Source organism: Akebia trifoliata, chromosome 2 (assembly GCF_017979445.1).
Source record: "Akebia trifoliata isolate Shusen 1 chromosome 2, ASM1797944v1, whole genome shotgun sequence".
Classification (NCBI taxonomy): domain Eukaryota; kingdom Viridiplantae; phylum Streptophyta; class Magnoliopsida; order Ranunculales; family Lardizabalaceae; genus Akebia; species Akebia trifoliata.
This window is the reverse complement of record NC_141376.1, coordinates 12,431,606-12,492,553: the sequence shown is the minus strand read 5'-3', so window position 1 is coordinate 12,492,553 and position 60,948 is coordinate 12,431,606. Positions and strand designations below refer to the sequence as shown.

General features: G+C 34.0%; 3 protein-coding genes and 1 long non-coding RNA gene across 9 annotated transcripts; 3 read left to right on the top strand and 1 right to left on the bottom strand.

Annotated features, from left to right (window-relative positions):
- The first annotated feature begins 3,175 nt into the window (after positions 1-3,175).
- LOC147409615 (transcriptional regulator EFH1-like protein) lies at positions 3,176-14,102 on the top strand. 3 transcript variants are annotated; one of them, XM_086430697.1, is made up of 25 exons: positions 3,176-3,337; positions 7,944-8,178; positions 8,258-8,383; positions 8,468-8,593; positions 8,678-8,803; positions 8,889-9,014; positions 9,099-9,224; positions 9,309-9,434; positions 9,519-9,644; positions 9,729-9,854; positions 9,939-10,064; positions 10,149-10,274; positions 10,358-10,483; positions 10,590-10,694; positions 10,800-10,904; positions 10,989-11,114; positions 11,229-11,333; positions 11,418-11,543; positions 11,649-11,753; positions 11,838-11,963; positions 12,048-12,173; positions 12,264-12,341; positions 12,550-12,614; positions 13,126-13,417; positions 13,542-14,102. In XM_086430697.1, exons 2-25 carry the CDS (start codon positions 7,960-7,962, stop codon positions 13,635-13,637), a joined length of 3,060 nt encoding a protein of 1,019 aa, XP_086286823.1. In that variant the 5' UTR covers positions 3,176-3,337; positions 7,944-7,959; the 3' UTR covers positions 13,638-14,102. The 3 variants fall into 3 exon arrangements, with proteins under 3 accessions (XP_086286823.1, XP_086286815.1, XP_086286830.1); XM_086430689.1 differs by having other exon boundaries at positions 11,208-11,333; XM_086430704.1 differs by lacking the exons at positions 8,889-9,014; positions 9,099-9,224; positions 9,309-9,434; positions 9,519-9,644; positions 9,729-9,854 and having other exon boundaries at positions 3,178-3,337; positions 11,208-11,333.
- A 13,764-nt stretch (positions 14,103-27,866) lies between these two features.
- On the top strand, positions 27,867-31,461 carry LOC147409614 (uncharacterized). The gene is made up of 3 exons (XM_086430682.1): positions 27,867-28,287; positions 29,160-29,235; positions 31,085-31,461. Exons 1-3 carry the CDS (start codon positions 27,949-27,951, stop codon positions 31,204-31,206), a joined length of 537 nt encoding a protein of 178 aa, XP_086286808.1. The 5' UTR covers positions 27,867-27,948; the 3' UTR covers positions 31,207-31,461.
- Positions 31,462-46,467: 15,006 nt separating this feature from the next.
- Positions 46,468-55,618, bottom strand: LOC147409612 (uncharacterized). Of its 4 annotated transcripts, none has more exons than XR_015174692.1 (3): positions 55,177-55,609; positions 51,518-51,661; positions 46,468-46,604 (listed from the first exon to the last, which is right to left on the bottom strand). It is a non-coding gene; the product is annotated as an uncharacterized LOC147409612 (long non-coding RNA). The 4 variants fall into 4 exon arrangements; XR_015174693.1 differs by lacking the exon at positions 46,468-46,604 and adding an exon at positions 49,353-49,491 and having other exon boundaries at positions 55,177-55,614; XR_015174691.1 differs by lacking the exon at positions 46,468-46,604 and adding an exon at positions 49,380-49,515 and having other exon boundaries at positions 55,177-55,612.
- LOC147409613 (sulfate transporter 1.3-like) lies at positions 46,479-52,017 on the top strand. The gene is made up of 13 exons (XM_086430664.1): positions 46,479-46,814; positions 46,905-46,953; positions 47,057-47,264; positions 47,417-47,591; positions 47,695-47,760; positions 47,850-47,963; positions 48,074-48,190; positions 48,267-48,393; positions 48,886-49,172; positions 49,261-49,451; positions 50,681-50,766; positions 50,866-50,942; positions 51,549-52,017. Exons 1-13 carry the CDS (start codon positions 46,479-46,481, stop codon positions 51,690-51,692), a joined length of 1,977 nt encoding a protein of 658 aa, XP_086286790.1. The 3' UTR covers positions 51,693-52,017.
- Positions 55,619-60,948: the final 5,330 nt, after the last annotated feature.

Genomic DNA, 60,948 nt, shown 5'->3' with positions numbered 1-60,948 from the left:
AAAATATTCCAATTGAAGTTACATTCCCGTCATAAGGACATGGTCGGTTTTTAGAGGGGGCATTGTTAGGACTCTATTTTAGTTAGATTTTATTTCTATTTCTGTTAGGATTCTATCGGTAGGGTTAGTTATTGATTTAGTAGGTATTTGATTTGAATAAGTATTTTAGTAAAAGTAGAATTAATCAGTTATTAGGATTAGGACTCTTTATTTATAAAAGGATGTAATCCCCTTATCAATTAATGAAGAATATTTATTTTAATTGTATTTTTACACAATCCTTGGTGTGTTGAGAATTTGAGATTGCCCTTTCTGTCGTTTGAGTGAGCATGTAAGGAACTAGATTCCTAATAGTCTCTCTATATGCATACTTTAACATGAGGTAGACACTGTCCAATAAATTCATTAGCTTTCAAACTTGCTTTACCCAAGGGTCCATGATATGGCCAATGAGTGTTGATCATCCCACTTCCACCGAAGGGGAGGAGGTTCTCATTTGCACCTTGTAGGCATCACAAGAGAGAGTTGACATTAATAGTGCATGCGTCTAAGAAAGATGGTATAGATAGGAAATCCTCCACTTTGGCATTAATTAAGCTGAGAACTTTGTTCTTACATCTTCCATGATTAACGCACGTGTGACCTTTTTTTTGCCTTTTCTATTTTGGAATAGACTCAATTACATCGACCTTCCTCGATATATAGAAACATTTTGCCATCATAGGCAGGGGGTCAACCATCTAAGAAAGTAGTATCTCGCCTAGCATCTAAACTAGTTACAGCTTTTCATCTCTCATATTACATTGACTCTCCCTTGTTCTGCGACGCCTTGGAGCGAGGATGACTAAGCAAAGAGCATCGTGATCTTCAGAAGTGAATGAACGAAGCTCAATTACATTGACCCTTCCATTATTTGTTTCGCTTCTGGAGTAGTCTGACACTGTAATCATCGCCTAAAATAAATATGTTGTGTTGGGTGATTGAAATCCTCTTAAGTCAACTAAATAGGTTGAGAATCGTCAAAAGATGCTAGGCTACATTATTAATTGATTGAGAATCAATACTTCGAACAAGAAATCTTAGACAATGGAAAAGAATATGTCAAAACAGTTATTTGAAGGAGAAATTTGGTGGTTATCTATCAAAATTTTCACAAGTTAACCCAAAAAAGGAATTGAGAGGCCGGTGGGGGGATGGGGGAGAAAATTTTGTTTTGAAAGATCCTAGTACATCTTTCTCTCCAAACATGTAGTACAAAAAGAACAAAAAATTACTTTGCTATTTCAACTATAAATAATACCCTTGGAATTTGAAACAATCAATTGAATCTCCCCACTCCAATCTTTAATTGGTCTTTTAATGATGCAACACTACACCCTAACTTAATATCCTTATTGAAGGTTTAAGTACTCTTTTGATTCTTGACAATCCTTAAAAAAAAAACACAAACTAAACACTTAGACAGACCACGGGCCATCAATTTATTTTGGATTGTGGTATGAAACAATGTTTCGAAACACAATAATTGCTCCACACTACATTGGCATTAATTGATTTCGCTTCTTCCATGCCACGAAAAGCTAAATTAATATAAGAACTCCCATCAGAAGATTGTGTTCAAACGAATTTTTTGGACTTGTTCAGATTAACAAAAAATTGTGTCAATGCTATATTAGTTACCTTCGTAATAAAAAAAAAATACTAAAATTGATACTAATAACCATGTATTTTCCTAATTAATCTCTACAAAAACCTTTTACTTATTGAGATACACTAATGGTGATTCACTATATCCCATGCATCTTATTGCATTGCTTCACATGCTATGATTTTCATTTTAAAGAACAAATGAAATTGTACTAACTTTCTTGGTTGAATTAAAATGAACCCTAATATTGTTTATATAGAAAATAGATAGCAATACTAAATATAAATGTCACTTCATGAAAATAAAAAAATTCGACATGCCAAGGCCCTTGAATCTTAGAAACAAGATTTTGACAGCCTAGGGTTGTTGAAGTTTTTTATGTTCCCCAGATTCAATGGCTTAGAGCTGTTGAATTTCTCCTATCCTCCATTGATTTGTCGGTTTTGACTAGTCAAAAAAGAAATTCGACGGCCTTGGACCATCGAATATGGACTTTTTTCATGTTGTGTAAAGTCTAATACAAGGAAGGGAGATATAATCTAATCCAATCATATTTTATCTTAATATTTAGAGTCCATGATTTATTTTTTATTTACTCCAAACGTGTGATTATTGTATTTAAAATCATTTATTGACCTCATTGATTGAATGGTTGATTTAACTAGAAAATATTCACAGTATTGTTATGGTCAACGCTTATTTAGAAAATTCATCACTTTCACAACTAACTAGCTCATTTTTTTTAGTAGGAGTCAGTGATTCAATAAATAAGGTTTGTCATGATCTCTCCCAAAGAACATGAAGTAAGATTATGTGGTTAATTATAACAAAAATGTCTCATTGGAGATTGTTGACAACCCAAATTATGAAAACCTAATCAAAGAATAGGTCTCTACGACCTTAGATAAGATCCATCAATGAGGTATAACGCCCAAAGAAAAAGAAGGAAGAAAAAAAAAGACTTATTCCCATATTCTATGACAATTTTGAAGAAAATGCACAAGGCTCATTCTTGGAGCACGAACCTAAACCAAATCAATTTAGTCCTTCATCTAGCGACAGAATATTGATGGGATTATAAGAAAAAGTAACAGTACTTGTCTTTTTGTCCTTCAGCCACACACCACCCCCTGAGAGGCCTTTCGTTTGCAGAAAGGTGTCCATGTAGGCTAAAGAAATAGTAATTAGACCTTACTTTTGCACATAATTACAAGAGGACCAAGGTCCCCCATGCCACATGGCATCCTCTTTCTTGTTCTCCAAAATCCACTTGGTGCCCTTATGGACATGACCATTCTCCCAAGACCCATGCCACTTGGTTTAAGGTCCTAACCAGTAACAGAGGTACATTAATTTTGAATTATTGACTTAAGCTCCTTGGTGGGTCATATACCAAAAAGCGTAAGGTGATACATAAAACTCCTCAATTTGGATGGAAATTACAGTTAGGTCCGCATAAAACCCATGTAAATAAAGTGAAAATGAACCATGTAGACTATTATATGCCTAAGGTGCCCATGTAAATTTATGAATAGAGGGCCCTTTGTTGGGTTGAGAGGAGAATATTCCCTAGCCTGAAAATTCTACTAAAATCTCCTCTTAGAGCTTCTCCCTATTTCTCTCCACCTCTCTTTTTCTCTCTCTAAATACCCTTGAAGACTTAGAAGAAGAAGGAGCTTAAGCATCAAGGTGGGTTATAGGATAGTTTAGATTTGTTTACTTTGCATTCCCCCTAATCTCACTATGTTTTGTTTTCTATGTAGTCCTAGGATGTAATGGAAAATCTCTCCATAACCCGGTAGGACACAAGCCCAAACCTTGTGCATGGTGTGCAAGGCGGCTTGGTTGAATGGGTGGGGGTTGGAACCTTAGGCTTAGAACCCCATTAACACTGCAAGAGATCAATATTTGGAAGTTCTTGTTCCTTCGGGAATGTCACCAGATCTTGTTGCCTTGCCACCATCATCATCATGTTTATTTACATACACATTACACAACACACTCAAAGGGCAATGAAATAGCATTGGAATTTGGACATCTCTCTCAATGAGATGATCCTCACTATATCCTAGGCCAACATCTCCAATTTCATCCAAAGGTAAGGTAAGGAGTATATATGGAAGGTTCTCTATCCATGAGACCATCCCTCTTAAGTCCCAGTCAAACATCACCCCTTACATGCATTATCTTCATAGAAAAGAAATTAAAAAATGGAAGGGAACATCTCTTAATGAGATGGTTCCATTGAAATCTTAGCCAAAGTTCCATCCCATTTAAGAACCATGTCCATGCATTTGCATCGTCCATATGACAAGAACCACAAAAGGGGTCTCCCAAAAATAGGGACACCCTACCAAACTCCTAACTAAAACAATCACCCTTGATCCTAGGGAACATTTCATGCATCCATGGTATCATTTAGACAAAGCATGATCAGCAGTGAGGTCCTTCTTTACTCCATCTTCCATGTCAAGTTGGGCTCATCTTGTTTGGAATAAGGCTAGAATTTCGAAGCACAGCTTCATAGCCTGCTCTCACTCTCAAAGGCCGATTCAAGACATTGAAGAAGCTCAAAGATTGGGGGGTGAGTTTTGATGCTAAATATACGTTTTGTCACTCTCATGAAGAAGACACCAATCCCCTCTTTAGTCATGGAACTTCGCAAGGAGGTGTATTGTTAGAAAATCCATAGGTAGCTGGGGAGGGAGAGGTCGAGTGGGTAGCCACAAACTTCAAAAGGAGATCTATCATCTGTTAGTTGAAACAAGTTGCAATAGAATATTTCAAAACAAATTCAAACGTCCTTCCATGGTATTTCGTGATATCTTAGAGAGATTTGGATCAAATTTGAGGACCTTATGGTTGACTTTGAGGATTCGGATTATACCAGAGCCTTTGTCCATGCGTAGGAGTTTCAAATTAATTTCTCTCATAAGGCATTTATTGCTCATGGACCAAACCAGATTATAGAACTTGGTCTCTCAATACTTATGGAGCTTTCTCAACTTCTAGAGGAGGTTATGGAGCCATTTTAAGGGACCATGAAGGAGGTGTGCTGGCGGCCATAACTGGTTGGGATTTTACAAAATCTGTGCTTCATCATGAATTTCAAGGCATTCTCGAAGGGCTCAATTTGGCTGTTACAAAAGGATGTAGGAGAGTTCAAGTTCAATCTGATTCTCTTAAGGTTATTAACATTTTAATCAACTGTTGGGAAGCTCCTTGGTATGTCCTTCATTTGGTCTACTCTATTTGAGGTCTTCTTAGTTCCTTTCAAATTATTTCTTTTTCCCACATCTTTAGAAAGGCTAACAGCGCTGCTGATCTGCTTGCTTCTTCTAAACCTGAAATTTGGTTGTGTTGACATTGATTGTTCTTTGATGTCTAGAGAGCTTATAACTGTCCTGAGTCAGGATAAAGGTGGTATGCATTATTTGAGGTTGAAACTGGTTTGGGTCTGCCTTAACCCACTTTACCTTTAAGAAAAGAAAAAAAAAATGATACAAGGATATATCTCTTTCAAATAGATTTTCCTCAGGTACCCTTGCCAAAATCATCCATACCACTACGTGGGAACTGGAAAATTCGACAGAAAAAATTGATGGGCCAAGGCCCACAAATTTTAGAAACTGAATTTTGACGGTCTAGGAACGTCAAAATTCTAGATATTCCCAGATTTGACGGTTTAGAATTGTCAAATTTCTCCCATCTTTCATTAATTTGACAGTTTTGGTCCGTAAAAAAAAATAAATTTGACAATGAAAAATTCGACCCCTTTGTCCATCAAATTTTAGCTTTTTTCACATTGTGTACCCATCCCTATTTAGGGATTTGTTTAAACAGTTTCATCAAGTGGGTAAAGTCCAAAAGGGGAATTTCACCAATGGAATGGTGTCCCTAAAACCTATGCCAATATCCCATGCATAAGTGCATAAATTTCTAAGGCAAAACATAATTAAGATATATTTACCTATGAAATAACCCTTTGGGGCACTTTCCAAAATTAAGGGGACATTCCATTACACATGCACAAACCATAACATCTACAAATGCACTCTCTCACACACACATGCATGCATTCATGCATCACTTTTCACTCATTCATGATCATTTAATTGAATTTGCATTTCATTCCCTCATCCTACTTCAATTATTAAGGAATTTCCAAAATGAGTAAGTTAGACCAAATATAATGGAGCCTCCTTACTTAGACCAATGCCTTAGATCTCAAAGTCACTAATTTTTTAGGAAAATATTTATATTTTTGGAAATTTATTTTCTAGTAATCATTCACACTCAATTCCAAAAAATGAACGGTGCTGACTCCAATAAAGTGACAATGAGATTTTTCTTAGTAGAAACTCGCAAGGCTACTAAGATGTCTTGGAGAAAAAAGGACAACGTTAAGTGTTAGTGCATGGATTATGGGGATTTGTAGAGATAGAGTAATGTAGGATACCATGAAGAATAGAATTGGATTGATTCTCTTAATTGAATTACAATGAACACTAGCAGTGATTATATAAAAAATAAGAGAAACCCTAAATAGAAACAAATTTAATTTAAGAACCTGACCTAATCCAATCTTTATAGAAGACAATTTTGTGTATCACAGTACACATTATTCTAATCCATCCTAAAATACTCTAATATAAATAGATGCATTATATGGGTGCTTCTAAAATTTATAGCTTGTGATGCATTTAACTTGCCTTTGCTATGCATGCATGAAGAAAATTAAGTCAAAACATTTTATGGAAATTCACTAATTATTGCTATTTGTTAAAAATAAGGAATTGATTTCTTAAATGATTAGTGTGATAGAAACCTTTTTATTTAAAACTTCAACATGTAAACTCTCCAACTTCTCTCCTTGGGGCACAAAGCGGGTCACGGACTTAGGTTTAACTCGAAATCCAATCCAATTTGAACTCATATTGAGTGGATTTGGATCTTATTGTGTATCTGAAGTTGAAATTGTGTAGGAAATTATTTAACTATCATTGCCTAGCTCGATGGGCTTCGATTGATGGGGAATAACATCCAAATAGGAAAACTTGTAGACTACAACCTGCAGGTAAGCCTAAAGAAAACCCACACAAACACACACGAATGCAATACAAGGAGGCAACACAGTGATTGTAGTAAGCCTATAATAAAAGGTGCCAACTTAGCTTATTTGTAAAGGCCTGTGGAGTGTTGATCCCATGACGTAGGTTCTTATCCAGTTGTTCAACCGACCTTCACGTTGACTTCTAACCACCTTGCTTGCTTGGCAAAAAAAAAAAAAACGTAATCTTGTAGGTAATTTTGTTAATAAGATGGCAGATACAAGGCAACACGAAGTACAAGGACTTGTTACAAGGAAGTTTGTATGCTTGAGACACGTTGGCATGTAGATTTGGCATTTATGCTTGTCACGTGCTTGGTGAAGTCTGTGTCAATAATGTATCCTGAGCTAGTGTACAATTTGCATGGTAATGAGTCTCTTGTATAATTGTTTCGTAAGTTTCCATTAATATTAATGAAATTGTCTATGGGCTTAGGTATATCACATTGTCTTCCTGTGTTATTTTGCACGCGTGTGTGTTGTGGGTGTCTTTGAGGTAACTTGCATATTGTAGCTTACGATTACCTGATAGTAAGTTATCTCAATGAGCATGGCCGCCATGACACATTGACCTCACTTGGATCCTGGTCAAATATGGGTCCATCAGTAGATTGGATGGGATGTGGAGAACTATTTTTAAGAGGCAGATTTTCTTTAGTCTTATAACAATAAACTCGACTCGATCTGACTTGTACTTTGTTTATAAATATGGATTTTGGGTCACAATGACTAGGTTTAATTTATTGTTAATATATATGATATTGTTGTAGGATCCGAGTCAAAACCATATTCTAAAAAAAAACCATCCATTTCTTGCTCTCACCCAACAGAAACAGAAGGAATGTCTAATAAATGATTTATTATAAGATTCTCTTTCATTGAAATGAGTTCTGAAAAGATGTGCAAGTCATACAAAATCAAGTGCAACCTTAATATGCCTGACCAGATTATGATCACTATTGCTTTTGTAGTTATTTTTGTCATTAATTTATTGTGATGTTCTTGATTTTCCTCTTTCTTTCATGTAAGCTAAAATATTTATTGTGGGTATCCAAAAAGATTAATACTTATTGTTGAATTATACTTTCTTGTAACAAGAAAAGGTTCATTAAGCTCAATTTCCTTTAGTTACAGGAAATAAAGTAATGGTATAGTGATTTGCTAGATCTTTTAAATATTTTCCAGGAGGTCTATATTAAAAATGCTAAGAAACCGAGCTAATCGATCAAAGAGTCCACCAGCTGATCGTCATCTACAACGTCTTGACAACACCAATTCTATGAGTGGCCGAGATGATCCCATGGTTCCTAGTCAGTCATCTTTGAATCCGATGACTAGCTCTTCTAGACTTCCATACGCTCGGGTACTGCTGCAACAATCTGGACTTCAAGGCCCTCAAGTACAGCCACAACAATTTCAGGTGCAAATAAGTCCTAATTTTTTTCCATTAAGTATTCCTAGCTATGGGTTCTAATTATAGGATCTTAATAATCATGTAGATGAAAAGTGGCACCACACAACAGGAAAGCTCATCGAGAGTGCATAATGATATTAGTCTAATTCCGATGAATAACTTTTCTACTCCTCAAGGTCCCCAATTGCCACAACAATACCAACAATTTCAGGTGCAAATACGTTCTAATTTTAAATTATCCATTCAGTATTCTCTACTATGGGTTCTAATTATACGACCATAATAATCATGACAGATGGGAAATGGCACATCACAACAAGAAAGCTCATCGAGAGTACATGATGACATTAGTCCAATTCCGATGAACAACTTTTCTATTCCTCAAGGTCACCATTTGCCACAACAATACCAACAATTTCAGGTGCAAATACGTTCTAATTTTAAATTATCCATTCAGTATTCTCAACTATGGGTTCTAATTATACGACCATAATAATCATGACAGATGGGAAATGGCACAGCACAACAAGAAAGCTCATCGAGAGTACATGATGACATTAGTCCAATTCCGATGAACAACTTTTCTATTCCTCAAGGTCACCATTTGCCACAACAATACCAACAATTTCAGGTGCAAATTAAGTTTTAATTTTAAATGACTCATTTAGTATTCCTATCTATGAGTTTGAATTATAGTATCTTAATAATCATGTTAGGTAAGCAATGGCAAGGCACAAGTGGGAAGCTCACTGAGAGTAGGCAATGACACTAGTCGAATTCCGATGAACAATTTTTTCATATCTCAAGGTCCCCAACTGCCACAACAATCCCAGCAATTTCAGGTGCAAATAAGTTCTAATATTAAATGATACATTCAGTAGTCTTAGCTATGGGTTCTAATCGTCGGATCTTAATAATCACAACAGGTTAACAATGGCACATCACCGCAAGCAAGCTCCTCAAAAGTACATAACAACATTAGTCTTATTCCAATGAACAAGTCTTCTGCAGTTCAAGGACCCCAAATGCCACAACAATACCAGCAATTTCAGGTGCAAATAAGTTCTAATTTTAAATTATACATTCGATATTCTTAACTATGGGTTCTAATTATAGGATCTTGATAATCATGACAGATGAACAATGCCATGACACAGTTGAGAAGCTCATCGAGAGTATGTAGCGACATTAGTCCTACTCTAATGAACAATTCTTCCATGGTTCAAGATCCCCAACTGCCACAACAGTACCAACAATTTCAGGTGCAAATAAATTCTAATTTTAAATTGTCCATTCAGTATTCTTGGTTATGGGTTCTAATTATCGGACCTTGATAATCATGACAGATGAACAATGGTACGACACATCTGAGAAGCTCATCAAGAGGACATAGCGACATTAGCCTTACTCCGATGAACAATTCTTCTGTGGTTCAAGGTCCCCAACTGCCACAACAATACCAACAATTTCAGGTGCAAATAAGTTCTAATTTCAAATTATCCATTCAACATTCTCAACTATGGGTTCTAATTATAGGATCTTGATAATCATGATAGATGAACAATAATACAACACAGTTGGGAAGCTCATCGAGAGTACATAGCGACATTAGTCCTACTCTGGTGAACAATTCTTCTGTGGTTCAAGGTTCCCAACTATCACAACAATACCAGCAATTTCAGGTGCAAATAAGTTCTAATTTTAAATTATCCATTTGGTATTCTCAACTATGGGTTCTAATTATACGACCATAATAATCATGACAGATGGGAAATGGCACAGCACAACAAGAAAGCTCATTGAGAGTACATGATGACATTAGTCCAATTCCGATGAACAACTTTTCTATTCCTCAAGGTCACCATTTGCCAGCACAATACCAACAATTTCAGGTGCAAATAAGTTCTAATGTTGAATGACTCATTCAATATTCCTATCAATGAGTTCGAATTATAGTATCTTAATAATCATGTTAGGTGAGCAATGGCAAGGCACGGGTGGGAGGCTCACCGAGAGTAGGCAATGACATTAGTCGAATTCCGATGAACAATTTTTCCATATCTCAAGGTCCCCAATTGCGACAACAATCCCAGCAATTTCAGGTGCAAATAATTCTAATTCTAAATGATACATTCAATATTCCTAGCTATGGGTTCTAATCATTGGATCTTAAAAATCATGACAGATTAACAATGGCACAGCACCGCAGGCAAGCTCCTCGACAGTACATAACAACATTAGTCTTATTCCGATGAACAACTCTTCTGCAGTTCAAGGACCCCAAATGCCACAACAATGCCAGCAATTTCAGGTGCAAATAAGTTCTAAATTTTAAATTATCCAGTCGGTATTCTCATCTATGGGTTCTAATTATAGGATCTTGATAATCATGACAAATGAATAATGATACAACACAGCTAGGAAGCTCATCGAGAGTACTTAGCGACATTAGTCCTACTCTGGTGAACAATTCTTCTGTGGTTCAAGGTCCCCAACTGCCACAACAGTACCAACAATTTCAGGTGCAAATAAGTTCTAATTTTAAATTATCCATTCAATATTCTCGGCTATGGGTTTTAATTATAGGATATTGATAATCATGATAGATGAATAATGGTATGACACAGGTGGGAAGCTCATCAAGAGGATGTAGCAACATTAGCCTTACTCCGATGAACAATTCTTCTATGGTTCAAGGTCCCCAACTGCCACAACAGTACCAACAATTTCAGGTGCAAATAAGTTCTAATTTTAAATTATCAATTCAGCATTCTCAACTATGGGTTCTAATTATAGGATATTGATAATCATGATAGATTAACAATGATACGACACAACTAGGAAGCTCATCGAGAGTACATAGCGACATTAATCCTACTCTAATGAACAATTCTTCTGTGGTTCAAGGTCCCCAACTGCCACAACAGTACCAACAATTTCAGGTGCAAATAAGTTGCAATTTTAAATTATTCATTCAGCATTCTCAACTATGGGTTATAATTATGGGATCTTGATAATCTTGATAATCATGATAGATTAGCAATGATACGACACAGGTAGGAAGCTCATCGAGAGTATGTAGCGACATTAGTCCTACTCTGATGAACAATTCTTCTGTGGTTCAAGGTCCCCAACTGCCACAACAGTGCCAACAATTTCAGGTGCAAATAAGTTGCAATTTTAAATTATTCATTCGACATTCTCAACTATGGGTTATAATTATAGGATCTTGATAATTATGATAGATGAACAATGGCATAACTCAATTGGGAAGCTCATCAAGAGTACGTAATGACATTAGTCCTATTCCGATGAACAACCCTTCTGCAATTCAAGGTCCCCAACTATCACAACAATACCAGCAATTTCAGGTGCAAATAAGTTCTAATTTTAAATTATCCATTCAGTATTCTCGGCTATGGGTTCTAATTATAGGATCTTGATAATCATAACAAATGAACAATGGCACGACACAGCTGGGAAGCTCGTCGAGAGTTCGTAGTGACATTAGTCCTACTTCGATGAACAATTCTTCTATGGTTCAAAGTCCCCAACTGCCACAACAGTACCAACAATTTCAGGTGCAAATAAGTTTTAATTTTAAATTATTCATTTAGTATTCTCAGCTATGGGTTCTAATTATAGGATCTTGATAATCATGACAGATAAACATTGGCACAACTCAGTTGGGAAGCTCATCGAGAGTACATTGTGACGTTAGTCCTATTCCAATGAACAACTCTTCTGCAATTCAAGGTCCCCAACTATCACAACAATACCAGCAATTTCAGGTGCAAATAAGTTCTAATTATTAATTATCCATTCAGTATTCTCAGCTATGGGTTCTAATTATAGGATCTTGATAATCATGATAGATGAACAATGGTAAAACTCAGTTGGGAAGCTCATCAAGAGTATGTAGCGACATTAGTCCTACTCCGATTAACAATTCTTCTGTGGTTCAAGGTCCCCAACCGCCACAACAGTACCAACAATTTCAGGTGCATGCAAATAAGTTCTAATTTTAAATGATCCATATTTAATATTCCTGGCAATGGGTTCTAAGTATAGGATCTTGATAATCATGATAGACGAGCAACGGCACGGTACAGCTGGGAAGTCCATCGAGAGTACGTAACGAGTTTAGTGGGCAATCTGCTAACGATGAGGTATCAAAATCTTTCATAGGCAGCTTCTTTTTTTTTTTCTCCATTTTTAGAAAATATGAAACAATTTTATCTCTCTCTTTTTTTTTTTTTCTTTTTGGTTTTGTGTGTGTGTGTGTTGGGGGGGGGGGGGGGGGGTGTGGTCTTTTAATAATGTATTTATATTAATCAGTGATAACAAATTGTTTGAAATACTTTGGATTTAAAACAGATGGGTCTAAATTGTCAAGAAGTGAATCAGCCTGTTGGTCCTCTCAACATTGGCAACCCTTCAAGGTATGAACTTTATTGTTGTTGATAGCTACGAACTGAAATAAAATTGAATGAAATAACATGATTTGCTCAGCCAACGTGAATTTTTGAGATCGGGCTTTGATAATCTCTTAAAGTGTTAAAACTTACCCCTGTGCGAATACGTGTGAGCATAGATCCTTGGATATAGCGATATAAATAAATAAGAAAGCGATGAAGAAACACACAAGACTTACGTGGTTCGGCTCAACTGACATCCACGAACCAAGTCCATGCATGAGAGTTGAGAAGTATCACTATTTCAGAATGATTATAGTTTCATACTTATGAAACCAATTCCTTCTTTTAGTTATCCAAACCATATCCAACTTCTTTTTTCCTTCTTAAAATAACATATTTCCTCTTTGACAGATAATTAAAAATTGTATAAAATAACTATCCCAGCAATGCTGGACTCATAAATATAACACGACGATTATAATTTCAATTCCTCTCCGTATCCTACTTATTTCATGTTTTTTCCCTTTTATTTCAGGATTGAACTACCAACGCTTTACAATCCGATGTATCAAGAGATGGGACTTGAAGTGGACCCTTTTCTACGTATTTTGAAGCTCCATTGTTTAAGTGAAAGTAACAACAGTAGCACTGCTATTGCGCCATTCACCACCACCACCACCACCACCACCACTACCAATGGTACCAACCACCACTCCAATGCTAATGCCTCCTACCTACCATTCCAGAATCAAAATCAAGCATCAAATCAAGTGCACACATCATCATCCCACCCTCCTGGAGATGATCCGGATGACCATTTTGTTGAGGTCTAGATCTTTTCGTGGTTTGATTTTTATTTTTTTTATTTATTTATAAAAGCATGAGACCACTGTGCTTTGATCAACATAGATCATCATCATTCACTAGTAATCTTAACCAATATGATTGCAGGACATGCTGTGTTACATCGAAGAAAATGAGGTGGATATCAGTGCCCTTGCTGGATCAACTTCTGAACTTGGAGGATCTTTTGATTTTTATAAATGAGAATTCAAATGGGTTGGCTGGGATTCTAATATTCTATGATTTGGTTTCTAAATTCTAACATATTAACATTACTATAGAATGCATAACTGTTTCCTTTTAAAGTAATTTATGCATCAATATGTAATTAATGGCCTATATATTGAAATTTTGTTTTGTTAACTCCAAAATGTTGCATAATCTCCCACCAATCTCAAACCTTCAGGATTCATTCTATTCAGAGTAGGTGCAAATTCTCCCAATTTGTGACCTACCATACGATCTGTTATAAAAATGGGCAAATGTTCCTTTCCATTATGAATAGCGATTGTATGGCCGATCATTGTAGGTATAATGGTAGATGCCCGGGACCAAGTTACAATTATTTCTTTTTCTGCCCTCATGTTGAGCTTCTCAATTTTTCCCAATAAATGATTAGCTACAAAAGGATTTTTTTTTAGTGAACGTGTCACAGCTAATTACACTCCTATCTTTCTTCTATTGTAAAGATGAAGAAACTGTTGTATATTTTCAAAATAAAATAAGAATTTTATAGTTTTTTTTTTTGTTTGTTTTTCTTAAGTTAGATTTTGAGATTTTTTGTGTATATAAGGTTTAGTCCCACATCGCTCACAAGTTAGAAAGTGGTGTACCTTATAAGTAATAGCCAACATAGTTAGTTGTATTTGTGTCACACCTTTAGGCTTTGATCCAGTGCTTCGAGGTGGTGCGAAGTACCACCCGCGCACGTGCGACGTGCGACGTGCGAAAGGGCGATTGAGCGCTTTGAGGCGCACTTGGCACTTCGCACGTACGCATCGTCGCGAGGAGCTGGGGAGCCTTAAAGTTTTCGGGATACGAAACCATCCAACAGTGGTGGTTGATCCGTCACGTGTGATGGATCCGGTGCGATTAGCACCGTACGATCAAGTTAGTATCCGATCGGGAACCGATCGGATACGATGGATCGAAATAATACCGAATCGAGAACGATCCGATGCATTGGATTAAGGTAGTACCTGATCAGAATGATCAGGTGCGATGGATTGATATAGTACCTGATCAGAAACGATCGGATCCGTTAGATCAAATGGCAACTGATTGAACGCGATCAGAGCCACTAGATCAAACAGATTCAACTAAATATTATTAATTAAAGGACATAAGACACATTCTTTCGATAGGGTGCAATCTAGATCGTTAGATCTCAGATAAGGCACAATCTAACGGCTATTAGACCAAGAGACATTATATCATGACTCTTAGTCAACAGATACAGAAATGGCTATAAAAAGCCAACCAGGATTCATATTTCTTCACCGAAAATTTCTGTATTCTCCTCTCTCTAAGCTTAAGATACAGACATCATCAGTTTGTTAATTTTTCGAGTGTTCTAGGCTAAATCAGATCGTACATAATCTGATTTAGTGTATTGAGTGTAAGGCTTTTTTGTATCCTGAAGGCATTTGTTCGTCGATCCCTTGTGTACTTTGGTTCAACCAGTAGGGGAGAATATTTGTCTAAAAGAGATCGAATCTTTTCGAGCCTAGAAGTTAATTTTCTTCTTCCATCGTCAAAATCCAACAGAAACATATTCTATTTTCAATATTCTCCTATTCCTATTTACTACGACGACAAAGAATCAAACTATTACTATATTTATTCCTTTTTTTACTTCTTTTTCCAAGCGCAGGATAATCCCAAGGGGTTGTGGGTTTTTTTCTACCAATTGAGGCCCTCCCTTCACCACCCCCATGGGGATGGTCAACAGGGTTCATAACTACTACTCTTACTACAGGACCCTTACCTAGCCAATGCTTAGATTCGGCTCTACCCAAACTTTTTTGGTTCACCCCAACATTACCCACTTGTCCGACTGTTGCTGAGCAGTTTTTGGATATCAAACGGACCTCCTCATATGGTAATTTTAATGTGGCCGATTTACCCTCTTTTGCAATCAGTTTCGCTACAGCACTCGCTGCTCTAGACCTTGGGGAGGAGCCAATCTAAGGATGGGCTAATTTGATTTGAGAAATTTATTAGTTGAGGCTCTTATAAAGTCACATAAGATTTTAAATTTGCTGGCCAGTTGGACCCACTTTTGATGAAGTGTGGGTTTCCCATTTGAGAAAAACTTATTGATTCCAATTATCTTTTGTAGGGACATGTGAATCCGGAAGAAAATATTGATTTTATAACATAGTTTTGAATGAAAAAACTCAATCCAAAATTTCCTTCTTGAGTGTGTTTTAGTTCATAACGTTATACATGCTTTTTTGTTTAATCCCACACCAACTAAGTAGAGAAATGTTATTGAAATCTATACTTGATTTGCTTCTAGCTTTACATATAGTTAATGTCTACTAAGTAAAATGTGACATGATTTCAGAAATGTAATTGGTTCAAACATCGTGGAATCATGAGATAGTGTATCAATCCTTCCTTTTTTTTTTTCCTGCACTATGCAAGCAACGGTTAGTCTACCATGGTCAAGTCAAAAGTGGGTTCAACATGTTTCGAACCCACATCACATCGAGGGACCAACATTTTTGTTAAGGTACCTGTTTTTCTGCTCCATGTGGTGTTTTGGTCAGGCTTTAGTGGATCTGAACACCAAATCATCCTGATACGTGATTTCAAGCCATGCGATCGATGTTTGTCCCCCTGCTGATTTAGTTATTGGGACGTATAAGGCTCAATTATGTTAGGGCAGTGTTTGAGGGCACAACCCATTGGATTTTGCCTAGTCCAATTTATCTATATATACATGGGTCGGCCCGACCCAACCAGGTAATTACAATGGGCCAGTTATAGGCTAGAATTTTGATAGCTGATTAGGACTGGCCCATCCCTTGATAACCCTAGATGGACGTATTTTTGTTTACAACCTTTTTGAACAGGCCTTAATGTGGGTTCCCAGCCCATGCACGATGAAATGTATTTGAAAACAGACTTAGGCACGTGACATACTCAATCGACTTATCTGACGTGACAGACTTGAAAACCGTAGATGTACTCTCCCCAAGATACAAAACTGCATTTTTTTTATTTTTATGAGGAATCTTATTTCTATATCCCAAGGAAAACACATCTATGGTTCCCGAGCCTGTCACGTCAGATAAGTCGATTGAGTTGCCACATGGCCAAGTCAAATTATCAGTACTCATTTGAGTATAGTGGCTATAAGCCATCAAACAAAATGATTTATGGATTCAAGTAGATCTAGGGTGAACCAAATGGCAATCAAAGAGACACTCAATCCATAGTCATTAAAAAAATGGTAAAATTCTCCAAACTAGGGACCAACCAAGTAAATTTACGAATCAACGAATTAATCAGTGATTTATTAATTAATTGTGGACTATAACTACATTCTTACATTTCACCCCTCAAATTTTGATTTTCTTTAACATTCAAATCTCAAGAACAAGATCCGATGTTTAGGATAGATTTTGATAAGAAACCCAAAAACATCATTTATTTTCTCAGAAATTTTATTAATTCTTTTACGAAATCTTTCTGAATTTATCTGAAGTAATCGAATTTGGACCCCATTGAAGAATATTATCGAATCTGAATTTCATTACTATGACTCAACCACTAATTAGTTCTATATGGATTAAGAAATGTTATAATAAAAATCTTGATCATGGCCGGTTAAGACGATCATCACATAAATATGTGTGGGACCCATGATTGGTATGAAGAACCCCATCAATCATGTGCCTCTTCTGTACTCTTGGGAAAATTCTCTGGTGAAAATTGGTTTGTGTAAGAGAGTTGTGGAGTTATTATTCAAAGCAAAGCAAAGCAAAGCAAACAGGGATAGGGGCATTTTCCCACCAAATTGAATGCAAATTTATTTAATCAAAGGACATGGTTGCAGTGAGTATGGTGGATTTTTAATGTTTCCACTCAAAATGTTACCCATCTTAACGGAAAAATTATGGGTTCCTTCTCTCATGTACTTATCACCATAAATTTTTAAGGCCCCACTAGAAAGACTTGTAATCCAATACTAATGATTCTATCCAAGTTAACGATACGGTATACACGTGTCATATTATCATTGGATTAAGTTTCATCGAAAACCAATTAAAATATGCCATGTGGGGAGCCTATTGGATAAGTCAATGATTACTACGATTGAAGTTTATTGTTGAGAGTGGAGAGTTGGGAGATTTACTCACCATTTCTAAAATTCTGTATGATTTTTGCTAAATTTTTGCCATTAAAAATAATTTATGTAAATAATAAAGGATTATGATAATAATAATAAAAAAAATTGGTTCAAGATTTAGATTAAGTATATAATAAACAAGAAGAGATCATGGATCAAGATGAATTACAGTTCCCATAATAAAGATCATTAAAAAACTCGGTCAACATTCACCAACAACTGATCTAATCATAAACACTACTCAATCGTTTAATCACAATTCACACATCAGTACTAATCACTGATAGTATATAGGGCATTAGTCACTTCAACCTAGTCATTTAGCAAAGTTCACACATCACATTGATCAGCTAGTCCTTTATTTAGAGAATTTTATGAAATTTTGGAAAAGTTCAGAGATTTTGTGACTATCGTGGAGCCATGGATCTTACAAATACTAACGTTTGGAGCAATTAGTTTCACTTAATTAACCCCAAACTGTTGGTGAGATGGCTACGACTGCGCCTCAAGAAGCGGGAGTCACCCTCAAGGATTTATCGTAGAAATTACCCGTACATGTAGGGGTGGTCTAAGAGGCTTGGGTATTTTATTTTATTTTTATCAGAAAATCTGTTTTTAATGAGTAGAGTAACTCGGTACTAACGGGATTTGAACCAAGGTCTTTGTTATTATCACCCAAAGACTTTACCAACTAAAAAAAATAATAATAATAATAAAATACGGGCCTGGGTCTAATTAGTGATGGTAAAGAAAGACCAGTGTAGTGAGGTTGAGACTTGAGAGTGGTCCCTAGGTAGAAGCAAGAAGTGACATTTAAAGGGCCCTGATGGGTTTCAGATGGCAGGCTTGGGCTTAGTAATGTACTTTTTGTAGAGACAGTATTGGGTAGGGCCCATCCAAGTCAACCACTTTTTTGGTGGGCCATCCAATCTTTTACCACATTGATGCCAAGTTTAATAATCAATCCTTATCTAACTCCTTTTCTTCTTTTCTAGGGTTTTGTGAAGATCACAGAAATGTTCCCCATACTAACTAGAATAAAGTGCCCCTGGGCAGCATTCAATTTCCTTATATCCATGGCTATAAAATTCCATCCAAGCCTATTTTCTGAATTTTTTTATTTTTTTTAAATCCACCAAGGATGGGCCATGGGTCAGAAGATCACACAGACATTCCTACTGTCAATATTTCTTGAAGAAGTTTATTTATTTATTCCCTATAACTCATTCTATACTAAAGTGTATCCTTAGAGAAATTTTACCCAACACAATAGTTTTTTTTTTCAAATGTAAAAATCTTTGGGCCCAATGACCAATAGTTGGTCCTTCTTTTGGAAAATATATACACTAAAAATAATTCCACTTAGCAATTGTTAGTTGTTGGGTTTCATTCTTCATTGGTGCTTCAATCCAACCAAAAAATACATGATTTTAAGATATCTGATCACGGTACACAATCCAATTGAATATTGTTGGAAGAAATCATAACGGAATTGATTTAGTGACCACCAACTTTGATAGACTATGATGAGTAGAACACGACAGTGATCGATTGTGATAACCACTTATATTGCAATGAAAGTTTTTTAGCAAAAGATATATTGAAATTATCAATCATATATCACTTCTTTAAAGAAAGATGCGATTGAGAGAAAGAGAGAGTATTAAAGTATTAGTTATGTTGCATTATATTAAAGTAAATCTAGATGCATCGAATCATATTATCTAAGATTAGATCATCTAGTTATGGTAGTTATATAATTAAGTAACTATTTGTCCATATTTTTCTCTATTAAATAGAACCTCGCCGAAGATGAATGGTATCCGAACATTTACATCATCTTGAGTTTCATCACATATGGATCTGAATCTTTTATTGTGCATGCTGGACCCCAAAAGTTTAAATAACTATCTCCATGCTTACTTTTCCAACTTTCTTACAAATCCTTCCTTCACTGGTCCTTTTTTTATTTATTTATGACAAGATTACCTTTCTTCATCAATGATTGACAACAAAATACAAAATAATTATTATAATCTCCAACAATGTTGCACCTAAAATACCCAACACTATTAAAAATATTACTTATTTTAATAGAAAAAATATCTTTCCTTTCTTAATTAGATCATCAAGATTGAACTATTTGTATATTGTAAAAAACATGAAAATCATGGTAGCTAGGTGCCCTTACCATCTTTTCTTTGTTTTTTTCGCCCTGGTACGGTAAAACAACAAAAAAGAGATCAACAAGGTTATGTTCTATCTATTTTTCTTTTTTTTAAATATTTAAATCATGTTTTCTTTTCTAACATGTATTACTCAAAAAATATTAAAGTATTTTTTAAGATATTTTTATTTATTATATAAAAAAACCTGGTTTGAAAAAGGGTATAAGACTAGGGTTGTCAATGGATTGGTTCAATACCAGATCAATACAACTTCGATTCAATTTAAATTTTTTTAAATATATACCCAATCCGATCCGATCAGATTAATTACTATGTGAATCAAATCCGATCAATTTCATTTAATCCTTAACTCGAAACTAATCTTATCCGATCCAAACACATGCCATGTCTTCAAATTATCAATGTTTCAAAAATTTTTAAAAATATAAATCATATAAAATTTTAAAAAATCTACTTTCCAACTACAAACATAGAGGAAAACCAAAAATACTAAAACGTTAATCTATGTATATTTATATGAAATTAAGAATAACAAAAATATTATTAAAATATGTTCGGATCAAATTTTGTTCGAAACAGATTGAAGTACATTGAGTATATTTTAGAACCTTGCCAATAAGACTTAAGAGAGCATACTTATATTGAAATGTACATCGATTCTGACATTCTAATGTGGTGTTGCACACATAATCATAAATACTTTCACTCGTATCTTAATAAAAAGTATATATAATTATGTGTGTACCACCACATCATAATATACAATTGATGTACATAAAAAAAAAAATTAAAAAAAAAAAAGAGGCTTGATCCAAGCTTTGAAAACGGATAGCCACATCTTGGACCTTAATTTCTTTTTTAATTTTAAAATCTTAATGAGGCCATGAACTCCAAATGGCTGTGATGTTGGACGTATCCAAATGGAGACTTTGAGCAGAGAGTTCCAAAGTTGGACTCAGATCATTGGATGCTGTGTATCAAGACTGGAGACGTGATTGGAGATCCTTCGACAACTGGGTATTTGAAATTGCCACGTCAGCACTTGCAAATTTATACCGAACTAGAGTCTGGAGTCTGGAGTGTGCAGTAATCTTGCAGAGAAACTTTTAGACGTACTTCTTACTTTCTCTGCTCACTTCAGAGTCTGACAATTGAACTGTTCAAAGGATAAAGGTAGTACAAATAAGAATACTTCAATTTTGTTTAAATCTTTTTAACAAATTACATTAAATTGATATTCGCATCACATGGTGGGTCCCTGCCTTTTGCAAACTATTAAAATTATTTGACTCTAAAAAGATACAAATGGGTTAAAATTAACGACATTATCTGTTTGTTTGTTTGTTTTTTTTTTTTTTTTTCAACTCCAACTGGTCATTATATCTCTATATTTAAAAAAGCAGACCTCCTAACCAAATTTCAATCCGTCTCTTAATTTCTGACACATTTTCTAAAACATTATTCACATCTCTAGAATTGGAGATGAAGAAAAAAAAAAATAAAGATGATTTCTATTTCCTTATTCATCTTGTACAAATATCAATTGTATCCCTATGATTTTGCATAAATGTAATTCTTAATTTTTTTTTTTAATAAAAATATATTTTTAATATAATTTTTATTTCTTATTTATTTTTAATTATTATTATTTAATATTTTTAATTCTTTTTATTAAAAATTTTAGACTCAGATTTTATCAATTATTTGACCAAATTCAACAAAAAAATTGTAATAAAAAATAAGTTTGATTATGAATATTCATTTTTTTTAAATAAATGAAATTAATTTACATATGTATATATACTAAACATAAGATGATAAGACCAAATTGAAGTAGGGTCGAACTATTGTCCAATAAATTGGATAAATTTTCAATCCAAACATCATTCAATTGGATTAAAGATTGCTTTTATTCATTCTTTTAAAATTCTCAAATTTTAACAATTGATAAATATATGAAGCATTAAATATTTTTTTGAAATGGAAAGTATAAACATTAAACATTGAACATTTCAACGAAGTTTAATCACTTAGATCAAATGAAGCATTGCTTTGTCTTTCCCACAAATGGTCAATCAATGCATTTCAAAGTGCAAAGGGGACTTCTTTGCTTTTAATTTGTTGATGTTGAGTAAGGAATTGTTGAAATCATTATGTTTCATCTATATCCATTTCCACAGTCATGATGGGTGTTTGATTAGAACTAACAATACATACATGCCATTCATCTTGGATTACCATGTTATGTATTATGATGCAAGCAGACATAATCATGTAATACGTGTTTATTCCAAAGACATGTTGGTCCCTTGATAATGGCAAATCTTGATTGGAGAACTCCAAAAGCTCGTTATACATATTTTCGATATGCTTCTTGCATCATTGCAAAAAATTATTTTTTAGGACCTTGTGGTTGAAAAATGATTTGTATAAGAGTGGATCATTTAGGGTATATACCATTGGTCAAATAGTAATCAACATTGTATTATCTACCTTGGATGGTATAATGAGCAGGAAGAGTTATACCTTGAGCGAGGTTCACGAATAGGTTGGATGATTGTAAGATATTAATATTATTGTTGGAGTCTGAAAAATCAAAGTATACATACTATATCATAAGTCATATGATGCTACTGCCTCAAGAATTATAGTTGGTGATCCATTATGTCTTGAGTATTGTCCTGTCTAAGCTGTTGGACAATATTTTCAAGCCCAATGTATACACTTAAGATTCCCATCATTCATAGGAAGCCATGTTCTTCATTTTTTTGTAGTAGCCTTGCAATATCATCAACATTAGGTAATATCAAGTATTTTTATCCAAATATCTCTAAAATTGCCCTACAAAACCTCTTCACACATACAATCGCAGTGCACTCATCAATTCTTACATATACGTCAGTCGAATTGCAAAACTTAAACTTGAACGACAAGAAAAAAAAATTCATGGAAAAAAACCTCAACTCAATTCACGATCCAATCGAACATGAATACTTCCGTACTGAAACAATGATAATTTTAGAAAAAAATGACTAGTGGCTCCCAAGTTGGTGGATCATCTTCTACCTATAGTCATGGAGATTTCAATAACTTTAATCATTATTAGGTGGGTGTGAAGAAGATATTTTATGACTATATTAGTAATGGCGATTTATCCAAATGTCATATGATTAGTATTTTGAATTTCTTTTTCAAGAAGAATGGACTGTTGAAGTCTACCTTAATATAATGTGATGTTTGATTTCTCATACAATCAATGGATTTTTATTTTTTTATATTTAAATTGGGGTGTAACAAGTATAGTTGGGTTGCCAATATCATTTTTTTTTTAAATATTTAACTTGGGGTGTAACAAGTAAAGTTGGGTTGCCAATAACAAATTTTATATATTTAACTTGGGGTGTAATAAGTAAAGTTGGGTTGTCAATAACCAGTTTATTATTTTTTAGTATGTGAATAATGATTTAGAGGTTGGGACCCGTTGGAGTTCGTTTAGGTTCGAAGAAGAGATTCATCTCTAAAATGTGAGAATATGCCAAAATAGAGACATCCGTTGAAGTTGCTCTTAGTGACAAAATTGCGTACCTTTGATCGTGGCTCTCATGGCCTTTTATAATGATGCTATTGTGACTTTCATTCCTTCATTTATGCGTGGACTGCTAACCCTTGATTTTTGCCACAATTTTAGCATGGGATGTTATTTTAGTTATACCATGGTCTTTCGAAAATCTTGGTCCCTTGACTATGATCATTTATTAGTTTAGATAGTAAGACTCCTTTTGAAATATTCTTTGACTTTGACTACTCGAACATTTTGATTAGACGTTCTAGTCCAACTTTGATCTTAGGTTCCACATGTCCTTATTTCATAGGGTTGAATTTTACCTTCCACAATATCCACAACATTGAGTTGGGTGTTACATGGTATCAGTGGGTCTCTAAAATATATATAAATTCACACACATCATCATAAACTAAAATTCCTAAAGATTTTACAAGAAAAATATAATGATAATTTTGTATTTGAATAATTATATATTTACATGGATATAAAAGTAAAGGTCTCAAGGGAAAACATCTTGGTACCATTTTATCATTCACCAAACTTCAAAATTGGAAGCAAATATATTTAAAAAATTATAACCAAAAAAATGTACACTTTAAAGATAAGAACATGTTGATAGATTTGATTAGATGAATCAAAATATTATCTCAAAAATTTAGAGTGGTTGAACAAATTTTATTCCTCTATAATATTTTGTATCTCTTTTTGCTATAATCTTTTCATATGTTTCTTCTCCCTAAATTCATGTAAATTTTTTTTTTTTTGAAAAATGCTGAAGTAACATTAAAATGTACATCGAATCTCACATCACCAATGTGCATGTATGTATGAAACCATAGTGGAAAGCATCTAGGGTTATGTGTGCACCTCCGCATTACTAACGTGAGAATCGATGTTACTCCACCACACAATCCATTTTTTTTTCTTTAGCTCAAGATTGTTAAAGATATTATAATAAAAAATTAGAAAATAAAACAAAATTGTAAATGTGGTCGTCCATTATGAGTTCCATGAGCTTCCTCTCAGTGGTATAGATGCCATCAATGTAAAAGTATCTACTCAGTAAGGGTAGTTTGGATTTTTTTATTATTATTTATCTTGAATCTTGTAGATCAGTCTGAGAGTAGTACAAGGAAGGAGGGACCGAAGGAGGAACATGAGTGGACAGAATGGGTTGTGGTTTTAGGACTGAAGAGAAATGTGTCAGTTGTTACATCTCTCTCTCTCTCTCTCTCTCTCTCTGCCTCTCTGTCCTCACTCCCTACCGAATCTTATTAAATACTTCAGTTCCTCTTAACTGTTTTTTTCTCTTCCTATAATTACATTTTTTTTTACGATTCTTTCATTCCTTGTTCTCGTTCTTTTTTTACTCTACAGGATCTTTATTTACGGAACAAACCAAAATACCCTCGTACAAAGATCACCTATGAAAAGCCCTTGTTTATAGTGTGTTCACATGATGGGACCATCCTAAACATCGATTTAATCTTGTTGGTGTGTGTGGTGAGGTGGGGGGAATGGGACCAATCAAGGACTTGATACCTAATGACAATGGGTTCCTCATGACTTGATGTGCACAGATGGTCTTCTCTTATTGGCCCACTCACCTCCTCCCAAAATATGATTCCCATAAAATAAAATAAAAAACTTTAAACCCTTTTTGGCATTTTGGTGATTCAAAGCCCACACGACATTAGCAAGCATAGACCCCCCTTCCCCCCCAATTAGGAGGTTGAAGCTGGATGGGTTGTTATAAGTAGGGATTGTGAGTTTAAGTTCTCAACAGGTGTACATAAGGTCATTATTTTAAAACTCGTTAGAGGTCAAGTCGACTTGAATGAATTACTTTGGTCTCAGAGGCAACCATATTGAAAGTATATGAATCATCTATCACATTAATTTTTTTGAGACCCTAGATGACTCGAAGAATATTTTGAAATTAAATCTTGACCAAGTTTATGAAATTCGGTTGAGTCAGTCGATTTTAAAGATTTTTTTACTTCTTGGTATTTGTGATCTTTATAAATTATCTACTAAACCACCTTATAAAGGAAAAAAAGAGTAATTAGTTAAAATAATGTAATAAAGGTACATAAAGACTTTGCATGTAAAAAGATTACAAAAAGAAACTTTGGGGCTAACTAAACCACTCGAAACAATTGTATGGGAGAAACTTTCACAACTAATTATCATGCATGACAGCTTAGTTAAAATGAGGCTTAGGCTTCAATTCTTGCATTTCCCAACTAATATGAGGACCTTATTTATACGATAAAGGAGAGGAAACAAGGGAAAGGAGGGTCTAATTACGCCAATTCCTTCCCCTATATCTTGTACATACTCTACCATGGTTGGTGCGTTAAGTCATTTTCATTCTATTGTAGATAAGTCAACGTTATCTACACCTTCATAAGCCCTTCTTCTATTGGTGTTGACGATATATAGTTCATAGGTGCAACCGCTTAGGCATAGATTAATGTTCTAAGTGATTGATGATCGAAACCCCAAGGTCATGTGGCCATGCCACATTTGTCCCCACCCCCGACAACAACTTCCTTAAGTCTGTTCACAATCCTAATCATCACTATGTGCATATAAAAAAAACCAATTAATGGTTTGACTCATTCAAAATAGGATTACAACGGCCGATTGATGGGTGAGCATCACCTGAAGTTGTGTAGAACATGAGTTGATCATGGGTTAGAATTACTTAAAATGACCTTAATTCGAATTGAGCTAGGGAAACTCAATTCAACTCCAACCCGAAACTATATAATAATATATAATGTTTTTTTTAATATTTTAAATTACTTCTTATTACATATATTTGTTCTAAGAATTTTCTTTTAATATTACTTTTCTTTCTATTTGTTGCCTATGAGTCTATTTCTATACTACATTACTATGTATATATGCCAATGTAAAATTTCTTTAATAATAGATTCAACCTTATTAAAATTCAACAACAGTCCGAATTGAGAAAAGCCCACATTTATTGCCCAAGCCCAATGGCTATTTAGAGCCCAATTTCTAGAATCTTCTTAGAGAAAACTCTAGATGTTTTTAGATAAAAGAAAAATAGAAGATTCTAGAATTATAGATATTTTGGTAGAAAACTCTAGACTAATAGATATTTTTAGAAAGTTCTAGATGACAAAATTGTAACCACTAGATTAAGAATGTGTTGGCACAATCCTAACCATTAGTTAAGGAGGTGCCACTAGTATAAATAGGGGTGAGTCCTCTCATTTTGTAATCAAGTAGTAAGAAACAAGTTGTGAGAAATAAGTTGTGAGTAAGAAGTCTTGAGAGATTGTAAAAAGTGTGAGTGTTTGTAAAAGTATGTTTTTCTTAATAGAGTGTTATTTTCTTCTTCAACTTGTGAGTGATATCTTTATTGAGGGTATAGTACAAGTAAATCGTTTACTTGTTTATATGCAACATTTGAGTATTTAGAGTCGAGTACTCTAGATTTTTCCTCAACAAACCTTACATAAAAAAAAACTAGGCTTATTCAATGAGTCCTCCCTCCTCCCCAATCTGCCCAAAATTACTCAGCTCGGGTTAATCCAAATGAGCTTAGGCTCAATGCTTGGGATGTGTGAATATACAGAGATGTGAAGAAGAAAATATGAAGAAACAGAAATTTAAATTTGTATTCTCTGTCAAAAAGTGAGTTGTTACATCATCTAATTACAATATATTTATAAAATACAAAATAGAATCAATCTCCTAATATTTGGAAGAAAATAACTGAATATTTAAAAGAAATTATGATTTGAAATTTGAATATAAAGATTTGACAATCTTATCATAACCGAGCTACTGTGATTTGGCATCTAAATCATAACAAATCAGTTAGGATTTCTAACTGAGTTGTTAGCCAAATCACAGCTATGTTGATCCACAATAGGATGAGTTGAGTTCGGGCTAAGGGCTTTACAGCTTAACCTGCATGTAGGATTATTAGAACCTTAATTCAAAGGAAAATGTTGAACTGACTTCCTTCGATGCCGTGTTCAACACTACACTGTAGCAGTGTGTATGTGTAGAGAACCATATAATTTTTGTCTTGTATCTCTAGGAAAAAAAATATATGATTTTTTTCTAGTGTCACGTCAGCATAGTGTCAAAGGAAGTCAGTTTAGAACGACTGAAATCAAAATTAGTCCGAGGCAATCAAGACGTAGGGATAAGATGTATGTCATTCTAAAATACTAATAGGATATTTTAGTCATTTTACAAACTGACAAGAAAGCCCATCCCAGAGAACACCAAAGCCAAAAACAGTTAGCTGCCCACCAGTGTTAGCTATGTCATAAAGAAACCATTTTATTCACTTGTACAACTCTCTCTCTCTCTCTCTCTCATTTGCAGACAGATAGAGAGAAAAACACAGCTATGAACATGAAGAGTGGTAAGAAGATGGGTGGTTTCATGTGCCGGTCACCAGCATCAACTGCTGTGTGTATGACCGGAGATTCCCGGTCAGTAATCGTGCCAAGGAGGCCAGATTGCAGGAGTAGTTGTGTGGTGGATCACTCTATGTTGATGGATACAAAGTACTCACGACTCGTCCAGTCTCGAAGATTGTCTTTGGTAGATAATAATAATAATAATTATAAGAGACCACCTATTACTCTCTCATCCGCATTGAAGCGAGACCGAGACCAAGATAGACGCCGAATTCCCTCCAACACTAGTCTCTCCCTCTCTTCTTCTATCGACAATGCCTTTCAGGTCTCTCTCTCTCTCTCTCTCCTGTGTGTGTGTGTGTTTTTTTCCGTCTTGTAGTGAATTTTTTTATTTACTCAAGCTCACAAAAATCTGGGATCCACCAATTACATGTACCCACGTGTATTAAGTAGCATCCCTAATCTGTGAGCATAAAACTTGTAATGTTGATATTGTACAAAGCTGCGTATCATGATACACGTACAGCATTTTATGTTTCTCCCTACATTTAGCTGACATTAACTAACAATTTCCCTTTATCAAAGCTTACAAGCTTTTCTAGTACATGATCAACATGACCGTTAGGATTTGTCACCTTTTTCCTAGGGATCTATATCATCTCAATGGTTGGACAGGGTAACCTGTTGTCACTCTATCATTTTCCTACAAAATTTGACATTTATACTGTTGAGCAGAAACACAAATTTCCTAGAGATCTGTATAGGCCTTCTGGCCATTAATATATATTTGTTTCCGAGGAATACATTTTTCTTGAGAATCCCTGGCATCTCAAATGTTTGTTTGATGGAGGGTCCCAACTCCCAACCTTGATTGAGCTTAGAAAAGTCCAAACTTATTTAATATAATTAAATTTCTCCGCTTAAAATTTAGAGGAATTTTTTTCCGCTAATATGAGGTTCTTTTGATTAAGAAAGCTTGAATGAATATTGATTGTTAAATGTGGTAATTTATTATAGAAAATTATTCCTAATTTCTCTTGACAAAAGAAATGAATTGAGTTCATTAATGGGTCATTTAGGTTGTATTATATTAACTTACTACTGGGTTGCATTTTGTTGTAAATTTATCATATTTAAAGTTTTTAATTAATTACATTTTTTTTATATACTTTGGTTTTTTTTTTTTTTTTTGAGCAGGTGGTGGTTATGAGAGTTTCTCTTCATTGTCAAGGTTGTGCAGGGAAAGTGAAGAAACATATATCCAAGATGGAAGGTATTTTATCAGAAGTGACCTCAAGATTGTACCTCACATCACACTTTCCTGACTGGAAGTGTGTAGCAACCATAGATGCTTGTCATCTAGATACGAATGAAAAAGTGTCTAAGATTCCTGCACACTTCCACATCAGGAAAGTGCGATGTGAAGTACAATCTTGAGGTCACTCCGACATGATTCTTTATTTATTTTTAACTTTTAAGCTCCTGATCATTCTGAATGATCAGGAGTGGACCCCACACTAATCACACCATCGTCCCATCACAATCATATGGTAGTGTAGCCACCAGATCTCAACATACTCTGTGATTTAAAGAACCGATTCGGACTGGTCAGATCAATCCTTTGCAAACCGTTTCAAATCGGTCCAATAGGCATATTGGGTTTTTGTTAAATGTTAAAAAACTAGATTAATAAATGCTACAATCACAAAATTTAATAAGTATAAATTCTAATTTAAAATATATATATATATATATATATATATATATATATATATATGGGAAATGTTCAGCACCCTAAGTTTTACCACACACTTTAACAAACGTTTTTTGTCCTACATGAGTTAGAAGTTTTGGAATGAGCTGATTTTTGGTGAGGATGATCTCTATGATTAGAAGATCATCCTCCCCAAAAATCAGCCCATTCCGAAATGTTTAGCCACATGTTTACACGTTGAAAAATCGTGGACCGTCCATTTTTTGTAAATCAATTTTGATGGGGTTAGAAGTTTTGGAATGAGCTGATTTTTGGTGAGGATGATCTCCTCACCATAGAGATCATCCTCACCAAAAATCAGCTCATTCCGAAACTTCTAACCCATGTAAGACAAAACGCGTTTGTTAAAGTGTGTGGTAAAACTAAGGGTGGCGAACGGGACCCTATATATATATATATATATGGGAAATGTTCAGCACCCTAAGTTTTACCACACACTTTAACAAACGTTTTTTGTCCTACATGGGTTAGAAGTTTTGGAATGAGCTGATTTTTGGTGAGGATGATCTCTATGATTAGAAGATCATCCTCCCCAAAAATCAGCCCATTCCGAAATGTTTAGCCCTATGTTTACACGTTGAAAAATCGTGGACCGTCCATTTTTTGTAAATCAATTTTGATGGGGTTAGAAGTTTTGGAATGAGCTGATTTTTGGTGAGGATGATCTCCTCACCATAGAGATCATCCTCACCAAAAATCAGCTCATTCTGAAACTTCTAACCCATGTAAGACAAAACGCGTTTGTTAAAGTGTGTGGTAAAACTAAGGGTGGCGAACGGGACCCTATATATATATATATATATATATATATATATATATATATATATATATATATAGAATAAAAAACATCAATTCCAATCATAGTCGCAAAAATTTCCAAATTTCGTTGAGGTAATATCCGTGAATTAGATCTATCAAATAACATTTTTACATTGTAAGATCAAAATTTTATCTTCTTCAACCTTCAAACCTCAACAATAAGAAGGACTTTTGATGATGGGTTTGGGCCCTTAGTGATGGAACCCAAAAACATCACTTATATAATCCCTTAACTTATTAAAAAAAAAAGTTTACTAAACTTTTTTCCAATTTATCCCAATTAATTGAATTGAACCCTCCAAATAATTGCCAAATCTGACCAGGTAACTATGATCTTAATTCAAACTGGTTGATCGAGATTGAGTCATGGGGGAACCAACCGATTCTAATATGACTCGGATGAGTCACACATGGGTGGACAACCGAGTCTTGTACTGTTATTCATCCTTTATATCACTACTGTCCTTTGGTCCCCTTAAATTTGTTTCCACATTAATTTCTTTTAACGTTTTTCTAATTATGTAACCAGGGGTGACATCATTCAGTATAGATCTGGAGACAAAGAGAGTAACAGTGATGGGACACGTGTCACCAGTATTGGTTCTTGAGAGCATATCAAAAGTGAAGAAAGCAGAGTTCTGGCCTTGTTAGATGGGTCAGGAGTTGCTTAATCTAGTAGGAGAGGTCACATGGTAGTAAAATATCCCTTAAGAATTTGTATTTATTTTCATTTTTGTTAAGTTTTTCTCTTTCTTAGTGGTCCAAATAGGGGAGAGAGGTGGTTTAAGCAATAGATGGTGATGTGTGGGTGATGGGAACTTTTAGTGTTTAATACCTATTTCAGGGATTGGTTTTAATTACTTGACATAGACTTTCCTCATTTTTATTTAGTTTTATTATCATGTTCTCAACTTTATGTGGTCCATGGTTTGTTAGGTTATTTCTCCTTTTATCATTTGAGATATAAAAAAAATGGTATATTCCCCAATAATTAGTAAAGTTTTTGATATTTTCGAAATGTTGACAAAGGCATCACGTAATATTGACAATTTTATAAAATTTTGTCAACATTACGTGGTAATTGTGTAAACATTAGCAAAATTTAAAAAATACCGAAAACTTTTATAATTATTTGAGAAATTACCCTAAAAAAGAGAGGGTAATTTTATTATTTACTTGGATACAGTGACATAAATCCTATTAGGTTTTGTATAAAAATTTAGGTCTCTCCATCATATAGTTAGAGACTTTTTTATTTTATTTTATTAGAAGGGTATCTGATCCAGCTTGTAGCACCAACTATTCCCTCTTCCTTAAACAAGGCTCGCGAAACAGGATTTTAATAAGTCTTGATCAGAGCCTAAAATTTCTTTGTGACCACAACTTGAGTTTACAATTGATGGGCTCAAACCCATAGCTTAGTTGGTCTGACTCATTGCAACAATACTTTGAGGTCGTGTGTTCAAGTCCAGCTTACCCATCAAAAGGGAAAAAAATGAGAGTTTACGAGTGATTCTGTTGGGCAAGTTTAATCAATGATCCTTTCACAAGATCATATCTTATGCACCATATTGTATCTCTAATGCCTCTCTTAAATTTGTAGGGACCGATGATAATCATGAGGTCAACTAAAAGCTTATGCTTCAAACTTAAAACTGTATCACAAAAAATTGTTGTTGAAGTGTAGTTTGAAATTGTTCACACAAAGTATCATGGTTGGGATAAGATGATCGATTGTCAAATAAATGCCATAATAAGAAATTAAAAAGGAAGAGAAAAAAAAGTCGAAAATAGAGTTGGTTTTTAGTCTTGTTTTAAAGCACATCAAATTAAACATGAAACTAAAATCGGTTCGAATTTGAGGTGCCCTGATCCCAAAAATCGATGGAACCAATACAATGTGAAAAAAGCCCAAATTTGATGGTCGTGGACTGTCAAATTTCATAAAATTTGACGGACCAAGAGGTTGAATTGGCATCGAATTTTTTATTGTCAAATTTTTTTTTTTTTTTTCGATCGGCCAAATCTGTCAAATTAATGAAGGATGAGAGAAATTCGACGGCTCTAAGCCGTCAAATTTGGGAACATCAAGAATTTCGACGGTCCTAGACAACTTGACAAGGAATCAGGTTGATTTGTCAACTCGACCATTTTAAAAACGATATTTTTGGTAAAAAAGATATTTATTTTAAAGTTTTAAAAACGAACGAACGTTAAAAAAAAAAAAAAAAATTGAGGGTATTTTTGGTACGAAAATACATGTCTAAGGTATCTGTAATGCACCTTAATGTGTGGATAAAAAAAAAAATTGTGTGGAAAATTAAATTCCATGTAAAATACGTAAACATGTGCCTAAAGATTGACTTTTCAAATGAAATTATTTTCCTTTCTATGGGCCTTCATAAAAATAGAAGAAAAGGAGTCAACTATTCAGTATGAAAGAATATTAAAAGCCCATGGGCTTTTTTTTAATCAACAGTGTGTTTCTTTACTTCTTATTCAGAGGTTCCATGGGCTGCAACGGGATGAACTTTTATTGGGCCAAAATAAGAGCGATCGTACTAAGTGAATTTTGGCCTTTGTGGGACAAATGAGAAATTGAGTTTAGGAATGAAAATGAAGAGGGAATAAGATGGGCCTTGGTTTATTAGTGCATCATAGGCTCATTCCATATACTTCTTCAAATATTAAGCAAATTTATGGATTAGAGATAATGAAGAGTTTTGTCTTTAGTGTTTTGTTACACTACAGTATGCATCCCAAGCTCGAATAAATGAGGACGGTTCATCAAGTTGGCAGTTGAAGTGAAAACTAAGTCACCTCTTAACATGAAACTTGGTTTTTATTTTATTCAGTTCATGCTTGGAGTTTTTCCTAGATTTGGTTTTGATCAACTATTTGATGAATATTAGTGATGTACACTCAAGAGAATGTTCAATGTTTATGTTGTAATAATTGAATCGTGTTGGGACTCATTTTGTATTTTGTTTTAGGTTATAAAAGTGAATGATAAGTGGTTACTCCCCGTAGGTTGTGAGTTCAATCCTCAATATGAGCATTAATTCCTCGGGAATCACCCGCGAGGGCATACTCTCACTTATTTGGTGTGTATAACGTGCAGATGTTGCACGTGCCCCGGGACTAGTTCTTAGACAAGGCCATGGTTTATGGACTAAGATATCCCACTATCACAAAATTCTCCAAAATTTTCTCAATATTTGAAAAAATAAAGAAAAAAATCTCTCAACAAGAAAGTACCGCTAATTAAATCAGCAAATCGAAAATGATTTGTAGATTAATTCCCCCACTCCACCCGGCGACATCCCACCCCACCCTTCAACTTCAAGATTCTAGCTTCTCAGCCTCTAAATGTTGTTTGCGCCCCATTAAGTCTTTTTCATTAGCATGAAAGTTATCACCTCCATGATTCAAGATGGGATTGATTCAACATGTGATTTGTTCTGTTTACATACTCACCATCATTAGTGGTAGATGCGATAATTACAAAGAATAATGATAAATCTACGCGGTTGGATTTGTGGCTAGCATGGCAAGGGCACAAACTCGCACATCTTTTTCTTGTGTATCCTGATGAAAAAGATCTATAGTTCTGTGCCCTTGCCATGTTAGCCGCGTACCAAAACTGCGTGCATTCATCACAACTCGATTACAAAATCTCATTTATATCAATTAAATATATGTAAATTCTTCCAAACCATTTATGCATACAAATGAAAACCAAATCCTACACCTCCCCTTAATATTATTAAGAAAAAAATATTTAAAATATACCAAATTAAATCAGGAAAAAAATACGAACACCTCAGAAATGCTATACTTGAGCAAAGTTGTGAATTCCCCTAATCATGATTATTTTAACTCTCATCCCATATCGATGAGATGATAAGAAATAATTATAATTTTATAATAATAATACTAAGAAATAATTGTTAAATTGTAATAACAATGCTGTCCGAATTAAACTATTTTTTTACATTTAAAAAAAAGGGATTTTCCACTTTCCTTCCTACTAATGTAGTATATTTGGCATAAAAACTGTTACAATGATATCTAATTTCATTATTAAAGCATTTTAATTCTTTTCATACAAAAAATAAAAGTCAAACTTAAATAATGGTTACTGTTATTCAAAAGTTTTAATCTTTATTTAAATTCAAACTTTTATTTGTAAATACATTCTTTCAAAATATTTTTTATACTTTATGTAATATGGCCCATTAATACATTGTGTCATATACATCACTACCATTATTATACAACCCAATATATTCTTTGAAGGATTTATTTTTATGTTATTTATCTCTGGGAGCAGATTAGACATATTACATGGTGATGTTATGAAATTCATAGAATATTCATAACAGATTATTTTTATATTACAACCCAATATATTTTTATATTACTTTATATAAGGGTCGGGATCTGTAAACTCATGAAAACTGAACTCATATGTTCACACACATTCTTGAACGTGTATATCTGAGATCTAACGGTTGGGATAAAAGATGCATTTTGAAAATATATTATAAATCTCTAAGATAAATCTCAATAATTGGATCTCATATATATATATATATATATATATATATATATATATATATATATACATGATTGAGATTGTGTGTGAACATATGACTTCACTTTCATGAGTCTCTGGATCCTAACCCATTATATAATATGCTGGCCTCATTCTTGTACAATATCGCTTACAAAGATTGATGAGAGAGATGATAGGAGAGAAGGAAATGTTCACCATTCTTGCTTTATTGCAATATATTATAGGGGGAAGGTGATAAGGAAGTCATGTGCAAAGTATATGACACAACTCTTTCTTGTGGCTTTGTTTCCAATCCAATGTCAACCCTTATCAGTAATTTTTTCTTCTGTTTTTTAATCTCTTTGACTTTTATTCTTGTATAGATACTTCTATCTATTTTTATTAGTAATGGATAAGAGCTTTGTAGATAACACCATATTATATTAATTGTAACTCATATTATTAATAATATATATTTGATAAATTGTTAAATAATGGGATAAAGCCTTATCATAATAGTTGATTTGTTATACATATTTGATAATAGTTGATTTGTTATATACATGACTAAAATATATCAACAACGATAAAGCCTTATCATAAGAGTATATAACTAATATCATTTCATATCTAAACAAAATCAGTCACGATCCAAGAGGGTGGAGCCAGGATTTTCTTGTAGTGGGGGCAAACTATGATTAGTTGTATGGTTGAAGAATTTGAAGATGAATAGTTTTAAGGAGACATTCAAAGGTTTTTGGGTTGAAGTTGAAAAAAAGGATATTTAGGCCATTTCCAATTAGTATATGAGAAGCCTTATTAAGAGGCAATGTCATCAATAAGAATCGGGGGGGGGGGGGGGGGGGGGGGGGGGGAGGAGGGGACGTGCGGGTGTTGGGGCAAATGGGGTGAGAGGTGAGGGAGTGGGGAGGTGTTGGGGCAAATGGGGTGAGAGGTGAGGGAGTGGGGACAAATGGGACACGTAATTAGTTGAAAATATAGGAGTGTTTCAAAGTTCTGTGGGGGCAAGTGCCCCCACCAGCTCCACCCCTTGGTGTTGTGTTCTTACAATAACATATGGTCTCTATGTGGCACATTTTTATTGGAGACTAACTGCATTGGGATGTGTGTCATATAGAAAACAGCTTGATTAGAAGATTTACCTGATTTAAAGTCTAATCCTCGTTCTTTAAAGATTTTGACAAAAGCCTTCTAATGACACTTTTATTAACAATCCAACTTATAGACTAAAAATCTATTACATTTTGAAAAATATAAAAATAAAAGGAGGTAATACTATTACTTAAGTAGCACATCATGTATTTTAATGTTGGAGTGTAATTAGGAGCGGAGCCAGGATTTTACCCATGTGGGGGGCACCCAAGAGTATAAATTTTTTTTGTGGGGATAACTAAAAATGAAAAAAAATAATCGTGGGGGCAACTAAATTTGAAAAAAAAATCATAGGGGCAATAGTGACCCATTTTTTTATCCACCGCTGAAATCCATCGCAATAGTTCACTAATTCATAGACTTTGAAAATTCTTGTGGGGCCAAGTGCCCCCACTCTAAATCCCCCCTTGAGTTTAACCCACGTGTGATGTACAAGTAGTTGGCCAAACTAAAAATTATACCCATAATTGAAGACCGAGATCGTATATTACATCGCATGTTATTCAAGTAATGGCATTATTTTTTATTACTTTTTCATAACATATGCTAATGTTAGGAAATTTCTAAATGTTGCTGTAGAAATAGAAAATACAATTTCGAAGTCATCTCTTGTTTAGGTATTGAATAAGGGGAAAATTATTTAAAGCACCTTGGTAGAGAGACTTTTTTCTAAATAATCCCTAAGTTTTGGGAATCTCTTAATAGTCCATTTAGTAAAATTTTCTTTTCTTAACAATCCCTCGACCTCATCTCACTTGTATAAGATTTTTGAAATATCCAAACTACAATTTTCTCATCTTCTTCACATAGTTAAGTTTTTCAATGGTGACTGCGATCATTTTCTACGATCTTTAATCATGAATGACGAATAGAGAATAATATTCTCTTAATTTTGAACATCTAGATATCTTTTTTTTATTTTATTTTTTATGATTTAAAATAAATAAAGAACGAATTTGAGATTCAATTTTTTATTTTATTTTATGATTAAGCTATAATTTTTTATTTGTAACTATGATTTATGCATTTTTGGTGTTTCGAGGAGATTTACTCAATATTGAAGTTGAAAAAATGAAAAATCCAATTCACATTTATGGCGTCGAGTTCACCATTTAATTACTATTGAGTTCAACGATTTTTTTCTTATAAAAATAATATCAAAATCGACAATAATTAAATAAAAGTGATGAATATAACACTAAACCGTCGAATTCGATAGTAATTAAATGGCGAACTCGACATTATAATGTGAACCAAAATTTTCATTTGTCCAACTTTGAAACTTGGTAAATCTCTTTGAAATATCCAAAATGCATAAATCATAATTGAAAATAAAAAGTTATGAACCCACACATGGGTTACCTAAGTGGTAAGGGCGAGCACGTGAAGTGTGGGTTAGGCGTAGATCACTGGTTCGATTCCCCTCTTGGTTTTTTCTTATGATTTAACTAGGGGACCATGGCGGTGGGTTGTTGTGGTAGTCCTCCCTAGATTAGTCGTGGTGCGCACAAGCTGGCCTGGACACTCGGTTAGCAAAAAAATAATAATAATAAATAAAAAGTTATGATGTAATCATAAAAAAAATTGAATCTCAACTTCGTTCCTCAAATTTTTTTTATAAATCATCAGAGAAAAAAAAAAAAAAAAACATCTAGATATTTTAAATTAAGAGAATATCATTCTTCATTCGTCCAATGCACTACCACGAAGAGAATAAGAGTTCCTTATGAATCAATAAAGTTTTTCTAGGGATTTGTTTCCCTAAGAATATCTTTCCATCCCAATCTTTCATCCCCAAAGAATAGGGGGTGCAACTTGGTTCGGTTTGAGGTCAAATAGGAATCGAACCGACATAGGTCGGTTCAACTAAATAAGAACTATAATCAAACCAAATTCCACTGGAACCAAACCAAATTAAAGTTGGTTTAGTTCTATGGATTGCTAATATTCTATAAGTTGTAAGTAATATTTTTTAATGAAAAAAACAAACATAAAATTTCATACAATAAATCACAAATCTATCCATAAAAAGTCATTAGTTTATTCTTAAAAGATCACTAATTTATGTCCTAACTCTTAAAATAATTCATAATAATTATTATATACATATATATTTATTTATTGCATAGGGATTCGATTCTCGATTTTATTTGGTTCTATACAAGTTTGATATGAAAATCAAATCAAATTGATCGGTTCTCCATTTTCGTAATTGGGAACCGAACCACAACTTGTTCCAAACCGAACCAAACCACCCCAAAGGTATCGGTTTGGTTTGATTCTCAGTTTGAACCGGACTAAGTTGCACCCCTACCAAAAAATACATTATAATTTTCTTCCAATAAAATAAATGACCAAATCACCAACAAATCATGGTGGGTAGCCTAAAAATAATTTCAACTTTTCTATATTTTTTTTAATTCCTATATTTTCCTTACTAAAGACTTTAGATCCATATTATATTTTTTTAAGGTCTCTTAGTTGAAAAAGGACCTTGAGATACATGTTGAAGCTATGTCATTAGATGATGTTGTTTTTTGGTAAGAAGGAATAGAAAATGGATTGCACTATATTATGTCCAATAAGACTTTGGATTCAAGTAGATTGTAGAAGGCGGACCACTAGGATTGAGCCTTTTGGTTACAAGTGGATCGTTAAAAGAAAATTCAAGTTGACGGATCATTGGACAAGCATAAATCGATTGCACTATAATTTCAACAAATTTTAGCGAAAATCGATTTCCGAGTTTTCTGTAGAGAGAGACACATGAGGAAAGAGAGAGCTGTTGAGAGATTCGTGAGAGAGAAGGTTTTAGTAATAATAAAAGAAATGATAGAGGAAGGTTTTTGAAAATATCTCAAATCTTTTAAAACAAATTATGGGATACAGTTGGACCACATGTTCTCTCTATAATGAGGTCTAGTTGTTGAAAGCTTCTAAAATCCAATAGTTGATTTGCATCGATTTCCTAGTCGTTTTCCAAGATGTCCTACGAACCGCCCCCATATATATACAAACGCTAATATTTGGACCTCATGGGGATGTTAATCCAACACTTTTTTTCCAATAACACCTCTCTTCGTTATATCTTTTAGAGAAAAAGATAAGGTTATTTAAGTTTTTTACACAATAAATATATTTATTATGTTGGCATTGATTGGCAAAGCATTTAATAATAAATAAATAAAAAGATCTTTAATTCAAAATACTTAAATGCTCAACCAAAAAAAGGTTCTCTGAGTAAGAACCATTTGATCATCACTTATTCAATTTCAACGAATAAATTAAATTACTAAAAATCCAGAGAAACATTTGTCCTTTGGTCAAAATAAGCATAAGCTGGATTTTGAAGGAAGAAAACTCTTTCGATTTATAATTTGAACTCTTTTCTTTTTTTTTTGAGTCCGGTCGCGAGATCTGAATAGTAGGTATGAATCATAGTACTTATTATGTAAAAAACTAACTTTATTTTTTTCATTAAAAGACAAAACAAAGATAGCGTATTATTGAAAAAAAAAGTATTGAACAATGCTAATGTCCCCATGAAAAAAAAAATTTGAAAAATTATAATCTTCAACAATGTTTTTTAATTTGAGATTATTATATACAAATGAGATTTGTGTATGTTTCTAGAGATTCTATAATAATGTATATCTGAATCCTGAAATGATCTTTTTCTCTTTCATCACAACCGTACAATTGAAGTCAATCTTTACATCTGGTCAAAACTCAAACGAATGAAGGACACATGATCATTTATGGAAGAAAGAAATTATTAAATCCAAAACCAACAACAAACCGTCAAATTGAAAGGTTGAAAATAGAAGGCTATCTTTCTCTCTCCTAATCTTCTTCTTCTCTCACATCCTTCTAATAAAAAAGAACTTCATCTCCTCTTTCATGGTTTCTCTCTCTGATTCTCTTACTCACACACTATAATTTTCAACAGTAAACAAACAAGGAGCGAAACAAGGAGAAGATTCGACGTAAATGGTAAATCACAATCCCTTAAACTTCTCTTAATTTACCCACCACATCGGACATACTGAGTGGTGGTTTTATTCTTTAAAAATTAATTAGTTGAAATTATTTTCTAGAGAATTTCTTTCTCATTTGTGTGCCACAGATGCTACAATATCAGAAAGAAATGGGTAGGGCTGTCAATGGATCGGATCTGATCCAAGATCCGATCTAATAACTTTGGGTTTGGATCAATGATTTGAATTCTGATAATGATCCCATATCTTATCAGATTGGATCTGGATCAACCATGTTCCAGATAAGGACCCGATCCAATTAAAGTATAGAAACTATTATTTATTTATTTGTTTAGATATATGAAGTTTATTTGGATTTTGTAATTCAAATTGGGATCGAATCTGATTGTTATTGGATAGTCTTTATCTGATAAAGATCAGGTTTGATGCTTATTGGATTAGTTCCAAGTCTGATCAGACCATATTGATTTGGTACTTAATATGCGATCTGATCCATTAACCTGATCTATTAATGGATCCGGGTCAGATCCGATTGGAACTAGATTGGTATGTGTCTAATATAATGTGTTGTTCCAAATCCATTTTAACATTGGTCTTAATACAATCCAATTGCATTTAATAAAAGGGTAAATTCTCAAATAATTACAAAAGTTTTCGGTAGTTTCAAAATTTTGTTAATGTTGATGTAACTATTATGTAATGTTATCAAAGTGTCAACATTACATAACAACTTTGTTAACATTAGCAACGTTTCGAAAATACTAAAAACTTTTGTAATTATTTGAGAGTGAAGTCTAAATTACTTACGTAATATCAAAATCCAAATCAATAGTTATTGAATTGGAATGGATCAGGTTTTGGAGCTAACACGATCTATCGAAAGCCCTATTGATACACGTATGCCTACTTTCAAACTAATGACATAGCCCTTGACCTTGGGTTTTTTGTGATAGAATACTGTATGATGACCAAAATACCTCCATCCTCAACCTCATCCAAAAATAAACCGTTTTTTTTTTTTTCCCAAAAATAAAACCCTTTTAAACCGTAGATGAAAACCACCTTATATTTGAAATTTATTAATTTTCTCTTAACATCCATTATATTCAACCTTTGATTTGTTTAGCAAAGTTAGTCCAAGTAAATTTTATTCTCATTCATCTAGAAGATGAAACTAATATAGAAAGTTTTACATTTAATCTAATCTTGATTGAAATGCGGTGATTTTGTCAATAAAATCCAAAATAGAAGATTAAAGGTTTTTTTTTCTTTTTTTTAAATAGATTATTTTTGACAAGTGGTTGAAGATAGGGTATTTAAGATATTTATATAATAATAATCAATCCAAGACCATGGTCAAGGGAGCATGTCATAGGTCTGAAAATTCGAGTATCTGAAATATTCACAAAAGTCCAATGAGTGAAGTCTAAATTACTTACGCAATGTCAAAGTAGGAAGGCCACAAGTTGAAGTCATTTTCTTATTTTATTAGGTAATTGACATCGTATCGTTTCACACATTGTTGACATGGATAAATGTACAAATCCATAGATGCTTTCTATCGAGACATGAGTGAGAAGTATATAGGATTCTATGCACACTAATGTGTGAAACAATGTCAATTTTAATGTTACTTTATCATAACTCATTTTATTAATGACAAGAGTCATGCTGGGGTAACACTGGATTTATTGTGATTCTTACAATTCTGACACGGAGATGCATATATATAACCATAGATGATTTTTACTCATATCACGAGAAAACCTATCTATGATTATGTGCACATCCCACGTCAGACTTGTGAGAATCGCAATAAATAATAACCTGTCATTCCAGCATTTTTCCAATGACAAGAGTGGGACCTCAATGTTCCCATATTTTGATTTTTCCACATCCATTCACACCACTTTGTACGATAGTATTTTCCAGTCTTATTACGTTGTCAACTTGTCTTTAAAAAATCATATTTTTTTAAAACATTTTTAATGATTGGGTCGTCTCTACAATACTCAACTTGTTCAGCATTCTTGTGGGCCCACAGGCCAATGAAGTGTGAACGTTGAACAAGCCCGTCTTGTCTGTGGTTTCTAGCCATTGGATTCCATTTCACCTTTAACTCTTTTTCAATGTTAGGTAGATCCATAGAAAAGGTAGAGAGCGGTCAAGCAATTCTAGAAGAGTGTTGATTTTCTTACTCAACTTGATCGAATAACTCAAAAACTCATGGACGTATTATGTTCAAGAATTATAGATTTTTTCCCTCGAGATACACAACTGCACATATTAATAGAATATACAGATATGCATCCCAAGGAAAATCACTTCAATAAATTTTTAAGTAAGTCTATCAGACTAAAGTCAGAAAATCATTACACATTTTAAAAAGAGTCCGTGATTTTCTAACTCCCCCCCCCCCCCCCTTCTGACAAACTTCTCCACCTCGGGATACACAACTGCACAAACGAGAGAGTTTGTGAGAGGGGGAGTCAAGTTATTATTATTCTTTAGAAAACATGATTGGAGTTGATCTTTGATCTAGCCCCATCAAATGATAAGAACAAGGAAAATGCTGGAGTGACAATAAAATTCACATTGTTACTGCTGACATGGTTGTATATGGAATCATAAATGTTTTTTCATCGAGATATGTGTGTAAGGAAAATGTTTTATCATTCAAGTCCAACATTCGTGGGTCAGTGGATATAGACTTTGATAAACATGAAGAAGGTTTCAGAAGTCAATTAAAGTCTGTAAGTTAATATGGATTCCAAATCCATCTTCACCAACCTTTTTTAGACTATTAATCTCGTTTGCCTGAAAATTTTAAAATAAAGAGTAACGTAGGCATAGCTAACAAATGTTTCCTCACTTTAATGGGATGTTAGTATTCTCCACAAATGTGTTTATCACATATGTCCTTAAACGTAACTGTTCATTTTATTATTTATTAAAAAAATTAGGTTTCATTATAATTGTAAAATAATATTTTATAAATAAATTTTATAAGATTTTGAGATATTTGCAAAAATGTGGTTCCACAATTTCTTAAAAAATCTTGTTCTACTTGGTAAAAGATACTCATTTTTTTTTTCTTTTTGGGTCAAAAAGGAGAGAGCATGTTATTCTCACCCTAAAGAGAGTTAGGGATGGGTCAAGGAAGATGTTCCAAACCCTATCTTAAAGGCCATTAAAGGGAAGTACTTCTTGAATATCATTGAAAACGAGGGACCAAATAGAGCAACTGTGACATATTCGCTTACTCTAGACGTGGGAAGTCCAAAGTAAATATTAGCCACTTCAACTTTTTGACTTGTTTGGGTTTCTAACTTTTGCAAGAAGTTGAGTCTCTTTTCTAAAGGGCGGTTTTTGAATAACTTCAACTTTCGTCTTGTTTTGATTTTTATATTTTATTCTAATCATTTGAGTCGTGATAAATTGACTCGAAAAAATATACTTGAAATTCATTCAACTGACATGGCATATGGAACGATAGATATTTTCTTCAAGATACATGAGAAAAATATATATGGTTCTGTGAAGTTGAGTGAGTTTCGAATGACCTTTTTTGAATTAGTTTATCACGATTCTTATCATTTTCTAAATGCTACGTTAACCATGTCTCACTCACTTGTAATGGGGTTTTTATCTAATTGAGTAAGTATAGCCTTACTAACTTACCTTGTGATATTCAAAAATATGATTCAATGTGAGTATGCAACAAGAACGTAAAAGAAAAAATTCTATGAACTTCAAAATAAAAAACTTATAAATGATTATTTTTCACCGTTAAATTTTAATTTTAAATTTGAGAGTTTAGTAGCAATTCATTTATCACGCGCAAAAGAAAATATTAGTTTGAATTTGTATTTTTTAATCAAAGTTTTTTCCATAAAACTAGAGGGCTATGATGTGAATGTCTGAATGCTAAGTTGGTAAGCTTGATGACCCTTAGTGAGATTTCAAATCTTACTAATTTAGTAAGGAAATTGTTTTTCTTTCTAATTCAATCGCATGGTTGGTACTTGGTACTATAGAAAGCAATAATTTGAGTCCAACGGTTAGAAATCACCAATCAGTCACATTATTTGACTAGTCAACTCCACTAACTTTCATATCAAATGATCAATCAAATTATTTGTATAGTATACTAAGGTTCATATCAAATAATGATGCACTTGGAAGACTTTTGGCAGAAAAGAAAACCAAGAGTCGGGTTGCAACCCAACTCCCAGAAACGACTCTCGACTTGGCCAATTCTTAATTTGTAATTTTTAAAACAGAAATCTCAGATTCATTGAACTTGGACGAGATTTGGGCAATCTTCTTTTCAACTAAAACTGCAATTACAGAAAGATGAGAACCATCGAGTGTGGAGATAGAAAAGGCAAGGAGGTTGTCAACGGATTCTGAGCCCCTTTTTGATTTATTTAAATTTTCCTTTGCTGGATATCTTTTCTTTGGTTTCTAAAAAGAGTTTCTGAGCTAAAGTTGATTTTATAATTAGGAGACTCTATTGTAGGACCCATTGTATCGACCACAATTGATGGTGTTCATGTAAAGCTTGTGGGCCAAGGCAAAGAGAAAGAAGAGGAGTATGAGGTGAGAGAGATTCCTTTTAAGATTTTTATTTTTATTTTTATTTTAATTTGAGTAATATTATATACCAATTTACAGAAAAAGTAGATCAAATATGTTGCTATTGTGATGGGTTGTTTGACAGTCAATTTATTTGTGAGAATTCGTCAAGTTGGCTCTTGGGTTTAATGCAGAGGCACTGTTGTTTTTGTTTTATTTATGATGATGTTCACTTTGAGTGCTTTTTGTTTAATTCTATAACATAAAATACATAATGGGTTTGTTGATTTTGTTCACCATTTTGTGGATTTTATAGTTTTTTTTATTGTGTTTGAGAAATCAATAAAAATGGTATTAGAAGAATAATTACAACCAACCATTTTTTTTTGGGTAAAAATCAAAATTACAAATTGGGTATTGTTTTTATCACTAATCAAATACAAGAAAATCATATCTTGGCTTTTCATGGATGAATGATAACCATAGAAGATGCCAATCTGATGGCATTTTACGCGGAACACAGAAGTCGCATTTCGCTTTTTCTTTTCAAAATCAATTTCGTAATTCACAACCACTAATAGGACCACCACTATCACTATGAGAAATATCTCAATTGATTCTTTTTCTGAACTTTCAATGAAAAAAATATTCAAACAGAATTTTAGAAAATGGAAAAGTTTGCTAAATACTACCTACCTACTAGTCTTCTTGCATTTGCTTTCAAAACATCTAGGTCAACATTTCCTCCAAACCATACATTTTAATTCCATAGGCACATCAGTAATACAAGAGATAATTGTGAATTATTTCTTATAGTTTTAAATTGAATTATTTCTTCACTTGGTTGGCAATCTTTTATGTAGTTTATAAAAGAGGAAGGTTCATATTTCATAGATATTAGCTTCTATCAGTTTTGAGAAGTTTGACTTGGAATTTATTATAGCACCTTTCATGGTAGTGAAGGCTTTAGTGGGCATTCTTGTATGTAGCTTATAAAAGAGGTAGGTTCATGGTTCATAGTTATTGGCAAGCTTTGTATCTGTTTGAGAAGTTTGACCTGGAATTTCTTATAAAATTTTTATAATGAGCTTCTCTTGCACCTTTGATGGTAGAGAAAGGCTTTAGTTGGCAATCTTTTGTATGTAGCTTATAAAAGAGTTAAGTTCATACTTCATATTTCTTAATTATTTAAAGGGTTGTTATCTGTTTGAGAAGTTTGACCTGCAATTTCTGATAACAATCTATATAAGGAGGAGCTTCTGTTGTTCCTTTCAAGTTAAGAGAGGACTTACACTCGATACATATATTGTCTCACCACCCTTTCTCTATTTGGGTCTCTGTCAACATCTTCGATCTCTTTCAACTGAACTCAGTGCAAGTCTTGTTAGATAGGTAGTTTATATTTGTAGTTTCAGGTAGGATTTGATTTCACTATAATTTTGAACCATTTATAAAAGCCCATATGTGTTTTATGAAAATCAACTTAGTCTTGTGTGACTTTTATGTAGTATTGTTAGCTATCAATACTGATCAAGTCTACTTGTTTTATCTGCATTACAGGTAAATAAATATATCAATCTGTGGTTACTTAATTACCTCCATAATCGTTGTCCCCAATGGGTCATCCAACCGATGAAGAGCTTGAAACAAAGGAAATAGACATTGCAAGCATGCCATCCTCACGTCATCACTCTGACCAATTACCTTACATTCACAAGGTGGGAGTGCCCCCTCGGCAGAACCTGTTGAAGGAATTTACGGCCACAGTGAAAGAAACGTTTTTCTCAGATGACCCTTTGCGCCCTTTTAAGGACCAACCAAGGTCGAGAAAATTTGTATTAGGTCTCCAAACCATTTTTCCAATTTTTGAATGGGGACGACAATACAATTTAACTAAATTTAAAGGAGATATCATCGCAGGACTCACCATTGCAAGTCTCTGTATTCCTCAGGTAGATAAGATTACTAAAACCAAAAATTATAACTGTATTTGATCTCATTATCCAATCCAACTCTAACAATTATTTGATGTGCAAAATTAGGATATTGGGTATGCAAAGCTCGCAAATATGCCTCCACAGTATGGTCTATGTAAGTTTTTTTTTTCTTTGCCCATCAACAACTTACATTGGATTATAATACCCGATTGAAATTTTATGGTAAATCCCTTTCTTTTGTTTGGGGATTGTTACAGACTCCAGCTTTGTTCCACCACTAATTTATGCCTTCATGGGAAGTTCAAGAGATATTGCCATTGGACCAGTCGCTGTTGTGTCTCTCTTGTTGGGGACTCTTCTTCAGGATGAGATTGATCCAGTTAAACGTGCAGCAGAGTACCGTCGGCTTGCATTTACAGCCACTTTCTTTGCTGGGGTCACTCAATTTGCCCTCGGGTTTCTCAGGTAATTAAGCTTTTTTTTCGTAAGTATGTTGTCTCTGATTTCTTTTATTTTTTGTTTATAGATCCCCATTTAATTACCTGATTTACTTGGCCCTTTTGTAATTCATAGTATTTATTCTATGATACTAAAATGGTGATTTGGTTTTCATTCAGATTAGGATTCTTAATTGATTTCCTATCCCATGCTGCCATTGTTGGGTTTATGGCGGGGGCTGCTGTTACCATTTCCCTTCAACAACTTAAAGGTTTTTTCGGCATAAAGAATTTTACAAAGAAGAGTGATATTATTTCTGTTATGCACTCGGTATGGGGTTCAGTGCATCATGGGGTAAGAAATAACTTACTCTCAAAACTAAGTCAGCAAACTTGTCTATTTGTGATGTCTATTGTAGGTATGATTCCAAGTTACTAAACATACTCTACAATTGCAGTGGAATTGGCAGACTATACTCATAGGAGCATCTTTCTTGGCTTTCCTTCTCTTTGCGAAGTACATAGTAAGAGTCCCTATTTTTTACGATCATCTACTAATACCTTGGACTTTTATGCATTTGTTTTTCGATTCTTACATGATTTAAGTTTACAGGGAAAGAAGAACAAGAAATTTTTCTGGGTGCCCGCAATTGCTCCTTTGATCTCTGTTATCTTGTCCACCTTTTTTGTGTATATTACTCGTGCTGATAAGGACGGTGTGGTAATTGTAAGTGTCATGGATTTTATTATTTATGTTTTCTTTCTGAGTGAATTTATAGAGCATAAACAATATTAGTACTATAATAACTTAATGGTATTAATTTGTAATTTATGAAGGTCAAACATATAGAAAAAGGTATCAATCCGCCATCGGTACATCAAATTTACTTTACTGGTGAATATGCCATCAAAGGTTTTAGAATCGGTGTTGTGGCTGGTATGATAGCATTGACGGTAAGTGAATTCAACACCCCATTCTCTAATTGATCAAGTTCTCTAAAGTCTAAACCAAATGCTTTGGATTTATCAGGAAGCTATAGCGATTGGAAGAACATTTGCAGCGATGAAAGACTATCAACTTGATGGAAACAAAGAAATGGTGGCACTGGGAACTATGAATATTGTTGGTTCAATGACATCATGTTACGTGGCTACTGGTAAGAATATAGAAACATGTTAATCCATATCCATTCTTGAACAAAGAGACGTCAGTTATAGCTAAGATACTTGTCAATTAGAACTGATTAGTAGTCATACTAGTTAAACAACCAACTACTCCTACAGACCGATCTTGTTGGAGAGAGGGAGAACCATGAATATTAAAGGGTCACAGGGCCTAACTGGCATATGACACACCTGATAGTGGAGGAAAATATACACTCAACACTCCTCGTCGCCCATAAGGGTGGAAAGAATCGAACCTGTGACCTATATGAACCTAGCGCTCTGATACCATGTTAACCAACCAACTAATCTAATAGACCGATCTATTAGAGAGGGGGCGAACTATGAATAGTAGAGGGTCACGGGGCCTAAGTTGGGTATGACACACCCAAGAGTGGAGGAAAGTATACTCTCAACAAAACTTACAGCCTAGCATATTGAACTCAAAATTAAACAAATGAGGAATATTTGTTTTTCTTTCTCAGGTTCCTTCTCTCGCTCAGCTGTGAATTACATGGCCGGTTGCAAAACTGCCATGTCCAACATTGTGATGTCTGGTGTCGTAGTATTGACCTTGGAACTGATTACACCCCTCTTCAAGTACACCCCAAATGCCATTCTTTCTTCCATCATTATTTCTGCCGTGATCAGCTTAATTGACTATGACGCAGCAGTTCTCATTTGGAAGATCGATAAATTTGATTTTGTTGCTTGCATGGGAGCCTTCTTTGGTGTCATTTTCGCTTCTGTTGAGGTTGGACTTTTAATTGCGGTAAGTAATGGGATTTACCACCTCTCAAAACTTGAATTGATCTGTCCATCCAAATCCATGTACAGTTTTTTACCTTCTGTTATGACAGGTTGCAATATCTTTTGCGAAAATCCTCCTTCAAGTAACGAGACCACGGACGGCGATACTCGGGAGGATCCCTAGGACAATGGTCTACAGGAATATTGAACAATATCCAGATGCAACAAAGGTTCCGGGTGTTCTGATCGTGAGAGTTGATTCGGCGATCTACTTTTCCAACTCCAACTATGTTAAGGAGAGGTATAGATTCAGTGATCTTCTTTTCCAACTCCAACTATTCCTGAAGTTTTGAATCAGGATTGGCCTGAAAGTGTCATAATGTGTCTCTAAGCAATGCTAGTATGATCTAAGAATCTGTAGCAAGTCGTAACAATGCTCACAACCCAATTTTCTTTAGAAAACCCAAGGCCTAGAGAACATAAGAACGTGCATATATGGAGAGATTATAGTAACTATACAAGGGTTAAGCGACATCTTTTCAATACTTGTTTCATTTCATTTTGGTGATAGTTAGAGGCTCAAACCCTTCTGAAAATTTTCGACATTTTTAACTCTGCATGGAATGCATCTTGCTCTAGAATTTTGTCTGGCCTCTCCCCCCTAAATGTAGCACAATCAAAATTTGGCACATGTGACAGACATATTTGGTTATGAATTTGATCGACCCCAATGGGTTGGCCTAGTGGCAAGCCAAGCCTTTATAAGCTCCTCAGAAAGGATAGGTCAAGTGTTCGAAACCCACAAAGCAATGAATTCCTTGGGACCACCCTCCAGGGTCCGATTGAACCTTGACTCAACCAGTTGCATGTAGGACTTTTTGAGGGGGCGGTGTGTGTGACTGTGGGAAGTCTCACCCGAAGGGTCAGGATACCCTTAATATGGAAAGAAAAAAAGATGGTGAATTTGATATAACTGAAAAAGAGCATGAGATAATACATCATCGATTAGTCTTGCTTAAGTGTCATTGCCTGTGAGCAGGTCTAATCCCACATTTTTCAGAGCTTGAGAAATTTTTTATAACCTATGTAAGAGTGTGTGGGTCTAATCCCACATTTTCTAGTGCTTGAGAATTTTTTTTTAACCTATGTAAGAGGGACACTCTAATTTTAAGAAATTAAAGAACTGGGTACAAACTGAAATATAAAAAAAAAGTTTTGACTAATCTTTTTCTCAACTTCTTCAGATTATAAGTTTCCTGGACTATATATGCTATGAATGTTGTGAACTTGCAAAGGTCAAGGCTCACTAATAGTTTCTTTTTCTTTGACCATCCAACAAGATTAAAGTTGAGATGGTTAGGATCATCTGTGATTGAGCTGTTTTTTCAACCTTAGGAACCTCCTAGGTTCGACCTCATCCGGCCGTGGGTTCTGTATGCCTATTTATATCAAACTGTCTGATGTTCTGGTCTAAGTATGTTCCTCTTTAAAGAAGCACCCCTAAAGACATTCAAACCTGCATTCTTGTAGGATCTTGAGGTGGTTGACTGATGAGGAAGAACAGCTGAAAGCAAAAGACTTGCCAAGAATTGAGTTCTTAATCGTGGAGATGTCACGTAAGTAATCACAACTTAATCTAATTCCCAGTGTGTTGTGTACTAAACATGCTGAACTCTATGTTGCAACTCATTCCCATCATTTTGTGTTAATTGCAGCTGTTACTGACATTGATACCAGTGGTATCCATGCACTGGAAGAGTTGTATAGGAGCCTCCAAAAGAGAGATATTCAGGCAAGCAAGACTAAGAGAAACCATAGTAACATAAAATGGCTTTTTTTTTTTTTTTTTTTTTCTGAAAAAAAAAAAAAAAAACGCGTTTAAAACACGTCTTGTACCTCTGATGATTAAAACAATTAACTGTTTTTTTTTTTGTTGTTGAAAAATTTATGCTTTTTTCGTTTTAAAAATGTGCTTTTCACGTTTTTTTTTTTTCAAAAAAATAAAAAATTAAACACTTTCTTTGTAGTGTTATAGTTGTTTGTGATTTTATTCATGAATGTTCTTTAATGTGGGATTTGGTACATAAATTAGTTGGATGGTTACCAAATGGTAGTGTTGGGTACAATACCTAAGTGGTACTGAGCGCCGTCTTCACCATTATTTGGTTGAAAGCTAAAACATCAGATCATGGTGTCGCAGCAGTACTGCAATCCAGTTCTAAATTTCCTATCTTAGTTAAAAACAGAATTTTTATGTACCATTTTCTTGTTTGCAATAAAAATGCTATTGTGAACAATAATATATATATTGAAGAAATTAATAATATACTAGCTAATGAGAATATGCATAAGGGTTGGAAGTAGTACCATATTTATTAATGCCTTTGATCTTGTTCAGCTTGTTCTGGCAAACCCTGGGGAAGCAGTGATCGACAAGCTCCACACGTCTGATTTTGCAAACCTTATAGGCAACGACAAGATCTTCCTTACGGTTGCAGACGCTGTGCTAACCTGCACACCAAAGATGGTAGATGAAGCCTGATAAGTTCAGTGTGCACTCATCTCTATTTCTATCCATGAAACAAAGTTATCCAATAAGAAATCGAGTAATCTGTTGCATGAAGAAGATAAGAGAAGATTGAAATTGTTTCCTCATTTTGTTTTGTTTTGTTTTTTTTTTTTTCATAATCTCAAGTAAGAGAAACTGAACAAACAAAGGGAACAATGTTTAGTTGAGTGTGAGAGAATTTGGGGGATGTTGGGTGGTGGGTGGAAGCAGTTGTGGACCAGGGTGAGTGAAGAATCAGTTTAATCTGTAAAACTTGTTTACACTATATGTATACGATCTATTAAATGTTTTATCTCAATTTGAACCATTGTAATATCTCCATGTAAAGCCTTTTTCCCATTTTAATTTTCACTTTTCCTTGCAAGGAAGTCAAGAGAATTAATGTTTGAGAGAGAGATCTAACCATTATTTATGTTGGAGAGAGTTTGTATGGAATCGATGTGAAATTAGAGAGACAAAAATCTAAAGTAGATTGGACTCTAGGCTACGTTTGGATTGTGAGAAATGGAGAGAAGAGAAATTAATTAAGAGGAAAAGAGAAATTTAATTTCTCTCCACCACGTTTAGATTGACAAAAGAGAACTTGAGACAACTTTGAAATTTTAAAATATCTTAAAGAAATTTAGGGGCAGAGTTGCAATCATAAAAGATTTTATAAGGATTTCTCTCCATTTTCATAGAGAAAGCAAACTCACATTTTTTTTTCTCTGCTCTTCTCTCCAATTCTTTTCTCTTTTCTCCCCACTGAACATTCTAAACAAGAGAAATGGAGAGACTCATTTATTTTCCCTTCTCTTCTCTCCATTTCTGTCAATCCAAACACAGCGAGGTGTGTTGAAGATGTATTTAACCGCTATTTGCCTACTTTCGGTATGGACAAATAGGTCATTAATAAATGAGTGATACATTAAGGTAAAAGCAAATTAATTTAGGTGCATGGTTTAATCATGGTTAGGTTTGCTTATTCAAGTAATTTGAGAAGAGAACTCAGCTTGAAGAGATGTAAAGCAAAATTGAAATCAAAAGCCTGACAAGAATCCAATTCTTGATCATATAAAAGGGAAGTTTTTGAATTTTGAGAACTACGTATTTCCTCCGAGTAAATAAGAAATTAAATGCCTCAGAAAATTGAAACAAGAGCCACTCCTACTTTTCTCCATGAACATGCCAAATAAAACAAAGATACATGAAAAGAAAAACGAAGGGAAGAGAAGCAGCAATGAAAATCTGACCACAATAAACTTAATTTCTCTTAGGACGACACAAAGAAATATGAGTTTAATTTTCCATGGCACTAACACCTAGGTTTTTTTTATTTCTTTTTTCTATATTAGTTGGGTTCGAATCATTTGGTGTTCATTACTTCCCAAGTTCAAAACTCAAAACAAGGGCTAGGGCACTTCAATTGAGCCCACAAAGGTAGGGTCATGTTTAATAGTTTTCAGCTCATTAAATCTGGGTAGGGCTAGGCCCTATAAAATGCCAAGCCCAACCTGGCCATCTACTTAATCTTATAGAAATATTTAATTAATTTTTTTTAATACAAGTAAAATATATTTTCTAATTATAATTTCACTCTCATTTATAACCTTTATAGTTTAATAAGACATTCATTTTAACTTTGATTAGATATTCTTTAAACATGCACACAAAAAAATATATATTTTGAAAAATATATTTTATTCATTAAAAATAATAAATTTTAGAGATTTTATTTGCCTTGGACCCGGCCCCAGTCAAGCACGAGCCCGTTAGGGATGGGCAAGGACTTATCAACTTAGGCCCAATACTAGTATAGGGCTAGTCTAGGTAGAACCCACCTTGTTAGGGTTCAACCAAGCCCGACTCGAACCCGCCCATTGACATCCCTAGTTACGAAGTAGGTATCGGATATGTTAGTAGAAGAAGCAACCTAGAGAAGGGCCACTCAGGAGCTCAAAAAGGAGGGTACTAAAGAGAGAATCCTCACATTTTGGCCCATCATGGACATCGATCGTGAAGCATAGATGTATGTTATGACTCCAAAAAGATATGCATTTAACTTTCCACATCACCAATACCTAACACCATACCTAAGTATTAGGTTGGGTTCGTATCGACCCTTTTATAATGGGTAAATTACCATTTTAGGAAATGAATTTGATACAATTACGCTTCCAACTAACTGTTCATTTTAATTCTCAAAATGTGAACCAGCGAAATCACAGATTTTTCAAGTAACGAGATCTCAGGTTTAAAGTGACAAACTTGTTAGTTTGTATAGTGACGATCTCGCTAAAAGTAGTGAAATTTGCAAGATAGTTAGCTTAAACTTGCAAGATTGTCACTTTAAAACCTCCAATATCGTTATCATTCACGTTTTGGTAATTAAAATGAACAATGAGCTGGAAGTGTAATTTCGTCAAAAGTTGATAACATTTTTGTAAAGAGTATCAATTTTCTAATCCAATCTAATAGAATAACTCAAAAACTCATTGACATCGCATGTGCATGAATTGTAGATTTTTTCACTCGAGATATACAACTGTATATATTTATGAAGATGTGTAGTTGTGCATCCTGAGGGAAAAAATCCATGGTATTTGCGCATGCAATGTAAGTGAGTTTTTTGAGTTATTCAATCAGAGTTGAGTTAGAAAATCATTACACTTCGGTAAACATTACTTTTCTATTTCTTTCTCTAATTGCCTAAATTGAAAGACTTCAAAGAAGAAACCAAAATGGGTGGGTTCATTAAAAGAGTTCACATCGTATGCACCCACGGTGGAGAATTGAAACCCTCTCTCAACACATGCCATGTCACCCACAATCTAAGGAATTAATGCCCAAAACCTCTCCTTGCCAAAATTCCCTTGAATTGTGACCTATGTTGAGTTGTGGGAGGAGGTTTTAAATCTTGAGTCGTGATAATATGACTTGCTAGGTGGCATACTCAAATGACTCCATGACATGACAAGTTCATGTATCGTAAATCTGAATACCTCGAGATACATGAATGCACTTTCCCATAAAATCATAATGATTATCCATAGTGTGGTGATAATCTGACTATCACACGTGGCAAACTCAATCGCCTATCTGATGTGACAAATTTGAAAACCGTAGATATACATTATGCAGCCATATCTTGAGAAGCATACATCTACAATTCCTAAACTTGTCAGCTCAGGGGATGGTTGATTGAGTTTGCCACGTGAGGGTAATCAGTTTATCACGATTCTTATCCATATCCCAAACACAATTTTCTTATTTGGTATATTATTAAAACACTAGCGATAATATCTGACAGTCTTTTTTCAGATGATACCTATACCCTCTCTGACGTGGCATTTACAGAACCATAAATCTTTTTCTGGTGTATCCCGAAGCAAAGGGATTTACAGTTATATATGATTGGAACGTAGAAAGAGCGTCTGAAAAAAAGAGTACGAGCAGTGAAATTTAGATTGAGATATACCTTAGGAACCCCCCCAAGTTCTTAAACAGCGTGCTCTAGCCGACTCATGGAAACCAGTGATTTTGCAGACCAGATGACCTACGAGACGATCAGCTTAAACTCATCGTGAAGTTTGGTAGAAGAAGCCCATAGCTGATCCATCCACCATCTCCATAAAAAACCAAAAAAAAAAAAAAAAAACACAGAAGAAAGGCTAAAGTAATACTGTTGGTATTGTTTAATATAAGAAACTTCAAGTATTAGTGAAGTGGTTTGCTATAAGGAGAAAGTACAATAGAGGAGAGCGATGTATAGCGATTGATACATGGAGAATTCAGAATCAGAAAAGCTTCAAATGAATGAGAGAGAGAGAGAGAGAGAGAGAGATGGCGGTGGAAGGGGGGATGGTGGGGTAGTTGTAATTATAAAGATGGATGAGTGGAGAGCTGTGCATAGGTGCGCTTTGCATGCGTATACTCCAAAAATGACTCATAACGGAACACCTTTTAAAAAAAAATTGTTAATAAATACATATTGTTGTGTAACGGCCACTTTGGGGGCAAATCATGGAATTCGTGACGTCGTAAAGTGATTCGTTTTATTTTTAAATGACTAAAATGACCTTCTTTACTAATTTACCGAATGGAATAATTTGAAAGATATTTCAATTAATATACTGACCTTTTCATGTATACTTTACTATTAGAAAAATGTCAAAAAAAAAGACTTCCTACAATGATAATGCGTTGAGATGATGGAGGTATGAACAAAACATGGTTTTAAAACTCATTTTGACCTCTCATCTCGTCCATGAACAAGATCTAATCATCTTGGATGAGTCATCCAATTTATTCTAGTCGTCTCTTTCAATAATGACATAATGAACTAATTTTTGAGAAATACTATCTTATTGTTGGACGATAACGAGATGAATCAGACGAATTGTTTCGATCTCAGAGAAGATTTAAAATCATGATATGGAATCATTGATGCTTCTCCTCTAAATACAAGTGACAAACATCATTTAACTCTATATGCATACCACCACATTAGTGTAGTGACGAATACAGTGTTGTAATAAGTCCATATAGAACGACACTTACTATTATAATGGGAAAGGCCCAATACCAAATATTAGAAGGTACAAAATGTTCTCACCTTTATACTTGTAATTTTTATTACTATTAAGAATATTTTTATTAAAAATCAATAAAATTACAATTCCAACGTGGGTGATTGGTTAGATTCTTTAAAATTACAAAATTGATCAGTACCATTTGTATTTGTATAGACTTATTCTTGGAGCTCTATTAAATTTATACATTGGAAAATTTAATCCAAATTTGAAATTTCCTTTCAAGAAATGATATATGGGCAACTTATAAATTCTTATATTATTTTTTTTACTTTTTGGCTAAGCAAACGAAATGTATCAAATAAAAATTATAAATACGAATCTATTAGGGTCAAAAACACATATAGACACTATAGGCTGCTATACGAACGGGATCACAACTCTTTTTTTTTTAATGAGTCTTCCATCCCTAGATCATAAAATCTAGGAATTATAAAATTTTACATTTTCATTCATGTTTATTTTTTTAAATTAGACAAACAAGATGATTAATAATCAATGTAAAAATTGGCATTTTTGAATTTTTTTTTTCTTGTTATGTAGTGATACAGGACTATATACATTTTGAAATTGAGGTTAAAATATATAAAAATCGGGGAATCATTTGTTCTTTTAATAGTTTAGAATGGTCCGTTTGGTAATTTTGACAATTAAAGTAGGATCGCATAAGGCGAATCTTTTATTTTATTTTATTTTTTTTTCAAGTTGAGATATGGATAAGAGAAGCATCTATTACGATAGCAATGAGAAAATATAAGCTGTAGCCCTATGCATCATATACAATGATATCAAGCCACTAAGCAAAACAGATTGCTTCAAATAATGAATCAGGATCGTTCAGAATAGTTGGGGCCAAAATAGTCAAGGAGTCCAACTTTAACGCTTAATTATTTTAGCTTATCCATTCCAGACTCTCTGTTGTTGTAAGGTTAGAGGGTTTAAATCCTGAGGCATATTTCCACTAATTTTGTCGTGTAGCCTTTTATGAATGAACATACCCCTAATATTGGTTAGATGCATTTGGAATCCTACTTTACCAAAGTGAGTTGCTATTGCGACACCTAATTTTACTAACGCCACACCAACTTGCGCAATTTTTTATTTACATAGGTATGGTGTGACGTTAGTAAAAATTGATGTGACAATAATAGCTCTCTTACAAAATCCTCCAAATATAGTAGTAAGAGTTAAAAGTTAAGTCATATGGTTTTAAAACTCGCCAAGTCATATAAAACTTAACCAAATCAACTCGACTCGATCTGGTTAGATTTTGAGGTGCTCAGCCCCAAAATTAGATAGAACCAGCTAATAGATTAGAGACAACTTGGAAAGAGCCCTAATGATATGACTAGGTGACATATTCAAATGACTCCATGACGTGAACAAGTTTGAGAATCGTAGATCTGTATGCCTCAGGATACACATTTTATGGGAGAGTGCAATTGAACATCTCGAGGCATTCAGATCTACAGTACTCAAACTTGTCACGTCATGGAGTCATTTGAGTATGCCATCTGACAATTCATATTATCACGACTCCTTGAAAAATCGTCAACTCTGACTTAGCTTAAAAATGCGTCGGTAAAATCTTGACTAAGTTATTTAATTTTGTATAATATTTGTGAAGAACAAAAAATAAATATTATTATCAATTTTAAAATATTAAAAGTTATTTTTCAAATATTTATAAAATTAACATATTTATATTTGATGATTCATGAATCAAATAATGAGTTTTTGAGTTGAAACGACTTGCTAATTCGGCATTGGATGGTCAAAATAGATATTGATTAAGCATGGGACCCGCCGAAAGTTTCTTACAATGTGAAATATGGGTAAATTGAAGTCTGTAATTATATTTGGTTAAGTTTGTTATTTCTATACAATATCATATGTTGTTACTCAAGGCTTGAATTATTTTTGGTACAATGTGATCTTATTTTTGTGATACAAATCACCAAAATTTGTTAGATGAATAAAATTGGTGTAAATTTGTGGATTGAAATTCAACTTGATTAATTGAATCTCAGTTAAGGATTTTATGGGATTGATGGTTATGAATGTCAAAGATTTATGAGCATTGATGGCTAGGTTTTCTTTATGGATTTATTTTATTTTTTTTTTGTTAGATGACGAAACCAAAAGAAAAAGAGTCAAAAATTGATGCCGCAAAATGGACACCTACATGCGTGGAATTGGTTAAGAAGGAAAAAAGACCCAGCATTTAATGTATTGTAGTATTCATCTTTAATCAAGTGATTCTAGATAAAGATTATGTTTTATTATAATAAGAAGCAACATAAGAATCACTCGGATAAAATTAAAGGTATTTGGACTCGATGAATTAAACTAAAAATGAATAATGATGTGAATTCCAATGCCGTCAAAAATGATTGATGGGATTCTTGGTTGGAGGTACTCTTTGGGTTAGATTACCAAATAGGAATGATATATTTAACTATTCAAACTTATAATTTTTATTTCAAAATTTGTAGAAAATTAAAACTAAAGCACAATGGTGATATGAGAGACTGGACCATATTAATAAGTTAGACATTCTAATTGGTGGGATCTTTGTTATTGGAGAGTTTATTGCTAGCTCAAGTATTCCGGTTTGCGTCTATCTACTAGGTCAACTAGAGTAGCTGAGGATGAGCTTCAAAATGATGATGACAATCTTGAGTTTGTTTAAGAAACACTACCACTAGAGTCATAACCATTAAGTTCCCAGTCACTAGTCGATATTTCTCCTGATGTTGATGATGACGATATCTCTGTATTTAATGCACCATTGCACAAGAGATCTGGAGGTACCATAGATTTCCAACCCCATTCCAAATGATAAAAAATGACGGATAAAGTTAGGTTGGGACGATAGATTGATCGATTAATGGAAGCAATTGACTTGAAGACGATTGCTAGTAGTGCACCACCTCTACCCCTTCCCCCACCTGATAGCATTAGGGAGTGCATGGATTTGTTGGACGCAGTAACAATAATCATCCTTAATAGTAATTATTATTGATTTGCATTGAAGTTATTTAGTACAAAGAAGGAGTGCATGCATATTTTCTACTTGTAGCGAATGAATGAACTTCGTGTAGGGGTGGTTCGATAACGAGATGGAGGATGCCCAAGTTCGTCGTTCAATGTAGTATCTATGTGTGTTTATTGTCATTATTTATAGATGATTATGATTATATGCCACCACTATAGTGGTATTGACAATGTGCATTTTATTATTAATTTTTTTTTGCTTTGTCTGGATTGAAACATATTAGGTAATGTGGTGAATGATATGATTTTGATGTTATTATCTATGTTGTGGTAAATATTAGGGATTGAGTGTATATAACTTGTAGTGTATATCCTTAATGATAGACATATGGATTCCAATGATGATATGTGTAACTATGCAATTTTCGAGTTCAAAATATCAACACTACATGGATTGGAGTTTCCACCATTCATTTTTGAAAAAGGTGTGAATGACTACCCAAATAATAGTTTTGAAATTTTGATTTTGAACTTCATACTGACTTTCGAAATTTGATAAAAAATCGATTTACTTAGAATCTAGGTTAGTATTCAATTAGAGATTGGAGAAGATATTAGGCACCCCATCTCTCCACCTTAGGTGGTAACTTTGAAGACATGGTCATTTTTAAAAAATATAAAAGGATAGAAAATTTTGAAAAAAATAAGATTTTATACCCTTAAATGTAAGGGATTTAATGTTGACCTAGATCATGAAAATCACCTCATTGATAGAGGGGATCCTAAACCTATCTTGCCTTAAGAACACATATTTTGAAAAGTAGGGGCTTTGATGGTTATAGGCCCATTCTCATGTGGGCCCAATTACCTGTAACCTCAAAATAAGTATTTTAGTGATGTGTGCAAGATGTGAATATGGTTTAAAGGAGGTGAACTCTTTTTGAAAGTGAGTTCAACTCTTGCACTTTCGACCAAATCAGAGCCCAGTCTATGGGGAATAGGGGAGGGTAATCATTACAGCCCATGGGATTTTTAAACAAAAATTAAAGAAAAAAAGGGAGAGACAGAAGAATGAAATGGAGGAAGAGAAAGGAGAATTGACTTACATTATCTTGTCATCAACCATAACTTGTCCTTGAGATCTTTTCTTCTTAAATCTTCAAAGGATGACTTTCAGACCCTATTTGTTTGCACTGTAAACTAACGGAAACATGAACATTTATCGCATTTCGCAAGATATGCGTGCGTGGATGCTAAAATTTTGGTGGGTCCCATTGTAAAATAACGCAAAATGAAATTAAAATTGTAAAAAAAATCTCAGTAAAATTTGTGGAGAAATTACCTCAACAAAACTTTACATTTTTTTTGAGTTTCTTCTTTAAACACGTTTGAGAAGTAGAAGATGACTTTGAGAGTAGTAGTACAACCTTCTAGTGAGCTCTTTCTCTGCATCTCTTCCCTTCTTTCTCTTTCTCTCTGGGTTATAAATTTAAATTAAAGTAAAAGGGAATCCAAAAGAACTCCAATGGATCAAAATTAATGATACAAAAAGAAACAGAATTTGAACTTGTAGTGCCCACTTCAGACCTTCTCAATAACACCATCTCTCTCTCTCTCTCTCTCTTCAATATCTCATGTATCCACCATCTAATACAAATGGA

What these genes read in the sequence shown, in the direction of transcription:
- LOC147409614 (XM_086430682.1), top strand. Translation starts at nt 27,949, where the DNA reads ATGAACATGAAGAGTGGTAAGAAGATGGGTGGTTTCATGTGCCGGTCA. An exon ending in CTATCGACAATGCCTTTCAG is followed by an intron (nt 28,288 to 29,159) that starts GTCTCTCTCTCT and finishes TTTTTTGAGCAG; the next exon opens with GTGGTGGTTATGAGAGTTTC. An exon ending in ACATATATCCAAGATGGAAG is followed by an intron (nt 29,236 to 31,084) that starts GTATTTTATCAG and finishes TTATGTAACCAG; the next exon opens with GGGTGACATCATTCAGTATA.
- LOC147409613 (XM_086430664.1), top strand. Translation starts at nt 46,479, where the DNA reads ATGGGTCATCCAACCGATGAAGAGCTTGAAACAAAGGAAATAGACATT. An exon ending in GGGGTTCAGTGCATCATGGG is followed by an intron (nt 47,592 to 47,694) that starts GTAAGAAATAAC and finishes CTACAATTGCAG; the next exon opens with TGGAATTGGCAGACTATACT. An exon ending in CTTAATCGTGGAGATGTCAC is followed by an intron (nt 50,767 to 50,865) that starts GTAAGTAATCAC and finishes TGTTAATTGCAG; the next exon opens with CTGTTACTGACATTGATACC.
- LOC147409615 (XM_086430689.1), top strand. Translation starts at nt 7,960, where the DNA reads ATGCTAAGAAACCGAGCTAATCGATCAAAGAGTCCACCAGCTGATCGT. An exon ending in AACAATACCAGCAATTTCAG is followed by an intron (nt 9,225 to 9,308) that starts GTGCAAATAAGT and finishes TAATCATGACAG; the next exon opens with ATGAACAATGCCATGACACA. An exon ending in AACAGTACCAACAATTTCAG is followed by an intron (nt 11,115 to 11,207) that starts GTGCAAATAAGT and finishes TAATCATGATAG; the next exon opens with ATTAGCAATGATACGACACA.